Source organism: Xiphophorus maculatus, chromosome 12 (genome assembly GCF_002775205.1).
Source record: "Xiphophorus maculatus strain JP 163 A chromosome 12, X_maculatus-5.0-male, whole genome shotgun sequence".
In the NCBI taxonomy this organism is placed as follows: Eukaryota; Metazoa; Chordata; class Actinopteri; order Cyprinodontiformes; family Poeciliidae; genus Xiphophorus; species Xiphophorus maculatus.
Window position 1 is genome coordinate 24,180,562 of NC_036454.1, and position 71,050 is coordinate 24,251,611.

General features: G+C 39.3%; 4 protein-coding genes across 6 annotated transcripts; 3 read left to right on the forward strand and 1 right to left on the reverse strand.

Moving 5' to 3' along the window:
* The first annotated feature begins 3,383 nt into the window (after positions 1–3,383).
* Positions 3,384–11,905, forward strand: LOC102216589 (cytochrome P450 1A1-like). Its single transcript, XM_005804356.2, has 8 exons — positions 3,384–3,453; positions 3,644–3,957; positions 6,413–7,021; positions 7,605–7,728; positions 7,822–7,911; positions 9,875–9,998; positions 10,081–10,167; positions 10,587–11,905. Exons 2-8 carry the CDS (start codon positions 3,664–3,666, stop codon positions 10,867–10,869), a joined length of 1,611 nt encoding a protein of 536 aa, XP_005804413.1. The 5' UTR covers positions 3,384–3,453; positions 3,644–3,663; the 3' UTR covers positions 10,870–11,905.
* Positions 11,906–12,967: 1,062 nt separating this feature from the next.
* Positions 12,968–27,659, reverse strand: LOC102222274 (kinesin-like protein KIN-14I). 3 transcript variants are annotated; one of them, XM_023343936.1, is made up of 24 exons: positions 25,397–27,659; positions 24,757–24,937; positions 23,022–23,204; positions 20,802–20,891; positions 20,170–20,279; positions 19,868–19,927; positions 19,118–19,210; positions 18,917–19,039; positions 18,684–18,776; positions 18,519–18,579; positions 18,308–18,438; positions 17,549–17,725; positions 17,280–17,437; positions 17,056–17,162; positions 16,591–16,697; positions 15,640–15,739; positions 15,357–15,549; positions 15,104–15,284; positions 14,798–15,035; positions 14,374–14,534; positions 14,045–14,149; positions 13,804–13,901; positions 13,642–13,720; positions 12,968–13,512 (listed from the first exon to the last, which is right to left on the reverse strand). In XM_023343936.1, exons 2-24 carry the CDS (start codon positions 24,857–24,859, stop codon positions 13,462–13,464), a joined length of 2,802 nt encoding a protein of 933 aa, XP_023199704.1. In that variant the 5' UTR covers positions 24,860–24,937; positions 25,397–27,659; the 3' UTR covers positions 12,968–13,461. The 3 variants fall into 3 exon arrangements, with proteins under 3 accessions (XP_023199704.1, XP_023199705.1, XP_023199706.1); XM_023343937.1 differs by lacking the exon at positions 19,868–19,927; XM_023343938.1 differs by lacking the exons at positions 12,968–13,512; positions 13,642–13,720; positions 13,804–13,901 and having other exon boundaries at positions 14,064–14,149; positions 14,322–14,534.
* A 108-nt stretch (positions 27,660–27,767) lies between these two features.
* Positions 27,768–33,545, forward strand: anxa1 (annexin A1). Its single transcript, XM_005804357.3, has 12 exons — positions 27,768–27,863; positions 28,413–28,492; positions 29,180–29,270; positions 29,657–29,751; positions 29,844–29,957; positions 31,034–31,124; positions 31,253–31,332; positions 32,247–32,391; positions 32,476–32,571; positions 32,670–32,728; positions 32,818–32,940; positions 33,058–33,545. Exons 2-12 carry the CDS (start codon positions 28,433–28,435, stop codon positions 33,112–33,114), a joined length of 1,011 nt encoding a protein of 336 aa, XP_005804414.1. The 5' UTR covers positions 27,768–27,863; positions 28,413–28,432; the 3' UTR covers positions 33,115–33,545.
* A 755-nt stretch (positions 33,546–34,300) lies between these two features.
* mfsd3 (major facilitator superfamily domain containing 3) lies at positions 34,301–57,960 on the forward strand. Its single transcript, XM_005804379.3, has 6 exons — positions 34,301–34,435; positions 34,884–35,683; positions 46,801–46,948; positions 51,050–51,150; positions 53,099–53,208; positions 56,393–57,960. The coding sequence occupies exons 2-6, from the start codon at positions 34,990–34,992 to the stop codon at positions 56,597–56,599; spliced, it is 1,260 nt and encodes a 419-aa protein (XP_005804436.1). The 5' UTR covers positions 34,301–34,435; positions 34,884–34,989; the 3' UTR covers positions 56,600–57,960.
* The last annotated feature ends 13,090 nt before the right edge of the window (positions 57,961–71,050 follow it).

Consider the following 71,050-nt stretch of genomic DNA (forward strand, 5'->3'; position numbering starts at 1 on the left):
AGCATCTAGTTTTATTTGGTAGACATCTAAAATCACTTAGTGAATATTATTAGCATAAAATAAAACTCAGTTGCTCTATAAGACTACTGTAATATTTGCTCATCTGTACGTCTTTAGAGAAAACCATAAAGGATCTCAAGAAAAACTTAATTTTTTTCCAAAGATTTATTAAAAACACAACACAGAAACTGTAGCAAAAGATTCCCAAGATGTGAACAGACTAAATGGAGTGGGTTATTGTTAGCCAACATAGTGTAAGCCAACACAGTACATGTATCATGTTAGCTAATATTGGAATTTTAGACCATTTTATCAACAACACAAAAGGAGCTGCAGGACTTTTTACAAGTATTAATTGTTCTAGATGTGACAATGATCTTCTGTATTCTCCATATCTTTGGATTGTGGAGTTTGGGTGAAGCTTTTTACTCCAAATGAAATCAGAGATTTTGTCCTGTGTTGTTCTGCACAAGTAATCCTATTGTCATTCAACTTGGAGGACATATTGAGGTACAATCAGTTTAAAACTGAAACTGAGAAAATTTCATTTACCGTAATGTACTCAGCAATGATCTCTGGATATTTTCTTCATATCTTTCTCTCCAGTTGACTCAGATTTCCAGTAGTTTTCAGTTGTTCCTTATTATTGTTTACTGTCAAAATAATTTACCATAAAAATAGGAACTAAAGCACAGAAGTCAGCTGTTTCCTTTGCAAATGTTCCTCTTAAGCCTAAATCGCACTCCATGTGTGTCCATCTACTTGCAGAAACAGTGCCAGAGGAAGTGCTGGCATCAGCAGAAGGTTAACACCACAGGGTCAAAGGTTACAGTTGGCACCAGAGAATTAGGCCGGCTCTGAACAGTAGTGGCACCAGTTTGTACGGAGATGAGGGAAGGCCGGGACAAACGTGCCACCAGAACTGAGCCTGGATCATATTTGCTTAAAAAAAACCCTGAAAGCTAACATGGTAATAGAAATATTTTGTAGAAAGAGTTGCACGTATAACCACAGAGATAAATAATATACAGTATAAATATTTTGGTTGACCCAAAAGATTTATACTGGTCAGAAACTGGTCAGTGCTTTCTGAGCAGCACGTTAAAAAACCACAATAAAGCCACTGTCACTGCAGACAAAATAAAAGTTATACCTCTGTCCAATGTGCCTTGAAAAAGTAAACATAGCCTTTGAACTGTTTTTCACAGTTATTTATGTTACAACTTTGAACTTTAATCTGTTTAATTGTAATTTTGTGTTATAGGGCGGTGTTTCAGCAGTGCATAATTGCTAAGTGGAGTGTAAAGGACAACTGGTTTCATTAATACTTAATAGAACTATCCTTCTCTTCTGTTACAGCTGCAAGGCTTCTAGAGTCTTTTTTGCATTTGTACATTTACTGACTGAAATTTGTGCCAATTCTTCATCTCGGGACAGCTGAAGTTCAGTCAGATTGGATAAGAGAGTGCGCTTCTTGTCAAAGAAAAAATAGTCAAGTAGACTCACAGAACTAACAGATTTTTGAAGCAGATAAAAGAAAACATAATGCTAAAAAATGCACACACACTACAAGAGTAGCTCAAATGGGAAAAGAGTTAACATATATTAAAATGTTCACAATTTCTGTCAAGATTTGTATCTTTTCATCTGACATCACACTGCTTCGTCATGGCATTCATATGCTTGAACTTTTTTCACATTATGCTTAGTTACAACAACAAGTTTCAGTGTACTAGGTTATTTGATTTTTCGCTTGAATTTAGAGCTGGTCCTTGAGGCATTCTAACACATTAATATACTTTAATCTAAACCATCACAGGTAACGCTGCCTGTATGTTTAGGACTGTCCTGTTTTGAGGTGAATCCCTCCCACATCCATTTGACGACTCGCCCTGTATCCCTGCAGTGAGCATGTCTGTCAGAGCTGGGGATGGTACCAGGAGAGCATGATGGAGCAGCAGGTCAAAGGAGTTATCGCTGGAGCTTACAGTGTTGGGCGTCCTGCAGTTGAGCTTGAGCTAAAGTGACAGTTAGCTCAAGCTAAGAAAGAAGATAGAGGGGGGTGAATGATGAGAGAACAAGACTAGGACAAGATGTAAAATAAGTCATAGAGGCAAACAAAACTAGGAGGAAATGTGAGTATGTTTCAGAAATGACAAAATGTACAACTATAAAGAGGAAAGAAAGAAAGAAATATAAGCACTGTAATCAGATGTAGCAGTCTTCATTTGAAATGCTAATATGCAATTAAAAGGTTTTATCAGAGGGCATTGCAGGTTCATTGTCAAAAGAAATTAGTGTCAACAATCCACAGTATAATTACACTATTCATACACTTTCCTTTAAATTACAACCACAAACATCAGCATATTTTGTTTTAATTGTATGTCACATAGTACAAAGTAGTGGTTAATACTAATGTGGAAAGAAAATAATAGAATTGTTTTAATGAAAAAATAAAAAACTTAATTATTTTTGATTATTTAGAGCTGCATTTACAACTCAAAGTCTTTTAGGATATGCCTCTACCAAATTCTCTCACTACAGCTGTCCTTTATTCCCCAAAATAGCTCAAGCTGAGTCAGATTTGACTGGGAGCATTTTTAGGTCTGGACTTTAGTCTGATTTATAGTCCTAAAACAAAAACCTTTCCTTCATACATCAGGTTCTATATGCTCAGGGTAGTTATTCTAATATAAAGTTTACCAAGACCCCAGTTGTAAGCAATTTTTCAGCCTCTGACAGATTTTCCTTCAAAGACACCAGCTTCCCTGTGGATGAAAATGCTTAGTTTTGATCCCATCTGACCAAAAAAAAAAAAAAAGCTGTGAACAGCTTTCCCACAGCATTATGCTTCCTGCCACTACTTGGATCACTGTATAGAGAGTATGCTCAGGACCGATTTAGTTTTTCAGACGACGGATTGAACAGAGCTCTGGTAGATGTAAAATGACAAACAGCACCATCTTGTGGCAAATAGCACAAATTACAATTCGCAAAATATATTTTTCAGGTAATGGTCTCGTGTTCAACGTTTTAAAAGGCTTAATAATTCAGACATGTGACCTTATTAACATAAGAACAGATACGTTTCTTCCCAATAATGTTCACAAAAATATGAAGTGCGACGGGAGAAAGAACAACCGCGGAACTCGCCAAAAATGTGTAAGTTTATTAAAATGCATGCGTTCATTCTGTATAAAGGATACAAACATAAATGTTTCGCTAATCTTACCCTTTATTTATGTATCTTGAACAGCAGCTCATGTATGCAGGCTAACCTTTTTAGACGAAGCAGCTTGTCTACAGACGGGGAGGTCCCTGTACAATTTATGAAACCCTCCCCTAGAAACATCATCAATCTACAAACTTCTTTCTGGTCTGCATTGGGTCTCTCGTCGTCTCTCAGCCGCTTAGTTTTTACACATAAAAGCCGCAGAGGATCACAGTGTGGTGAGTTTTCCTCACTATATTTCTCAAGCTATTTCCCATCAAGTGCAGATGTTTCATAATGATGTTTTGGAGTTCTGATTTGGATGACTTTTTCCTGCATTTTCTTCTGCTTTTACTCTTTTTTTAAACTTTGGAACATAACTTGATTTTTCTTTTCCGACATTGTTTTCACTTTCTGCTCTCTACTTAGCATGTTCCTGATTTGACAACATGGGGCTGATCCTGTCAGGTTATCTGTCAGCCACAGAGAACTCTAGTGCACCTCTCTCCAGTGTCACTCTTGCTCTGTGTCTTTTTACCCTCATACTGATGATGGCCGTCAGGGTAAAACAGAGCCACAGATTTTTCTTCTCCTACCACCATGACTCCCACTTTGACAACACAAAGTTCCCTAGTGCTCCAGGCCCCAAACCTTGGCCCCTTGTGGGCAATTTGCTCCAGGTGGGGGACCAGATGCATCTCTCTTTAACTCGCCTCGGTCTGCAGTACGGTGATGTTTTTAAGGTACGGTGAGTTTGTGTCTGGATTCTAATTTATTATGACATTATTTACACTCATCATATCCATGAATTCTAAAAATAATTTGAGCCTTTTGTGATATATTTCGATAATTCTTATTCCAGGTTGAACCGGCAATACAACGTCAAAGAATCGGGTGTGCATGTTGGATTTGTTAGTTCTGTTGTAATTCAGAGTGGCTTTGTTTTAATACTAATTGGGCTCCTTAACAACCCTGCGAGTAAATACATGTAAATTAGCACCAGGGTTAAGGAATTTGAAGGTACCATGCATCTGTACCTCTGACAGCAAAGCAGATTCATCAGCATCATGTCCCCACCACCATGCCTAACAGCTGGTAAAGTTTGCACAGGTTTGAAAGCCTCGCCTTGATTCCTGCGAACAAACTTATTGTTGCAATAGATAAACAGTTAAATTTAGGCTTGCTTGATCTTGAAACTTCCAAAGCATGAGTTTGTATTTCACTTTTTGAAGGTATTGATTGTGGAGTAGACGGTTCTTTAGCAGCTTGAAATCTGTTAATTTGAACAGTGACACTGATGTTGTTTATGATGGGCTTCAAACCTGGTGGTTCATTGATTGTTCTTGAACATTCTAACAAATTTCCTTCCATCTGAGGGCTAAACTTTGATCAGATGGCTTAAACTCTCAAATCAAGCATTTAGAATGACTGAGAAACTATTGTAAAATTTAAGGACTTTCATCATAATCCAGATCGTTGAGATTTTTTCTTTTTAAATTAACTGACATTATTTGTTCTACATTCATTCCATAAAATTCACCTTTAAAAGTCCCAAATGAATTCAGTATTCATGCACATGATGCATGTATATGAACTTGTGTGTGTTTTTCAGTGGCGGGAAGTAACTTACGTACAATTTTCATGTATCTGTACTTTACTGAAGTAGATTTTATCTTGGATACTTTCGACTTTTACTCCACTACATTTCACAGTAAGTATCTGTACTTTCTACTTCACTACATTTCTACAAAACCGTCGCGTTACTCGTTACATCCAAGTCGCATTGCTCTTTTTTTCCCCATTAAAATGTGAAGTTCAGGGACTTAACGTGGGGCTGTAAAATCCAAGCAATAACGTGACTTACTAATTACGTGTGTCTCTCGTTACCCATCTCCTCCCGGTTTCACTCGCAAGCGGAGCTCCAAGACATGCGCAGTGGTTTCCTCTGAGCGGGAGAAGATGTCTGTCTAATCGTCAGTAATAGAATACCGCTACATGAATCATAAGATTTGGCGACATGTAAATTCAGCAGCGCTTCGCTTTCACAGACGGTGGGGACTACGTCCAACTTTTATCAAACTTTTAGCAAAGCTAGCTGTACGGAGACAGATGTGTTGCATGAAAAAAGTTGTCACTCATCATTGTGCTGAATTGTTGTGCTGAATTGTTGACTGACGTGTCGCATATGTGGGACAACGCTGTGACGAAAAGTCTGCAATATATATTCCTGAACGATCCGACTCTTCTGAACGGCTCTTACATTGCAGTAGTTATTATTATTTTATTTAATATATATAGAAATTTATTTAATTGGCGAATAAATAAAACAAGAATCTAAGAGCAGGCAGAGCATGCTCATTGCTCTTCAATTGTTTTTGTCACCTGTCATGGTGGCAGATGTTTCAGCTGGAGAGGGTGAGAAGAACCACAATGCGCTCCTTCGGCTTGGTTACCTCTTGCTTATTGCGCCTTGGACAGTGTTCATAGTTGAGTGTTGTTTACCATTAGGGCATTGTCTTAATTGCTATGTGTAATGGTGCAGATGGTTGTGGTTTCTGACGTGGGCAAACCAGGTCAGAAACGCCCAGGGCGTTATCATGGCATGAGACCACCGGGGTTTGTAGCACAGAGATGGAAGCAAAGCGGAAAGAAGAAGAGTTTGGATTGATGATATTGGTTGAACTTATTTCAGCTCTAAGTATTTAATATCTATGTGTTTTTATGGGAATGTGGATCTTTAAGATCAATTTGAAAAGCAATTTTGATCATATTTCACATTTTATTGTGTCATGTAGCGCAGAGCGCTGGTCTTGGGGTCTTGGGTTAGGTGGTCTTGACTACGTCCTTGGTTGCATGTAAATCTAGATTTAAATTGTGTCACAGAGAGTAAACACAATAAAAAAAATGCTTTATCTATGGCATTTTTCATTAAAATGGCACATTTCTGACGTGTTAAAATTAAATATGATAGGTACACTTAATGACATTGTATTAGCGATTAGGTATTACATTCAGCAGGTACTTTTACTTTTAATACTTAAGAATTTTTAAAAGCCAGCACTTTCTTATTTTTTCTGAAGTACAAATGTTAATGTGGTACTTTCACTTTTACTAGAGTACATTTTTGTCTGTTTATTTGTACTTTTACTGAAGTACATTGTTTGAGTACTTTCTCCACCACTGGTGTCTTTGCCTCAGATGCGTTTCGGCTCTTTGCCAGTGGTCATCCTTAGTGGGTACTCCACCGTCAGGCAGGCACTGGTCCGTCAGGGAGAAGATTTTGCTGGACGACCTGAACTTTTCACTTTCTCTGCTGTGGCTGATGGGACCAGCATGACCTTCAGTGAAAAGTATGGACCTGCGTGGCTGCTCCATAAGAAGCTGTGCAAAAATGCCCTAAGGTCCTTCTCCCAAGCCGAGCCGAGGGGATCAGGGGCCACTTGCCTCCTGGAGGAGCAGATGTGCACTGAGGCTGCTGAGATGGTGACGGTGATTCGGGAAGAAGCTGCAAAGAACCACAAGACGATGGGTATAGATCCCACAATATCCTTAGTGACCTCAGTGGCAAATGTGGTGTGTGCCCTGTGTTTTGGGAGAAGGTACGACCACAATGACAAGGAGTTTCTCACCATTGTGAACATCAACAACGAGGTACTGAAACTTTTCGCAGCAGGGAATTTGGCTGACTTCTTCCCAGTGTTTCGTTACTTTCCCAGTCCGTCTTTGAGAAAAATGGTCCAGTGCATTCACAGGATGAACGGATTTATGAAGCGAAGAATCGAGGAACACATCAACACCTTTGATAAGGTAAAGAAGCCTGCTAACTACATTAAAACAAGAAATTTATTGTAAAAGAATGAAAAGGGGAAAAGAGTTCACATCTGCTAAAATATTCACAAATTCTGATTAGATTGGTGTCTTGAGGTTTATGCACTTTACAGTCCCATCTTTACTTCATCTTGTTTACAAGCAATATGTACTGTATGCAGTCCTGCGCACGTCTAGGCATTGCATGTGTGTATGTCTTGTTTCCTTTAGATTATGCCACTTATTTGCATCCCAATCTTTTAATCTGCCATTGCACACATACGGCACCGGCCACTGTAGCCAAAAAATAACAAACAAGTCCCCTGGGACGAACTATTGTTCTTGTGCAGAGTGCCTAAAATGTTCGCACACACTCTAATTAGGAATTACCAACCTAGTGGAAGACACGCGTCCCTCTATGACTGATTACCATTTTGTCCCTAATTAATTCGTTCAAAATTCAGTCCTAATTTTCTACATAATCACAAGATTGATTCCCCCCACCCCTTGTTATAATAATGACGACAATCTCAGGAGGTCATGCCATGAAAGTTTCTGTCATGTTTTGTACGTGTGGTTGCAGAACTGCATCCGGGACATCACAGATGCTCTGATCGCACTTTGTGAAGAAAGGGAAGAGAACAGGGACCCATCTCTACTTACTAACTCTCAGATCATCCACACCGTCATAGACATCTTCGGTGCAGGTTAGATGAACCAGCATAGCGACGCCAATGGCATTACTGCATAAAAAGACGCCCTCGTTTTTATGCAGCTGTGCATTTTGTGCTCTCCAAAAGGTTTTGACACCATCATTGCTGGATTACAGTGGAGCCTCTTGTACCTCATCAAGTTTCCAGACATCCAGGACAAAGTACAGCAGGAGATAGGTATTGTTTTATGTCTTGATAGGACAAATATCAAGATCTAGGTGTGTTTGTGATGAAAACTGAAACCCTAACTGTCTTGGTCAGTGTGACCGCAGCCTACGAAAACAGAAAGAATGTACGGTATGCTAATAGCGTGAGCCTGTCTGTTCTCATGAATGAGTCAGGGTTTTACTGTCCAAAAATAGCAGGTTGCTCATTAATGAATCCAAGTAGCACATCACTAATGAGCCTGAGTTTGTGTCTGTTGGTTTATTACAGAGACAAAAATCAAACTGCAATAGTTCCTAATAACAGTGATCTGGAGCATTTTGATTAATATAAAATTTAGCCCCAAAGGAACATCAAACATTTACCATGCAGATGAAAATACAACATTCAGGAAAAAAAAAAGTTTTATAATGTTAATGAAAGTAGCATGATATTTGTGAACTTTGAAGAAAATCAAAGCAAAACAGGTGTAATAAAAAGTCAACTGGTCTTTGAGAAACTCAAAAGCTCAGACCAAGGTTTGCTGACGCCGGAGTTACTTTTGATGTAGACTGACTGAACCGGTGCCGAATGTCCTGAGGCACGTCACATTTTCACAGTGAGAGGAAGGGAGGGGGGATGCTAGGAGGTGACAGGATGAATCAGAACAGTACAAGGGTTGGAGAGTTCAAGAGAGACACAAAGGCAGTTACACGCAAGGCTCTGAACGACCATAATTTACCATTGTTCCTTAACGCAACTAAAATATTGGAGGCAATGGGCTGAAAGGCTGCTCTTTGTAAGGATGGACTGCAGCTGAACTAGACACCTTATTCACAAAAACAGGATTATTTAGAATGAAAACAAGATATGAAGTGAAAACAAGTAAGTCCTTAGTCCTATAGTCTTCAGTCAACTGCAAAGTTGTCATGCCCATTAAACTTTAATAGATTTGTTGGAATTTCATGTGATGGGCCAACACAATGTTTGAAGTGGGGCTAGATTATAAACAATATCCAAATCTTTGAACATTTTAGAGAGTACTTTTCAATCTGTCATCTGAGAATGGACACAATGTGGCACCAGGACATCTCAGGTGTGATTATCTGTCGATGTAAAATCTCAGTATCTTGCACTGTGCACATCTTGCAGTAATGTAAACGTGGAGAAAAAAAACACAGAAAAATTCATAGTTGAGTGAAAGCTGTAGAAGTCCAGTTCGCCACAGGCAGAGATGAAAACTAAGACAGCACATCACCCAACAAGTCATCTCCACAGACACTTAGTGTTAGCAGCACCATGCTGTGGGGATGCTTTGCTAAACCACAAACAGGGAATCTGATCAGTGTGTGTAATACTGGGTAATCCTTAAAGAAAACCTGTTAGCCTGCAAAAGACTTCAGACTGGGGCAGAGAAGGAAAAATCCCTAAACATACGGTTAAAGAAACTATAAAACTTTTTGATGAAAGTATATTCATGCGTTAGAATAACCCAATTAAATTGTATATTTAAGTCTAATTCAGTTTTTATGATGATATTTGAACATTGGTGCTCATAGCTTTGATTCAATGTACTTCAGCTATTTAACTAAGACATGTGACAATCATATCATAGTTTTCAGATGCTCAGTGTTGGTAGACATACCCCCCAGTAGTCTAGCAGCTGTAATGATAACAAAAGCTAGCTATGGAAAGTAATTCCTCAGGTACATTAAATGAATCTCGTCAGTTTCATTTTTATTTGAACATTTTAGAATTTCTACAACTTTACTATCAGTTGGTCTGTTGCTTAAAATCCCAATACATAAACTAAATGATGTGTTTGTAATGTGGCCAAAAGGATCAAGGAATACTAAGACTTTAGGAAGACATTACATGTTTTCAAAAATAGTTGCAATCCTATTAAATAAAAAAATAGAACAGAAAACAAAGATGGTACAATAAGATCTTAGTTTACTGTAAATATTTAGTTAAATCTGTTGTTTCTTCTTTTAAGATGAGCACATTGGCTCAGCCAGACTTCCTGGGTTTTCAGACAAGCCCAACATGCCCTTCACTGAAGCATTCATATTCGAGGTGTTTCGTCACTCTTCCTATGTTCCTTTCACCATCCCTCACTGGTAAGATTTGAGCTTTGGCTGCAGTTTATTTTGGTTTAGCATAAATATTATCGGAACCTTTCATATGTTCCTTTATTTCCAGCACCACCAGAGACACCATCCTGAATGGATATTTCATCCCAAAGAACACGTGTGTCTTCATTAACCAGTATCAAGTCAATCATGATGTGTGAGTTGTCACAAACATTGACACTGATTGATGGTTTAAACATGGTTTATACCAGATCAGGTATGTATTGTCTTTTGGGATATTTCTCATTAAGCTTTGCATCGAGGGACAAACTCAGACTCCAATCAGACTGGATGAACAGTGTTTGTGAACAATGGTTTTCAAGCCTTGGTATAGACTCAGTTACCTTTATGTCTGGACTTTGACTAGATCATTCCTACTTTAAACCATTATTTTTTTTTAGGTGATTTGGCTCATATTCCTGCTAGACGTATGCTGTTTGTGATGTTCTATTAAATAAAATTCCACTGAAAGACTGAACTTTGTGGTTGTGTGATACTGCAAAATGTAGAAAGGTTTGAATGTAATAAATAGTTTTGTAAGCTGTAGAACTCTCGTTGTTTTTCATTTTGAACTAGGGATCTTTGGGGTGATCCAGAGAAATTTCGGCCACACCGCTTCCAGGGCCCATCTGGGCAATTAAACAAGGAGCTGACGGAGAAGGTTCTCATCTTTGGCCTAGGGAAGAGGCGCTGTCTTGGGGATGGATTTGCACGTTTGGAGATGTTTGTGTTTCTCACCACGCTGCTCCACGGTTTGCGGATTGAAAATGTTCCTGGACAGGAGCTGGATCTCAGCACAGACTATGGTCTGACCATGAAACCACGTCCGTACAGGATTACAGTCTCCCCCAGATTTTAGACACTCTGGACATCACAAGTCCACAGAGACGGTGGATCTGTCGTTACCGTTCACAGACTGGAGTTTCTTTTTAGTTTAAAAAACCTAAAAAGGAGCAGTTTCTCTATTAAACACACCATTTGTTTAGATGTTCAGGTCAAGCAAACTGCATTGGTATATGTTGAAAATGTTCCAGTACTTAAAGTCCATCAAAATAAAAAAGAATAGAAGCAGTCCCTCATTAAAAGCCTTTACATGAACTTATTATTTACAGTTAAACACTGGGGGAGAGGAGGGAACCATTTTACAGAGCGGTGATTAGTGCTTCAAGCCTGAAACTGTGTTCAGCCAAGGTGCATGGATCCCCCTTCTCTTTGTCCTGCCTCAGCTTTTAAACTGCTGTAATCCTCTCACCTATGTCATGTCTCTGGCTCCTCTTCCACTTGTTGTTGCTTTACGTCATACACATAAAATAGTTTATCTTCTCTTATAGTTACAATCTATTGTTTAAATATTACTGTCCTGAACCTTTTTCTAAGCTATTTCTCTCTCTCTTGACCTCCCACATTCTTAAATTACTAACAGTCTCAGTCGACTATAAAGATGGCAATGAAATGTGAAATTAGGCAAGTTAGTATCAATAAACTAGACTCACAGAAGTAAGAGCCGAGCAGGGCAGAATTATCCTTACAAGGAACGTGTTGTACTCCAAACTGTTGAAGTTTTTCTTTCTTTTTTTCCCCCTAAACTCCTCAGAGGAGAATGCATTTCACCGGCGCATACTTCTGTCAACCAATGAGCTGTTTCACGTGGATTGATGATGTTGAGTTGTATCTGTAATCACTTCCTTGTTGACAGTCACAGAAATTTGTAGCTCAATAGTTTGATTTCCATTAGTTTATGTAACAATTATAAATGTTTAGTGACTTGTAACACAGTTGTGCATTTTATAACCACTGCATTCATCTGGGTTCGCTTGTTCTAACTGTGACTGTATGCATTTTACTTTTTAAGAGTTAGCAGAGCACTAATAAACACATCACATGTGATAGGCAGGGTTGATAACTAAAATCATATTTAAAAATATTTTTGAAATAAAGAAAATGCACTTTTCTCATAATCTGTGACTCATTTGTCTTAATTAAATAACAGTATGGGGCAGTAAAGCTGGTCTAGCTCATGATAAGATGAGTGCAGCTGAACACAGGGAAATCCTGGAAGAAAAAGTTGGAACTGGGGTAAAACACCGACGTTTGTGTGTGTAATATGACACAATTTTAAAAAGTTGGTGCTTTTGTAAGACACTGCAATTACAGAACAATCCTCCATTTTTCTTTGTTTAATTTCTGTGCAGCAGCAAAGTGGTTTAATCAGCGAAGCAAACTATGAAGACCTAAGGACCTGTTAGTCCTTTCATCAATCATGTACCCCCTCCATCTGCTCTCTGGTCCTCACTGCAGGCTTTGTCCTTCACTTTGCTCTAGCCGACTGACTCACAGTGCAATTTAAACTCATCAACAATAACAAATGAAGGCCAGCGTGTGTTGATTGGCCACTGATCCAAAGCAGCCAATAAAAAGGAGCACGCAATGTTAGAAAAAGTGCGATACAAAAAGAACCGCTTGTCGGATCTACATCATAGATTAGGAGAGCGTGACATTTAAGACTGGGCCCAGCTACAGGTAAAAAAAGAGAAGAAAAACTGTACTAAAATGACTCCAGCAATTTATTTTGATGGTTTAGAGCTTTTGGAGTGGAACAAAAACAAAAAAGCAGCAGAAGATCCAAACTTCTACAAATTCTATAAATAAATAAATGCAATACTTCAGAAAATAAGTGGCTTGCAAAAACATACTCCTGAATCTTTTTCATGTTCTCTGTGGACATTAATAGGTCTGTCATGATAACAAATTTTGCTGAATGATAAATTGTCCCAGAAGTTATCGCAATAAACGATAACACTGTTGTTATGAAACCATTTTCAAGTAATAATAATGCAGGAACACATTCTTCCAGATCAATAAACTTTAGATTCTAATGAACATTTAACACTGGAACTGGGAGACATTTTAAATGTCCAAAATAAATAAACAAAACAGAAACAACAAATGAAATTAATCATGAAGTCTCTGTAAACAAAACTGTCTGTCACAAAAATCCCAACAGGATACGTAAAGATATAAATAAAATCACAGTGCATGAAATGATATAATAGATTAATATCAAAGTTTATTATTTTAGACTACAGCTTTTCCAGTCCTTTTTCTTTCATATTATAAGTCAAACTAGAGTTTTCAGTCTCAGCTTGTAAATTCACTGTTAAAGAAACACAACATGAGCTTTTTGCTTTCAGTTTTTTAGACATATACAATAATCCTTTGCATGTATGAATCACTAAGTCTTTGTCATCCTTTAGACAAACAGAACCTGAACTGTGGGAGCTTTATTCTATAGCTCAATGCACCAACATTCATTTTCAAACAGCTTTCAATCTCTAAAGCAAAATGTGACTTACTTGTGAACGCCCATCTTCATCCAACATTTAAACCTTTTAAACATGCCAGCGATTACAAGACTGCCCGATAAAACACAGTGTGCAGAAACAACAGCCTATCAAACATCCACCTCTTCCACTGCCTGTCCAGATTTCAGCTTCATGATCACCTTTAAGAAACACAGAGAGGCAACCAGGATTTTAGTCATTTAAACCACTGCAGTAATATCAAACATTTTGTTTTATTTTGAAACAGAAGAGCTTCATATCAAAGCAGAACAAATTGAAACTGTGCGGACCTCTTTCAGCTGGGCGATCTCTTTACTGTCCACATTTCTCTGGGCGTTGTTAGTTATGGCCTTCACTCTCGTTGCATAACTGAAAAGGTCCATCAAGTTCAATACATAGATTTCTACCGGCACAATAAATAAACTACTGTCTCTTTTGTGTCTGATTCTTACACGAGAGATGTGAGAGTTTCGTCCAGATTGTATTCTGATGGGGAAATGTTGACAATCATGAGGGTTTTGGCATTTCCTCCCAAAGAGTCCTGCATAACCTGGAAAGGATGGGGTAAAGACTTGTGCTGCTTTGCATGACAGAATTTACAATCCAGGACCACATTTGGTTTTCATCAGCTCTTTTGTTTACTGTATGTTCTTTGGATAAATCTAGTTTGTGTATGGGTTTTTACACCAGCACCTGTGTGAGCTTGCTGTTCCTGTATGGTACATGTGGCAGCTCCGCAGACAATGCTGAGATCACATCACCCAAGGCACTCAGAGACTTGTTGATTGAGTTTGCCTCCTACAAAGTGGCATGCAGTGCATTAATATTCAATCCCATTTAATTTGATACTCCTAAACTCTAAATTTCTAAGTCTAAAACCAGAATTAGGTTTTAAGTTAATATCCCAAGCCTTGAGTATCTCAAAGAGCATCATCTGAAAAAGAAGAGTTTTGCACAACTACAAACTCACCAAAAAATATTCAAGGGGTTTGAATACTTTTCACGGTAACACAGGAGCACACCTTTAGCTGGTGGTCCTTGGCACCGGTCTTTGCTGCTCTTTCACTCCCTGCCAGATCTACAAGGCTCAGCTTTCCGGTGTTGACACTCCCAATAGTCAGATTCCTGCTCTCCACCATGATGCCAACAATCAGATGGGAGCGGGAACTCTCCACATTCATCTCTTAAAAACAGCGACAGTACGAAAAACAACAATCAGCACTGTTAGTTTGTCTCTTGTGATGCACTTTTGTACAGATAGTTTCAGATAGTGAACACTCAATGACATTCTAATAAACGTGGCTCTTCTGAAAGCCGATTCTCTGCAGCTCGCCAGTTAGTTCAATAATGACGTACATAGCTACCTTTTCTCTAACTGGAGCTAAAAGGATTACTCCAAACCATTTAGCGCAGCCCTGTTTGAACTGCACAGTATGGGGCACTCACTGGTGGCGGAGATGTGTCGATTGGCGCAAGCCTGTTGGAACAGAGCATAAAGCTCCTGGGCACTGGAAGCCTCCTTTGTCTCTGCTCCTTGGGCGAACACAACCCCCTTTCTGTTCCTTTTGATCTCCACCCGCCTGGTCGGGCCATGGGGTTGTGTCTGCGCATGGGCCTCACCCGCCTGGCTCACGAAGAGGTCCTGCAACCTGTCGTTGTACAGCTCCAGCATATACGCCGAAACCTGAGGAGGGGGAAGGATGAAGAAGCACCGCAACCAGAGGCAGGAACATACAGGAGGAAGACTGCTACCTTGAAGTCAAATTTAGAGCCGTTCTCGCGCATGATGTCAAATATGCCGTTAAAAGATCTGGGCATAATCCCAGGGTTCTTCTGATCTTTGTCCCCAACCATGGTGAAAGTTTTCCCTGAGCCTGTCTGGCCATATGCAAAAATGCAAACATTGTATCCATCGATGACTGACTGCATCAGCCTGTGGGAGGGAAATGTTGGGAATTATTGACAAACAAAGTGTTTGACATTCTTGTGTGTTGTATTGTTTTACCTGTTTACATCTTGAAACAAATCTTCCTGAGAGGCCTCTGTACTGAACACCTTATCAAACTGAAACTCTCTGGGCCCTCGTTGGGTTTCCACAGTGACAGAGTAATCGTCTAATTTAGCCACCACAACGGACCCACCTTGTGTAGCTTCACTTCGGTTCACTGGACGAATTCGACAAAACACCCTGATTTTACCTGATAGGGACATAAAAGCATGAAAAAAAAATCACAAGAGTCTAGTCCTTACTGAAAAAAATCGATTGCAAGTTGGTAATGTTTGTGTACCTTTCATTTCTTCCACCATGTTATAATATTTCTTCCTCATTGCTCTTTCTGATGTGTAATTCTCAACTACCTTCTTCTTCTCTTCCTTTTCTCGCTTCAGCTTAAGAGAAAACAGTGAAAAGACTTTGGTATGGTAGAACCCAGACAATAAGATCTGAATGAAAACATTTCTGTTTTTATTCAGGAATGTTCCTGCAAACTGTTCCTGAACAAACTGAAGATGCTCAAAAAGCATCTTCAGTTTGTTGAGCCAAGTTTTGATTCTAATGGTGAAAATAAGTTTCAGTATTCCTCCAGTCAGCAAGAACCTGCAGGGTCTAGGTTTAAAACCTACTCTGCAAATACTAGTGCTTTGGGTTCCTTTCTGCATATTATAGATTTAATTTCTAGCTTACATGTTCTGATGGGACCTAGCCCAGGTTCTACCAGGCCCTGAAGTGAAGGGTTTCTGATTTTAATGTTTTATTTTTTGAGTTTCCAGCATATGTCTTCCTGGCTGACTTGCTGTCATTCCCAATCACTTCTACTTTGCTATTATTTCGCTCACAGTTGAAAGGATTTTATTGAAAGGATCAAAATACCAAAGTCATTTTTGGAAAACAATAATCTCATAGCCCCAACTTTGACCGAACAGCAACTCCAAGAATCTCAAATTTAAATAAATAAAAAAGATATATTGTCCTTTTTATTTTTTAGAATAAATAGGTACCAGTAAACCTGAAAGGATTCAGTGGGTATAAACAATGGACAGATGGATTTTGGAAAAACTCTACTTTTATGTGGACATGGTTACAAATCTTAATGTCTTTATATTGTAATATTAATGCATAAACGAAACATGTCTGGGGTAAATCCCTATGCTGGTTCTAGTGCTGGTGCCCCACAGTCTCTTAAAACCTGCCCTGCAAGTTGTTACTCTTGTGGCTCTGAGTTGTCTGAATGAACTCTTACCTGATCCTGCAGCAGGAGAAGCTGGTGGCCAATCCCCTTTACAGTCCTCTGTGCGGTTGGAAGTGTCTCTTGTCCCAGGATGTCCTCCAGCTCAGACATTTCACAATCTAAGCACAGAGTAAAAAAAAAAATTAGTATCTTTCATAAGACTTGTGGTTGAAGAAGATTCTGTACTGAAGCAAGAAGTTCAGCTTCAACTAGTTTGGTGATACATGAATGTGAAACTCAAACTTGATTGCAAGCAGTGCTTTGTAATGTCATGCAGGGATTGCCAATGAGGGTCACAGCTGTGTTTGATAGGTAAAAGTTTAACTCCCTCAATGGAAAATATTGAAAATGTTTATTATAACAGCTTGTGTGATCAGTGTTTTGATCAACACAGTTGTTGTCCTCTAGTGTTTGTGTAGCTATTTATTTACTGGCATTTTTGGGGCAATATTCAGCTGACCTTAGAGTTGAACTCACCATTCATTACAGGGCATTCCCCAGATTTGATGTAGTCTAAAGCAATTTGACACACCTCATGTTCCCTCACTGTCTCTTGCAGAAAAGACAGACTTGACTCATCTGACCTATAAAGTGAAACAAAAGTTTAAACTACAGTTTTAATATTTTTCCTCAGTAAAGGTTTGCATAGATATTTCAAGCCATGGTCATTTCTTTTGCGGACAGTTTAGATTGTCTCTAACCCCTCTTGTCTGGGAGTCTTCTCTTTATCATTGCTGTCCTGTTTAGCGGTTTGCAGATGAAGTTTGTCTCTGGCTTCAGCCAAAGCAACCCGATTGTCTTCTATCATTTGGTGCAAAAGAGCTCTCGACTCTGGCACTGCACTGCAGATTTCATGGGCCTTAAGGAAAAATGATTGTAAGGTATCAAACAGCAACTTTGGAAGACATATTTGAGATAATGTGAGAAGTAGCCTGAGGGCAGTTGTTCTGCAAAGTGTGTGGCACAGCACCTTGGTTATGACGGTGGGGAGCAGGACGCTGCAGTGTGGCTGTGGGACAGGAGGGACGGGGATCCTCTCTGCTTCCAGGAGCTCAGTGAGCTCCCTCTCCTTCTGGTACAGGCTCTCCTTCAGCTCCTCCAGGCGGGCGTTGGCCCCCTCCAGTGGCTGATCTGAGACACTGCATGTCTGAATACAAATGCACGGTGACAAAAAAAAAGCACTTGCTTGTATTTAAACAATCACTAAATGTTAATATCAAACAAAAGTAACCCAGGACCACAGAGAAATTAGATTTTTCCATTTTTATTAATCAAAAAGATATGAAAAAAAAAGAAAAGAAAAAAACATTCTGCCACCTCTGGTAGGAACCTCTGCTACCATGGTTGTACTCTTCTTTGCAAAAAAGAAAAAAAAGAGTATCATTATATAGCCATGAGTTAGCAAAGGGGATTAACAGTTTTTTTTTTTTGCTGTAGAGTTAATTTGGCTTAGCTTTTTCCCCCGATGATAACTAAAATCATCATTAAAAAACTAATTTTATATTTACAGAGGTTACATTTGCATGATGTAAAAAATTGTTTGAGTATCTGAAAGATTAAGAGTGACCAGAAAGCAAAAAGAAAATTAAAGAGACATTTAAGGAGGGAAATACTTTTGTACACCACTCTATGTTGAATTTTTTTCATTTAATCCTCACAGATTAAATGAAGCAAAAGAAAATGTCTTGGACATATAGTACTATTTTGTTATTCTGATGATCCAACCCACCTCCGTTTGTTCTTTCTTGTCTGACCCCTCCTCATCTTCTGCTGCTTCCTGTTGCGCCTGTGATGAAGATACTACCAATATTTCTTGGACTTGCCCTATTTCTTGTCTGGCCATCTGCAGCTCCTGCAGTGCTGTTCGGGGTAACACACACAGAGTAACTTTTCATCCCTTTTTCTTTGTTTTCCATGTCACAAAATGCTGCTGGACTCACTGGAGGCCTGGTGGCAGTGCAGGGCATCCAGCCTGCTGGAGAACAGCTCCAGCATTTTGCTCTGACACAAAAGAAAAAACACAAACGTTATGTTTGACTCCCGCTCTTCTGCAATATGGCCACCAGAGTGTGCTCTGGTGTAGGAGCTGCCACATGCTCCCTAACTTTTTCTCTCTGCCATTGCAGGGTCTCTTCTTTCCATCTTCTCCTCTCAGCTCTTTGCTCCTCCAGCAGCTGCTCGTTGTGTGCAGTCAGCTCCTGCAATACACATACATGTCTTCAATTATGTCCTGTGCTTTTCAATTACCATGATCCACCATATGGTGGAACAGAAAAAATGGATTAGTAAATTAAAATGTTTGCATGTAAAGGAAAAGATGCATTTCTGAGTGACTTACTGCAACGTTCTTCTCCAGGTCAGCCTTCGTCTTCTCCACTTTGTCCTGGTAGAGGTCCAGGAATCTCCTCACAGTGTTCAGTTTGTTCTGATAGTGAGATCTGACCTTCTGTATGATCCGTTCCTGAGAACAAATGCAGAACTTCAATGAAAGTTCTGTTTAACTTCATATTCACACACTCTTACACTTTTTTTCTTTTACTTGTGTCTCCTGAGCCGTGAACTGGAAATTCTCCTCCAGTTCCTGCACTGTTTGCAGATGCCTCTTCTTCATTGTCTTCATGTCTTCAGCAATCTGCTTGTACACAATATGCTGCAAGTTAGCCGAAATGTGCAAAACTGCATTCTGTTTTGCAACATGACCTAATGGCTTCGAGGTAGCAGCATAAGGGCAACCATGTGAGAGTGAGTAAGAATAAAACACAGGATATCTGACAGTAGCTCCATTGTGCTCATACTCAACAACTGCACTAAAAATGTCTTGATGTTTGCTTGACATTCAACATTCGCTGCTTTAGAAGATAAAATTACAGTTTTGGTTTTCAGTAAAATAACAGTAGATATTATGTGTATTGGAGAGATTCTACTCCTTGAATTTCTTTACATTTTGTGATGTTACAATTACAACACTGTATACTTATTAGGGTTTTATCTTGTAGACTCACACAAAGAAGTGCACATTTGTGAAGCATATATATATATATATATATATGTATTTTCTTTTCTTTTTTACAAGAGCATGACAAGTTAATTCTTGGAACCACTTATAACCTAACTCTGCTCTTAGCTTCTCTACAACTTCATCTCTTATCTTTCTCCTGTGTGTTCACTAATGTCTTTAAACAAATTTGTTCTATTATTCTATTAAGTATAACTTTAAAGGATATTAATCTGACTTTGACTTTTTAGGTTCTAAAAGTCAAAGTGCACGGCCTGCCACATGCTCCCTTACTTTTTCTTTCTGCCATTGCAGGGTGTCTTCTTTCCATCTTCTCCTCTCAGCTCTTTGCTCCTTCATCAATTGTTGCAAAAACAATTTAGCATTTTTTCCCTACTTCACTATAATGTAATATTTTGTGTCGATCCATCCCATAAAAATCCATTAAAAAGTACTGCAGGTTGTAGTTGCAATGTGACAGAATGTGAAGAAGATGTCTGAATACTTTGCATAAAACAGATTTCACTGTAAGTATTTTGCAGTGTGAGCTCCTCTACTTGTTTTGCATTGTTTTCCTGTGCTGCTCATTATTTTACCTGAGCGATGCAGAGCTCAGCCGACTCATAGGGGATGTAAATCTTGAGTTCCTGTGAGCGCGCAGCTTCTCTGTCATCACTGCCAACTCCCAGCTGAGATTCTGATGAGCCTGCATAAAAATAAATACGGATGATTATTGTTTACTCTAGAGCAGGAACCCAGGTTGATAATTATTATCAAAGTAACCTGTGAAGTTAGTCTCAACTTCATACCAAATTCCACCAGCCGTCTCTCGTGTCTGTGAACTGTTTCAATGAAATCGTTCTTTCCATCAAGTGATTTCCTTGGTAACTTATATTTTATATGTATTTAGATGATTTGAAAAACAAACAAACAAAAAAATTTAAATGTTAAAGAATAAACATGTGCTGCCAGAGAACTCCAAGTGAACTTGCAAAATTTGTTTGGGGTTCTTGTCTAAGATGTTCTGTTAGAAGGTCAAACAAGGCAAAAATAATCGTTTGTATCCAATTTTTCTTATCCTCTAATCCTCTGAAGAAAGAAAAGCAAATTTAAAAATAGTGGCATAAATGTAGATGTAAATTGCTATTATTAAAAATATATCTAAAAATGCCTCCAACCAGACACTCACCCCTCATCATATTAACATAATTTATTTTGTATACAAAACCTTGTCCATTGCATTTCCTCCTGTCTGCAACAATCCAGCGTCTAAAAGCAGCCCACCTCCTCCTCCATGGACTTTTGTGCCGATGCGTGTCTTGTACAGGAAAGTTGGAGGGTCGTTGTAAAACACACAAAGATTTCAAGGACAAAAGAGAAAGAGAAGGCATTCACATTTAAAGCATGACATTTTACTTTACCTCAGTATAGAGTGAACATCTGGATCATATATTTTTATTAGTTTTGTTTATGTAATTATTTAGGGTTTTTTTGTCTCAATCTTTATTTTTGAAAATAATATTAAAAAAATGGACCTGTACTGCTCTATCAGCTTAATTCTTTCTTTCTATTCTCTACCTTCTCTATTCTGTTTGCAGTCACTTTTCCATTGTCAGACGTTCACAAAGCCAATCCTTCTGGAAAAACAAAAGCAGCCAGCCACACTTATCCTCTCTACTGGGGTGTGTTGAGACTCACTGATCATAGGGGAGCTTTATCTTTTCTTCATATAAGGTATTATAATTGGGCATGTCACGACATTTACTAGTGAATCTGAAATTTCTGTTGAAATTTCAATGGATTATTACAGTTTACATTAGAATAGAATAGAATAGAATAGAATAGAATAGAATAGAACAGAATAGAATAGAACAGAATAGAAACACCCTTATTGTCCCACAAAGGGGAAAATCAGGTGTAACAAAACCATAAAACGCACAAAAACTGAAAAAATTATATATCCATTTGAAAACAAAAGAAGCTAAATTGTTCAAAACACAAACTAAATCTGGTGAGATGTAGGATTATTATCTCAGATTATACCACTTTTTGCTATAGAGGTGTTAATTAATCTGGCTTTTAATTTTGTTGCATGATAATGTTTTTGATAACATTGATAAAATATTTATTCACTTTGCTGAACCTTAAAAGGCTTCTTGTCATCTGCAAGACATTTTCTGTGTCTCTGTAAATCTATCAGGTTGCTACTCCAAATATTAAGCTGTCATTTTGGCAACATAGAGACAGAACAATTTATTTTACACACAAGCTTCTTTGTTTTTCTTTTTTTTTGGTTTCTTTAATGCTCAGCAAAAATGTGGCAACAAAAATTTTGGAAATTCCCTCAAATGATTGGAACCTGATCTACAAATGGCTTACAATGAAAAGGTTTGGAAACTATATCCAGTCATCTCACTGATTATTTCTCAAGAATAAAAAAAATCCAGAATGCTACAAAGATAATAGGATGTACAACATTTTAAATAAAATACATTCCAGTCCATCAGACTCTGGCTATAAATAAGAACAGAGGAAATATGTTCACCACCTTTGGCGTTGCCTGTGGATTTAATGCCTTGCATCAAATCTTTATCGACCTACAACGTTTTTCTATTTTGTAGTGACGTAGCTACACGTAAGTCTACATTGCTGAGATTTTAATGTGACGGGCCAACACAAAGTGGTGCTTAATAGTAAAGTGCAAGAAGAACTGTTGAAAAAGAAAGACTCAGTCCGTTGAGGTTGAGAAGACCACCAGCGTTAACTCCACCCTGCGCAGCGCCTCTCAGTCACATGATCAACATCAAGCGAAAGCATTCAAGAGTGTAATCATTAACTTGTTTACAGATGAGAAGAAGTAATTCGAGGTGGACTCTATTGTAATGATTGAACTGATTTATGAGACATTTATGGCAATTTTATTGATCCATTGTGAGCACAAGAATGAAGACATAAATTTCAAGAACATCACATTTTATTTAAAGTATTACATACAATTTCAAGATGACATCTGACCGAATGTGTGCAGTTTTAGGGTGATCTACATCTTTTGAGATGACGCAAAAAAATCCCAACAAAACAAAACAAAAAAGAAAACACTTTTCATTTGAAATGATCAAAGTTTAAAAAATTATCTGTTTATTTTTTTAACCTTTTGCATCAGCTTATATCTAAAGCACTGAGTGATTCCAATCAAACAAATCTTTCTCCACTCTATCTGTCACATTCCCATCCCCTCTTTGTTTTCTGGTACAGGAATCTAGGTGTGTCGTCATGCTGTTACTCTCTTCTCAGAAATACCTTTCAGTGAAAAAACAGAAATCACGTCAGGACACTGAGAGAAAGGTCCTATCATGTGGAAATGCATCAGCTGCCTTAGCTTGGGAGCAGACAGAAAATGAACCCAAAGACTTAAACCAGAGCGAAGCTGAATGAGACTAAGACTGACCTGATGCGATGTTTCCGTACTGCTGAAACTGTGAGTTGGGAAATCTTGGACTTGTCCTCCGCTCCTTTAACTCAGGTACACTCCCGGGTAGGTTTTCCAAATCCTGCTCCGATACAGGGGCATGGCCTGACTGGGACGGCTCCTCCGGCTCCTCCGTCGACCTGATAGTCGTCTCCCAGGCAACTGAGACAGAGAACAACATTCAGAAGATCTAAATGAACACTGCAAGGAGGTCATGTGAATATAAATGCTTATATGTCACACCTACGCAAGGTCTTCTTGTGAAATTAAAAATAAAATCAAATATATATTTCACCAGACGTTTTTCAGTTCCTCTTGAAATGCTTAACGTGTGAGTCTCGATCATTTTCTTAGCATTCCAGACATACTTCTCTGAGTTCAAGCCCAGATTGCAGCTGAGCGACTCCGGCACATTCAAAGAGCTTTTCTATTCACACTGGTGCAAGCTTTCCCACAGCAACTCTTAACAAAAAGATCTGTATCTCTGTTGTTGTTGTTGTAGATCTGTAAAAGATCTGAATTCCTCTGCAACTTTCTGTGTCACGTCTGATTTTAAAACACCTCCAACTTTTATAAGGTAATTAATGTTGCCAATAATGGAAAGGAACCCATGTTAATGATGACCTGTGTTTACCTCGCAACAACACAACTGAATGTGTAATTCAAACAGGTATAGTAACTTAGACAAATTCATGCAGCCATTTTTAGATCTGTCACACAATTCAAGACTTTCCGGCAGGCGCGTTGATCATTTACTCTGCCTCCATTTCTTATTTCCACTCTGACCATTGCTGCACCGTCAATTGCGAGACAGCAGCTGTGAAGGTGAGAAATGTTTTATCTATACTGTATCCTGAGTTCAGACAAATTAGGACTACAGTCAAGTTGCAGAAATATTTTAAAATAGCTGGAGGAAGCTGCAGAGTTTATGATATGGCAAACTAAAAGAAATAAAATAAAAAATTCACTGTAAGTTATCAAGATGTGGTTAGTTTAGACTTAGACTTAGACTTGTAATCTTGTACTTAGATTAGTTTAGTAGTTTAGCTTAGTTTGCATAGTTTAAAATACAGATGAAAGATATGAAGAAAAAATAATTATAACAGCGCAAGAAGAGGCAAAAACCCAGTGGGCCTATTTAAAGCCTCCGCCAAAATAATACAGAGAAAAAAAAAAGAATACAACAACACAACGCTTCGTCTGTTGATTATAAATATTTGAAATACAATCAATACAGCATAAAAACACCTAAGAGTTTTAATGGGAATTTAAATAAAACTTGTAAAAATAAAAGTGACATTTCTTTAAGTAAGTATAGCGTCAAATAATAATTAAACTCTTTTAGAGAATGACTGCCTTTCATAAAATGCAAAAAGTCATTCCAAAGTTTATCTTCTCTGTACTGGAGAGAAAACTGACCTTTACTGGTTTGATAATTAGGAATGTGAAATGTTTACTTTGTCTATTGATAAAAACGTAAGAAGCTCCTTCTGTTATCTCTCTGAAAGGACAAATCTGCATCAGCTACAGAAACATCTAGAGCTAAATCTGACACCAAGCATGTATAAATTGTTAGAGGTGTGCTTATTTGAGGGTGCTTAGCTTTAAGTGTGACTTTCACATCTCCACACAAAGTGTGGAAACCTCCTCTTTAAACAAATAAATAAATTCCCATTTCACCTTGTCAGGAAGTTGTGTTATGTGATGCACTTACTTTGCTTCCCAGCAGGTGCCACTGAGTGATGCCTCCCTACTTTCTTTCCCAGGAAGGTCAGGGAGTAGGATCTTCTAGAAGTCCCAGATGTGTTCATGTACATTATGTGTGTCGGTCCTCACCACTGTTCTTATGTTCTACTGATTCTCTATAGCATTTGGAGCTGGATCAGTCCAAAAATCTGCAGGGAAAAGTAAGTTAAAATCCCCGTGGAGCCGAGATAGATGAAAAAAAAAAAGTTACCTAATATGCAATCAAATTGGTCCAAATATTTCTGTCCACATGATGAAATCTTGTTCAACCCTTTAAATATTAGCAGATGTCTCAAAGTTGACACAGCCAATTCACGCAGAGAGTGTAATCTGCCTCTCAGCCTCTTCCAGCTTCTGTAAGCTGCAAGCTGAAAATCTCAAATACCTCTTTATTTAACATTTTTAGAAAGAAAGAAATTGTCTACAGTTCTCAGCAGGAACAGAAATGGATCCATTTCTACCTGCATGGTACCTGAAACACCATCCCCAAAAGAAGCTATTTTCCATAACATACCACATTAAAACACAAATCAGTGTTTTGTTTTTTTCTTCCAATCCAAAGCAGTAGTGAGCTGGAAAATTAGATTAAAATGAGTTTAGATAAGTACCTGGTTGTGAGTCCTGAGCTCTCTGTCGGTGTGACTCAGGTCAGTTTGGGTGCTGCTACGCTACAGGAGGACAAAGCCAAGGTAATCCCGATGCCTCAGGGGAACCAAACTCTCGACAGGGTTTAAATATTAAACTGCAGAGGTAGAGTTTCACCAGCTCCTGGCTTCTCAGCAGCAGAGCACGTTGGTAAAAAGATGCCCCCAAAGAGTCCTCAGGTTCCTTCTGTGTTAGATCCAGATTGCAACTGGACTCTTTGTTGCCACTCGGAGATGTTTAGTTTTTACCCCCTCGCTTACTCGAGCAGGGGTTGTTTTATTTTAATTCATTTTGGCGGAAATGGCACACGTTTCTCTGTCATCGGGGTCAAATCAAGCTAATTATCTTTCTTGCGATAAAAAGGAGTTGAATGGAGTGTATTTTTTTCACAGTCCATATTCTTCCTGGAGATGCAGTTCAAAAATGATAGCCAACTCCTCTGTTCCTGCAGCGTCTGCTGCTGGTGCCTAACATTGTGTTCTTCTTCCCTGTTGTTTTTGGCTGACCTGGTCTGGGATGATTTCCTTTCTTTTGCTGACTAGGACTCATTTGTAGCATTTGGACCACAGCTGGAGCATCTGTTTAACACACCTTACTTAGCAGCAAATCCAACCCTGATGCCACTTTAATGAAAATACAGCTTTTCCATCTCTTCACTTTACTTTCCCCAGCATTCAACCCTGCACTGTCTACATTTCTCTCTGAAGCTCTGAAGTGTTGCTTTTTCAAATAGTGGACCAAAGTGTCATTTCAAAACTCACAAGTACAAATGACAACAGGGCAAACTTTTTTAACTTGCGAAATGTGTGATGATGATGAGTTTCATCACTAAAGGTTTGTTAAGTTTGATTATTTACCGTGACGACAAATTCTACCTGTGTTGAAATGATGTCGTCATGCAAAAGCATTATTGGCTTTTATTCATCTCTCTGTCAAAGAGCCCCCCTGTTGAGGCATGTGTGAGGCCTTAGCTGAACTGACATGACTGTACCACACCTTAAAATAAGTCATTACCTCACCACACCAAAACCACACTCCTTTCAGGAAACTCCGAGGCCTTGCAAAAGGTTTTAATAAGAGACTCACCAACGGAAGCTATTTGGGTTTAATGTCATTTATGATAGCATCAGTTGCTTTTTGTTACACTTAAATGTTTCAGACAGTCAAACAAAGATAGCCTATAAGTAAACAAAAACAACTGTAAAAATTCTCAAATTCTGATTTCATTCATCAAGGACAAAAGTTGTCCAAAACAAAATGACCCAACGTGAAAAAGTAGTTAAAGCATAAATCAAACAGAGATTAAACAAAGTTGTCTAGAAATCTTCCACTGTCACCCAGAGTTGACAAAAAAAAAGACATCATGGCTTGATTGAAAGAGAAGGAAGTCATTGACCTCAGTTAGTCTGGAAAGACCGTTGATGAATTCATTGATCACCTCTGTCTGCTTTAAGAGTTGCAAAGTCTTATGCCTGTGTCATTATTTCCAGACCCCTTTCAGAATATTTCACAGCTGCTCTTGCTTTAGATGGGGGCATGATCTTTTTGTTTTGTTTTGTATTTTTACTAAGAGTTCTTTAAACATACTTCACACTGGTTCTATTTAAGCAATTTCTTTATTCTGCTGGTTTTCACACAGGACCAGACTGGCTTGGCGAACTGTTTTACTTTGTCATTTAAGCAATACATTGAAAAAATAAAATAAATTAAAAAATTAAAAATAAAACACGTGCATTTACTTCAGTTGTTTTTGTGTAGTGTGACATTAAACTTATTTTGGTAATCTGAAACATCTACAGCGATGCATTTAGCATGTAAGCAAGTTACATAATTAAGATGTCATATGGCTAAATCAAGCATATGTGTCTTTATTCAAACATAATTAAAGATAAATCATTTGACTCCTTAAACACTGAGTCAGCAAAAAAAGGCATTGATAAATAAGAAAATGTGTTAAATCTGTAAAATGAACTGATTGTTGCAGGCGGCCCATATTAGGAGGATATAAGAAGAACTCATAGAGCATTTCTCATAAAGTCAGTAATGCCCATAACGCAAACTACCCACGGAAGTCCCAGATGTTGCATATCCCTGTGATTTTCCAGAGGATAACATTTTTATGAAGGATCAGGACCTGGCGTTTTCCCCGCACATGTGTCTCGGTAAGCCGCGTGGCTGTTAAACATCTGCAGGAGAAAATGCGCACAGATTTCTGCGCACCAAACGCCGTCGTGCGTAATGGACGGAGCTCCGCTGCGCTCGGATGTGCAGGGCAGACGCTCAGTCCAATCGCAGAGGTGGAGCCTGGGCAGTATGGGCTGGACCCGTCACTAGGTGGAGTTTAGCTCAGACATAAATACACTTCTTCTGCCCATACAACGCCCCTGCAGCCACACAGTCAGACTAACTTCTCCCCTCTGAGGCCTCTCGGTAAGTAGTTTATCCGCCATGAGAAATAAAAAAAACTGCATTCTGTTCTCCTGTTCTTAGTTTCTGACTTTAGCTTAGAGTTTGAGTGTAAACTGAAATCTGGAAGTATGCTGTGTCTTACGGGACTGATGCGCTGTATGAGGGTGTGGCTGATGAGACAGCGGAGACTTTGCAGGTTTTGCGTTTAATACAAATGCAGAGTTGTTACGGCATTGTTACGCCGCTGTAGTTCCCATTCAGGCGCCATCTGAAATTATATGAAAGGGACGATGAAGTCTATAAAAGTCTGTTTCCATATCAAGCTGTGTGTGGGTGCGGCTGCGCAGCCTGCATATTGTTGTAATTACTGAGCTAAACCTCATGTAAATACAGTTCAGAAGGGTTGAGTCTTTCCTCTGAATTCAAGTTTGATTTGATTTGAATAAAGCTAAAAATAATAATACATCTTCAATAAAACAAAGCCTGCAATCTCCTCTTAAAAATGTAGCAGTTTTAAAATGATCGCAGAACTGACATCTTCTTCTCTAACTTTGTCCTCTCCTCCTGCAGACAGAACCAACTCTCCCAACATGTCTTTCATCCAAGCCTTCTTGCAGCAGACAGTTTATCTGGGCATGCCCGATGAGTCAGTGAGTAACTTTCTAGCACTGTTTTAGTTGCTAAGGCCAACCTCTCTGTTTTTTCCTTTTTTCCACCCTTCCTCTGCGGTATGCCCTGGTGGAAAAACTGATTAGGCAGAAGGGGGCGTAGAGGAAAATAAAAAAGTCTCCAACATGGGCGTAAAGAAGGAAGGAAAAGGTTGTAGACCTAAAACAAAGATAAAATTAGAGCTGAAAAGAGAAAAAGGAAAGGAAATCTGGACTTTTAAGGTTGTGTGAAATGAGACTGATGGCTGAAGCTCTGGGAGTGTGTGACTCAGTGAAGCAGGAATTTGTGCCCCTCCCTTTATACACTTTGCAAACAGAGTATGCTACTTCTCCTTTCTGCGATTGCTTAAAGTTGAATTAGGGAGAACGTTGCACAACTTTTTCGTGCATGATTTCTGTCCCGCCTCCTACGGTATTGCTCAGTGCACCATGATGGGATTCCCAGCCATGGAAGTACAAAAAGCAAGAATAAATTCTGTTGCAAGCCTCATTTTCTGTGTGATCTTCATCCACACGTGTAATAGCCAGTTGTTCTTGCTTTGGCATTTGAGCAAATAAGGCTTTAAAATAATAAAAAAAGAAAAACTTTTGCAACATACCTCATGCACTCCTCTTTGCAGCGATCAATCAAATAAGACGACCCCACCAATCACCTGTGTTGCCTTTTAGCTCCTCAAGAACGAGGGAACGGTGACTGCTGCTCCAAACTTCAACCCCAGTGCAGACGCTGGAGTCCTGGAAAAAGCCATCAAGACTAAAGGTGAATTTTAAAGACATACACAGACGCTGCTTGGGCACGTGTGAACATGTTTCTCTGGTCTTGAAGAGCCGAGAGCTGTAGGAACCACTGCTAACTTTACATTTATTTGTGTTTTATTGTACTTTTTTAGTTCATGTTACTTTTAAACAATTTACAATGTATATTGATTTGGTTTTGATTAATAGATTTTTAATTTTTTATGTTCTACTATTTACTGTATCTAAAGTACTTTGCATTTTGCATGGTAAGTCCTCTAAAAATGAAGAGTGATGGACCAAATGCTGTTTCTAAAAACTAAAGAAAAATATCAATACCATCTTCTGTACATCATGTGTCATTACAACTTCATGAGACAAATCATTATCTTAACTAATCGCACACTGCAGGCGTAGATGAGCACACCATCATCGATGTTCTGGTCAAAAGGAGCAACGAGCAGAGACAGCACATCAAAGAGGCGTACCAACAGGGCTATGGGAAGGTCAGAACCACTCCTCTAATGTATCAGTGGCAGAAAAAACATTATGCGTCAGGTTATTTTTGTGCTTATATGTGACTTCACTTTGTTTGTAGCCTCTGGAAACAGAACTAAAAAAGGCCCTGAAAGGCGATCTGGAGGAAGTGGTGCTGGCTCTGCTGAAGACACCGGCGCAGTACGACGCCCAGCAGCTGAAGCTGGCGATGAAGGTTGGTCAAACGCACGGAGTTCAATAGATCCATTTAAACAGCACACTAATAAATAAATCAATTAATTGATAAAAAATTAAACTATTCCATTATAACTAAGCAAATACAACATACAAATAAGCCGCATAAGTCTTGGTTATTTCAGTAAATAAAAATGTGGATGGTTTGAAATGTGTTTAAAGGTGGGATAATGGAGCTTCTACTTTTTACTAAAGCCAGGGTTCTGACTGCTAAAGGGAAACTTGCCCAGCAGATCAGAGTTCATTAATATGCTGCCACATAAATAGTATAAAGTACTTAAACATTTTCTTAAATTTCGAACCTCTGATGTGAGTATGATGTCACACTGAGTTTGGTACGACACAGCTGTAAGCTAATGGTAGTGGCGCTAACTCTTAATAGCACTACATGCCAAAATCAATGTGTTTCCCTCATTTTTGCTTACATATGCGAGCTCTTAACCGTGATGAATAATTTCCACATGCCACTTTTACAATGTTTTATATCTTTGGCAGTCGTATTAGAAATTGAACTCTTGACTACTTGGAGACCCATGACTATCCAGATCAAACTTTAAAGTTTAGGAGTTGGGAAAGCAGAACATTTCTTAATATATTTATTGGTACTTATCACAGCTTTTTGTTCTTTAATTCAGTGACATACATAGTGATGAGAAATATATGTTTGTGAATGTGTTACTTTTGTCAGAACACATAAAGGGGAAAAAACTGTTTCAGCTTGTATTGCTAACACTTTTTAGCATCATAAGGAGCCATTTCCAAATCAAATGAATTCCCAAAACTTTGTGATATAAAATTCAATTAATGTGATACAATAACATTTCTGACCAAATATTGCTTTTCCGAGTGGGATTATACTTTCTTCTCCTGCAGCCCAAAGCTTAGGCCGTACCATCCTCTGTTATTTTTGTTAAATAAAGACGCCCGCCTACTTCCACACATTCATCCATTGGTTTCTTAGTGGAAGGTGGAAGCTGGGTTGTTGGGTTTGGGTTTGTTATTATACCAGGTATTTTTCACAATGTTAGTATTTCTGCTCACACATTCCTGTGTCAGGGTCTTGGGACAGATGAGGATACTCTGATCGAGATCTTGGCCTCCAGAACCAACAGGCAGGTCTTGGACATTAAGAAGGCCTACAAGGAAGGTATGTACCTAAAAAGCTCAGGAGGAGTCTCTAAACTAGTAGGCAGTAAATACTTTGAGAATAGTTTTTTACAAAAAGGCCAAAATGTTCTTACAAGCTGAATTTTATTATTATTTTTTATTTCCTAGACTACAAGAAGGATCTGGAGGAGGACATCAGGTCGGACACCAGTGGAGACTTCAGGACTGCCCTCCTTGCTCTTTGCAAGGTGTGTCCTTTATTTTAGCCAGTAAAGTTTGGAAGGTTCCCAGGTTTTACAAAATGTATACTTGATTTCAGATAAACCTTAGTTTTTCTTTTATGGAGTAATTATATCCAGCAACGACCATTTTTGAAACAATGGAGGAGTTAAGAGACCATAATTCTTGCAGAATAGTTTTACTTTAAGGTTTATCATTCCTACAGTGACAGACATTTGCTTTTTACTGAAAATAATAAATTAACAAGTTTGACTTTCAGGTGTTTTTCTCCTAAGCTTTATAATAATAGTCAAATATTTTCAGCCAAAATCTGAGCAAAAAAGAAAAAAGTGTCGGACATAGTGCTTGTAGACATTTGACATCTGCCACATATAATCAAGACATAAAAATGTCTCTTGTGCAACTCAGACTTTATAAAATTTACAAAAAGATTCTCTTTTCTTTTTCAGAATTTCTCTTTCCAGTGCTTGCTACTTTTATTTGACATTTGAAAATTAAACAAATAAAACAACATCTAGAAACTAAAGACCTTGGGAAAATATCAACTTTCAGATTATAGTTGTATTTTTTTTTCCAGAAATATTGACAAAAAATAAGTATGCAAAATGAATTGCAAATCCTGTCAGAAGGACTCAAACGATGCAAACTGATCACTCACAAAGAGATCTAGAGATGTAATCCTTTTGAGATTCTTATAACTTGAGTAACATTTGAGTTTAGCATGTGTTTCTTAATTTTTATAGATATGTTATCAGCAAATAAAGTGACATTTTTTAAACTTTCATACTACATACCTACGTTGATCTAAATACTCTGCTTGCCTGAGCTTTGTATTTTTTGTATACATTGTTTTTTTCTTTTTTAGGTTGATAAGGCAGAGAAATAAGTGTCTAATGGGTTAATGTCCTGTTGCACGTCATAGGCTGGCAGGACTGAAGGAGTCAATGAGCAGCTGATTGACAGCGACGCCAGGACTCTGTATGAAGCCGGCGAGGGGAGGAAGGGCAAAGACTGCTCCGCCTTCATCGAAATCCTGACCACCAGGAGTGCCCTACACCTCCGCAAAGGTTAGTATGGTGACCTGTTGAGTAAGATGTTTCCGTCCCTTTCAGAGATAACACTATTCTACTTCTTTCTTTATTTTTTTTTAGTGTTTGATAGGTATTCAAAATACAGCAAAGTGGATGTGGCCAAAGCAATTGACTTGGAGATGAAGGGAGATATAGAAAGCTGCCTCACAGCAATAGGTGAAGGCAGATACTTGCACTCTTAATTTCAGTTACTTAAGAAATGATTATAACCGCTACTAGAATTAACCTTGAGACATTCTTCTGAATTGCAACAGTGAAATGTGCTGGAAGCAGGCCGGCGTTTTTTGCGGAAAAGCTCTACTTGGCCATGAAGGTACAGTCTGTGTAGCAGCAAAATTCTGTCTACTCTGTGCTGACTAACAAAACGTTTCCTAATTCTTTGTTTTGCTTTTTCTCCATCAGGGTAAAGGCACGCGCAAAAACATCCTGACTCGCATCATGGTGAGTCGTTCTGAGATCGACATGAAGCGGATCAAGGATGAGTACAAGAAAAACTACGGCAAAACACTCTACCAGGACATTCTGGTGAGCAAACATCAAAACATGACATTTTCTTCCATTTTGTTGGGTTTTACATAGTAAGATGGATATAATAGGCCATTCAAAACTTTTAGAGTTTAACTATTTCTTTTTTACCATCAGGATGACACAAAAGGGGACTACGAAAAGATCCTGCTTGCTCTCTGTGGCGAAAACTAAAAGTCTGTCTCTGGGACCAAAGTGGAAAAAGCCAAAGATCTCCAATGATATTCAGCAGCTGTGGAAAATCCCTTATTATCTTCTGACATGTATGGTGTCCTATGCACTCATGGAAGACTGAGAAGACGTCTCTTCGACTGTCATGACATTTAGTAATAAGCAAAAGATTCTGTTGAAGTTGTCACTGCTTAACATCCTCCCTCAAAGCCAAAGTATTTTGCATTATGGCAGCAAAGGTAGCACATTGTGCTCCTGGACCAATACTTTAGACTGACTTAGCTTTGCATTTATTTCCAGAGGCTCAAAAAGCTTAGGTCCAGTACTGCAGATTGGCTGATGTATGCAGGCTAACTTGTGCCAATCATCTAGTTGTAGTAACATTTTTGAAGGTGCTTCAACATCTACAAATAAAAGCTTTTTTTATTGAATAATTTGATGGGGTCTTGTATTTATATGCATGTATACATATGGCAAACTAACGTGCTCTATTGTTAAAAAATAAATAGCGGCAGTATGAGGAAACGTATGACTTGCTTGAACCAGATAGTTTTGGGAAACACAAGTTGTTTTCAGCTATTAATAAACAAGCAATAATGACACAGTACATGAAAAACTAAACATCGAAAGCAAACTTATTTTAGTAATTTGGAGGCCAGAGGAAATATTTCTTTGATCTTTTACAATCTACAGACCAACTGTAGCTTGAGGTGCAGAATGCAAATGAATAAAGGTCTAACTGTGTAAAATGTGTGTCACATTAAAAGTAGAGCAAGGTGTGCATTCTTGGCTTAATAATTTTAGATCACAAAAAGGCATTTTATGTGTTCTGTACACCTTAGAAAAGCAATTCAATTCAAAGAAAAGGCGAGAAGCAACAGAAGTCTCAGAAACCTGAACTTCATGGTTTATTAGTTACACAATATAAAAGCATAGTTTTATCTTATAGCAAAACTTTGTTTAGGCCAAGGAATAAGCCTACATGCATGTATGTAACCTTTATTAAACCATGTATGTCCCACTGAGATTTAAAAGATTGCGTGGTGTAATAACTGGATGTTGAAAAATGCTCTGCTTGAAGCAGTTGTAGTTTTTTTCATGCTGGTCTAAATCCATGAGATGGCAGTATTGTAATGTGAATAATGCCGGCTGCGGTGAAACTTCAGAGAAGAAGAAACAAAGCCTGTCCGGCTGGTTATCCGCAGAAGGGGGATGGCCGTTCTGGAAGCTAGTACCTGGCAACCTCAGGACCCAGCCCAGCGCTGTAAACAAGCGGAGGACACCCAGCGGCTAACTCAAGCTGCAAGACCCAGCGCTTCTCTCTGTATGTGTGAAAGTGCCTCCTATAGCAGCCGCAGAGCTGCTCTTCATTACTTTTTTTGTTACAACAGCGCCTTCACTAATGCTGACACGTCATATAAACGTGTTTTAAAGAGTTAACCCGGTGCAGATCTAGCCCGCTAACCGAGTCACAGCAGTTTGTCAAAGGTCTATTTAGAAATGTCACTCTGCGTGTGTTGTGATGATGCACATTAAATGATTAAAACGCATGTTTAATTGTGATACTGAATGAGCAAAAGGGTGTTTGGCTTTAAGGAAGCCGGCGGGGTAACGTTACTAGACGTAACTGAGCTGTGCAGAGAAGCAGTAAAACAGCGGTGAGCAGCCAACCTTATAAGGCTGCTGGAAGGACTTAGCCCCCTAATACATCATACAGACCGAGTTCACCTTGACTAACCTTGATCTTTCCATCTTTGTTTCTCCTGTTTCAGGTCAAAAAAGTTGCAGTTCGCTCGAAACACACCCTTTAATGTGAATACTGACCCATGGACCAGTTCAGAGTCTGCTTCACCCCAGAATCACTTTTGGAAGTAGATCATGAATGACAAACTCGTCTTCCTGGGCCTGCTGTACTTTGTCCAGGGTATTCCCTATGGTCTCCAGTCTTCTCTGCTTCCTGTGTACCTACGTGGAGCCGGCCATTCTCTCACACGCATTGGTTTCACCAAGATCCTCTACTTTCCCTGGGTGCTGAAGGTACTGTGGGCCCCTTTGGTGGACCGAGTGGGAACCAAACGTCGCTGGCTGGTGGGGACGGTGTCTGGGCTGGCGTTGACATGCCTCTCCAGTGCTGCCCTGGCTCCAGAAGCACACATCTGGGGTGTGGCGGGGACTCTGCTGGCCATGAACACCTTCGCCTCTGTTCAAGATATTGCTGTAGACGGGGCTGCCGTTGGGCTGTTGAAAGGACGCGGGGAGCTCGGACTGGGCAATACGGCCCAGGTTGTGGGATACAAGGCTGGATCAGTGTTTGCCGGTGGTGGGCTCCTAGCTGTGATTGATGTGGCTGGATGGAGCTGGATGTTTATGCTCCTGACATTTGTGTATGCAGGCGTGGCTCTGTTTGTGTGGGGGGCCCCTGTGCTGGACGATGAGAGCATAAAGCAGGCAGATGGCAGCAGGAGGGGGGGGCAGGGAGCCGAGGCTATGAGGCCGTGGAGGGTATGGAGGAAGCTGATGGCAGTGCCCGGCACACCTTGGACAATCTTGTATGTGCTCACATACAAACTTGGTAAGTCTAATCACTATGCAAATGTGTTTCCTGTTTTAACAAGCAAAACTTTACATAGCAACGGATGTGTGCATACAGTGTGTTCTGCTGCTTAAACTTATTGCAATGAAATTACCAGAGTGTCATTATTTCACTATGTTATTCATGCTGTTAAGGAAATAAATACGTCTTACTTAAGGTGAAACACTGAGTCATTTAAAAACGAATCAAAATTAAATTTTGATTATTGTTTTATTAAGAAATTAAGCAAAGAATATAGCAATGACTCCGCTGGCTAGTCCAGGGAAGTGAAGAAAAGATGAGGGTACATCTCTTTTAATATCCACCAGCCCTCTTACAAAGTTTGGAGCAAAAGGGAGTATCCCCCCAGTTTCAGTTTACGTCACAACTCTGGTATTTGCACCTGCAGACTGTGACCCTGGATGGTTCAAACCCAGTTCAGAAATACCCTTTATTATGTGTTTCCAGCAAACTGCCTCCAACACGAAGGGTGCTTTATAGCTAAAATTGATTGCTTGATTGATTGACATAAAACAGAGTTTGACATAACAATGCACCTTTAACTTGGCTGCATCAGAAGCCGCTCAAAAAGCGAGTTCAGTGGCCTAACCAGTGCTGGTGGTAATTTATGGTGAATTCTCTACAACCAGCCCTTTCCAAGTTTTAAAACCAGTAGGATTTAACTGATAAGCTTGACGACAAGGCTGACTACTACTAGCAGATGCAGGCTCTCCATTTTCATATTTAGAACAATCTTTCAACATGTTGACAAAAAAGATTGGATTATCCGAGAAAGATGTTTAATTTATGGAAAATAATTAGATGTGCTACTTGACTTTGTTTTTACTAGTCAATTCCAGTCAGCCATTTTGGATTTTTCTTCCCCAGCTAGAAATTTGACCCGAGGAGACCTCTGTGTTAATTTTGGAAAGCTCCTAAGTAAATATTGAAGAAATAATATAGCTATACTTATTCAATCAGTCTCACAATGACAATTGGTAGTAACTTTTCTTCTCTTTGTTTTTATCATAATATCAAAAGTTTAAAGTGAAATTTTCCTTTTCTATTCCAGTATTTCTTACTACGGTGACGCCTGTAAAACATTTTTTTTTTTTTACTGCAGTTGTACCTGTTACAATAAATCTGAGGAAACTACTGTTTTATTCAACATATTGTGAAGACCCACAAGGTATTCACTTTGATTATATCAACTTTAACATGTGAAGAAAAGACCTGATAAGAAACACACAAACTGAGTAACCATTGCATAAAGACATAAAACATGTTACCAGTTTCGATTGGGAACCCCAAAGCCATCGTTCCCCAGCCACTGTTCGAACTATTCAGAAGGTTTCCTTAAACTAAATAATCAGGTTATTTATTATAATAAATATTCAGATTTCTGAAAAAAGTTGTTCCAACATCACATTTTAATTTTATTGTACTGAAAATGTACTTGCATTCATCTATTCTTCAGTATTTCCATCAGTCCATTGAACTTTCCACCCACCTGTCTATACATCTATGGTTCCACAAATCCATCCGTGGTTTTTGCATACGTGTCATGTAAAACCTGAGGAACATCTACATTTGTATTTTAGAGTTGGACCTAAAACTGAAACTAAAAACCTGGAAATTTGCGTCTCGAAAATATACAGCATTTTGAAATGAATTATGAGAATCCTGTGTTCAGAAATGCATCAAGAACTGAGAAAGGAAATTGATTTACCCTCTTTAAGCTCGTATAATTATGTATATATGATCACAAAGCCCACCAACAAGTTGAAAGACAGAAACAAATTTGATGGAGCAATCTAATATTTAACTCAATCTGTTTTTCCTCATTTTCTGTTTGAAGGTGAGACTAACAAATTTGTGGTTTTGGTTATTTTATCTTGATTGGTGTTGCTGACTGAGACCTCTAGATCACCACTAGATGTCACTGTTGGTGTTTCACTAACAACCAAACAGAGCCACCAGTGTATTGCTGAAGTGTGTGGAAGTAATTGTTGCAAGCCAGTTTGTTCTGTCTCCTGTGAGAACACTAAGAAATACAGACTCTGGTCAGACGAAGCAGCTTCTGGTACTCAGAATGAGCACAGAAAGTGACTCCACAAAGCGCCATGAGCTCCTTTCAGTTTGCTAACTTGTCGTCAACAATAGAAAGTTGAAATCTAAGGTGGTCCCGTAGAAGTTAAGCTCGAGTGTTTGGTAGCGAGAGTTAATATGACCAGAGTTTGGTTTTTGGTAGCAGAAGGGGATTATGTGAGGATTAGAGCGTCTTTGTGTCTGTGGCGTTAAGAAGCTGAAATAGAGGAAACCATGCATCTTTGCTGATGTGTACTTACATGTATGTGTGCAAGTGGGTGGTGGGAATCTAATTGTCTCCTCAGATTTGCACAGTTCTTTCCTGTGTATGGGGTATGGATGCATACAGCTTTGTTTTTTTTAACAGTGTACATGAGGGTGTCTGTTTTTTCTTTTCTTTTTTTTTTTTTTTTTAGTGTTGAGGTTGGCTCAGTAATCGGATAATCCCCTGCAGACGACACTGCTAGACAAAATATGAAGACTGGCTGGACCCCCTAATCTGTCTAGGAGCAGCCCTCCACCCCCCCAATGCAACACTCTCTCTGATCCATGAGCTCACACATGAAGGCACACAACACATCGTTGTTGCTCAAGAATACAACAGTTATCAACTTTAGCATTGTCAGTGTATATATTGGTTTCCTTCTTTGCAGTCATCACATTACAGAATTTCCCCTTTTTGCTATTTCAATGCCTGCTATATTTGCATCCCAGTCCAATCTATATATGTATCTTATAGTTTAGATGAATCTTAAATGTGTGGCCTATGTGAGACAGTATTGTTTTTGTTCAAGGGGGTATGTGGATATGTTTGTGTGAGACCAGTAATCTGTCTGTCTGAACAGTCCCCCTCGCCCCCAAACACCTCTCATAATAACACGCATATACAAGCACAAAAACCCCTTCTCCCTCATCTACCACTAATGAACTCTGAGTTTGCTCTGCTTCCAACTCTGTGGCCAATCATTTGCTGCCTCGTGTCTAAACGGTGACCCTTGTGCCATCTGAGGCCACCAGCTTGGTGGGTGAACTGTCTGGGTAGGCCGACAGACAAGGGGGAGAGAGGGGGAGGGAGGTCGCCCAGGAAAAATGGGAAATGAGCCAGGGTAGAGGCGAACAATGAAGGCCTGGAGTTGCAAATACTTTTCCAAAATCTCATCAACCATGCTTTCCCAAAACGTGGTAGACATGGAGAGGTATAAGATTCTCAAGGTACAATAACATTCAGTTAAAATAACGCAGTTTCACACTATATCTGTGTTTATGTGGGGTGTAACGAGATCTTGTTGTACAAGATTTAAAGATATTAAAGCATCACAATATTGTTGAAATGACTGCCACTATTCCAGAAATGGGCAACTCCAGGCCTCAAGGGCCGGTCTCCTGCAACTTATAGATGTATCTCCACTTCAACGTACCTGAGTGAAATAATGAGGTCATTAGCAGGACTCTGGAGAACTTGACTGCACTTGGGAGGTGATTCAGCTGTTGGATTCAAGTGTGTTGGACCAAGGAGATATTTAAGAGTTGCAGGACACCGGCCCTCGAGGACCAGGATTGCCCACCCCTGCACTAGCCAGTTGCCGTCAGCTTGTCTTCATTTGATGAAGTTGGGATAGAAAATGCCCCAGTTACTCTTAATTCACTTGATGATCAGCATTTTGGACTTCCAGTAGGAATTATAAATGGCAATGGTGAGAGAGCACTGGAAGTTGTGGGTGATCTTAATGTGTGTTAGTCTAGAAGCACCACAAACTTTTTAATATATTTTAATAATTATAATAACTATAACTGAGATGCTCATAAAGTACATTTTAGTTTAAATACATTATTGTCACATTTCACATTGAAAAGATAACATCTGGACCATTTAAAGTTGATGCAGCATGCACAGGAACCAGAATGTGAAAAATACCCACTCTAGTTCTAACCAGAACTGAACATCTGACTAAGTTGGAGAACCATTTAAGTTAAAGTTGAGGTATTTCAATAGAGAAAAACCTAACAGAGTCTTGGAGTGAAGACTGGAGAAGAGGATGAATTAATAAACAGTCACCACATGGCTCCTCCAGTAAGGCAGAGAGCAGAACTGCAATAGAAGTAAACAAACTTAGCCTTGTTAATTTACATGATCACTTTAAATGTCTTCAGGTTTAGGTTAGTGTGTTCACCTACCATGTCCAATCTGTCATGATAATACACAATATTACACAATGTAGGCAAATGTTGGATTGACTCAAAAATGCTTGGTGCTCCATCAAACTGTGAAACACACTTTGATCACTTTTGGACATCTTTTTTCGTCCTTATGCTGTACGATGCCAGGTCAGAAATAGTGATAAATCCTAAAAGCAACAAAGCTTTAAAAATTCATTTGTGTCATTCCCAAACCAGGAAATACCAATCCTGTTCAACTGGACCCTCTTCCCTACATGTTTTATGTTTTCCTTCATCAGTAATCGCTGATGCCTTATGTTCTGGTCTGCATGTTCTTGAGTTCTCAGTGCCATAAAGAACTCCTTGTGTCCAAGTGTGTGACAAAAGACTAATATGCATTAGGCACTGTGAAATTCCATATAGGCAGGTTTTATGCCGTCCCTAGTGAACCTGAGGAGCTGAACAGGTTCGTGTGTATCCCTGTGGACCTTCTGTTTGTGTACGTGCATGCTGCATTGTCCTCATACATGTAGACTGTATGAAGCTGCCTTCATTTACCCTGTTGTTGGCGGAGAGTTCTAATTTTGTTCTGCATGGTGACTGTGTGTCCTCGGTGATCTCCCCGGCTCTGACATCTCTTTTCTTTAAGCTGTCACAGGAAGGTCAGGTCTTCGCCGACCTCGCACGATCGTCTTAAACTTTTTATTTCCCAGCTCCACTCCATAGGAACTCCTTTGCACGTATATACACACCTACACATGGCTTCAACCTTAAACCCATGTGCCTGAACGTACCCATCGAATGCATTACCCTAAAATCACTTGTGTATGTATTAGCTTGCCAGATACTGTGTTGGCAAAGAGATATCAGTATATTTCTAAGACATACAATAGCTGGTCAAACTGTTTTTTTAGGCTATGTGTGGCGCTACATGCACCTGATCAGAGTGTGGAAGTATGTAGCGATGTGTTATGACTAACAATTATACAATAACACTTTTCACACTTTTGGTTGTTCTTGGGGATTAATGCAGCAGCTGACATGTACTGGGTGGCCAGGAGGACTGATTTGTCTTTGGTTGCAGAAGCAAAAACTTCTATAAGGGAAAAATTTGAAGAGGTTATAGAGAGAGATATTCAGTTGGCCTTATTGAAAACCCTTTGACAATTTAGAAAGGGGAAATGGGGACCAGTCCACCTATCCAGGTGCTCGATAGCGTAGGAAGGGGTATCTGGGTGGCTTTTAATTGCTATCTGATCCTTGTATGCCTGAAGCAAGAGCTGTGTCTGTATTCAAGCTTGTTCCCAGTTTGGAAGGAGACAGCCTGGGCTGCCCCTTGTCACTGATCCTGTTTGTGGTGTTCATGGACAGGATCTTAAGGTGCAGCTGCAGAGACTTTAGTGTGCACTGGAGCGGTTTGTAGCTGAGCTCAAAGTGGCTGGGATGAGAGATCCTCTAACTTTGAGGCCATGGTTCTCAACTGGAAAAAGATGAATTGTCCTTCTGTAATACAAACCACTACAGGAGGTCCTTGTTGCCATCAGCATGCACAACTCTTTGACGAACATTGGATGAGTTATAGCACTTCATTTTCATGTGGGATTTTTGAATTTGAATTTAAACTTAGAAATCAGTGCATGTTTTACCTGTAGCTGTCAAAATGTTTTATAGGTCACATTCCATTTAAACTCTTGTCCAGTTGGTCCCACCTGGCTCTGTTTATGTTCAATGAGCTTACCCTCGTTTGCTTCAAGGATCATCTTTGTAGCAAAATTGCTCACTCCATCCTTTTTTTGTGCCGCCAGTGGACAGACACAGATCGATTTTACATCAATCTGTGTAAAATCGATGAAGTAAGACTTCTGAAGTCGTACTTCAGAAGTCAGAAGTATGACTGACGACAGTAGTCAGTAAAATAGATGTAAAGTTATTATGTTTACATATTTTCTTTTTTGCTATTAAGAAGTGCTTTTAAGTTAACTTTTTGGCATTGAAAAACAATGGAAATTTTAATTAGAATTTATTTTCCTTTCATGTTTTATTTATTTATTTTTTTTTTAGCTCAACAACTTATTTTTGTTTTGTTATTAAAGCCAAGGACTGAAAAGTGTTTTACTTTGGGATGTCCCACTCAGGACTGTTTTGTCTCTGATGCTCAGACACATTTTAGATTAGGCATTAACGGCTGGACGAGCCTAATCTGACACTACATTAAAAAAATATAGAAAGTCCATGACATGTATAGGTTTTTTTTTTGTACCCTCCAGGGGTCTTTTGTGGGCTCTAGTGTCCCTTATATGACAGTGGGCTGACATTAAACGGGGAAGGAGAGGGGGGAAGACATGCGGCAAATATCGTCGGGTCCAGGAGTTGAACCCGCGACGGCCGCGTCGAGGACTCAAGGCCTCCAAATATGGGTCACGCTAACCACTACGTCACCACGGCACGCCCAGACATGTATAGGTTTGAAAACCCCCTAAATTATAAGTTACGGTAAAATAAAGATGATCTGGTTGAGGCTTCAGTAAATTAAAAACTTTCAGAAGATGTTTACAGGCACAGCAGTTTACAGAAATATTATTGTACCTGGTGAGGAACATTTAGTTTGTTAGAAACACAGATTTGTTACAGCAAAACACACAACCTAAGCACAGTTTTGCAAGCCATGCACATGGTAGCAGGTGATTTGTTTTCAGAAATTGTTTGGCAGCTGACAATAAATCACAAACAATTGACCAACAACAGTAATTGGGAGTTTAGTCTCATTTAAAAATGTCATTATCGGAACCCTGCATTGTTGTTGCAAAAGTTTAGAAAATGTTATTAAATATATTTGTGTGCTTACAAGCTTTTTAAATAACCAGGATCAACAAAACACCCCCTTCCTAATGCTTGTCGCTCTTTTAACGGTAAATAGTTTTGTCTGACTGTGCTGTCTGTAAACACAGTTTTCTTTGAGCCTGCCATCCCTCTTCTGTTTCCTCTTCACTAACCTCCTAACAATGTCTCTGTTCAGCTTCCCCTCCTCCTCCTGCTTCTCTGTCTGCAGCCATCTTCATCGCTGAGTGCTATCTTCTCACTTGCGTCATGTTCTGTTTGTGTCTTCCTGTTCGTGATTGTATGATGCTCGTTTGCTGCATCGGTTTTCTCCTATTAGTTCTTTTTTTCCTTATTGACCTATTGCTGTTTCTGCCTCATTAATCTCTTTCATTTTTTTGTGTGAGCCTCTTCTCACTGATTCCCTTTTTATTCCGATTTCTGATGTCTTTTCCCCTTCCTTCTTCTTCACCGTTTTTCTATTTACTTAATATAATAGAGTCCCTGCTAAAATAGACAACTCTCGCTTGGAGAATAGTTAATGGGATAATGTACTTGTTCATATTTGTCTATATTTCCAACCAATACTCCATGTGTAAAGAAATTATTAGTTGAACATACAGAACTTTGAACTAAACAACAGACAATGAAGAATCACATCATGTTTACTTTATTAACAGAGTCAAAATATTGAAGATGCAGTTGGTAACTTTTATTTAAAAAAAAAATATTTTTTACATGTTTGCTTTCCTTACATAAGAGGAAGGAGCTGTAAATGCGCAGACGAGTAGGCATGGCCACCGATGGTGGCGGATAAACTGTTGTCCTGCAGGTTATTTCTCCACCATTAGTACAGCTGCAGCAGACCAGCAATCTTGAACTTGTATGTTGCGAGTGGCGGAGGACGTGAGCAGCGTGTACACAAGTGTGATATTCCTCTGTTAAGACATTCCTCTTGGCTCTCATTGGTTGTTTCTGAACAACCAATGAGAGCGAAGCAGAACAATGGGCTTCTGCAGATCAGGACCACAGGAGTAGTTAAATTTTTTCTCAGATTATCTGTATCATATTATACTGTCAGCACACAGTGACTGTTTTAACAGATATGTAAAATATTTTTGTAAAAGATTCCTACTTCAGATTTAAATCGACTTTTGCATCTCAGATTAGTCATTACTATTACTAAAACAGCAGACTTCATGTCTTCATGAAGTCTGAGAGATGGAAAGCTCAGAAGGATAAAATAATCTTGCTCTTTCTCGCTCTCCTGCAGCCTAAGTAAGACTTAGACATGTCCCAACATGTAGCAGAAAATACAGTTTACCTTCAAATATCTACTTTCTTACTTTTCTAAGCATTGATACTAAAAATTGCTCATGTTGAGTCTCAGCAACACTGTGTCAGGATCTGTGTTTTTCTGTGTTTATTTAGAGTTTTCTGTGTCTCCGTGTTGTCCTGTTCTCCCCTTGATCATTCCCAGGTGTGTCTCGTTTCTGTGATTACCCTCTGTGTATTTAATGCCACCTGTGTGTCTGCGTCCTTGTCTGGTCCTTGTCTTGTCTCGTTTGTGCGTGCTGTCTCTCTGTGGTTCCTGCCTCCGTATAGCTAGTGCTACCTGTGTTGAGCCCTGGTCTCCGCTCTGCAGTGCTGCCTCGTTTTGGACTTTGTGTTGGCTTTTTTGTCATTAAATCATTATTATTCATCTAACCTGGTTCCATCGCGTCTGCCTCACGACTCATCCACACCACACCTCATGACACACTGATGCATGTCGAACAAGAAATGATGGCGCCTAATATGGTGTATTCACTGTATTGAAAGAGATCAGATTTTTGAGTTTTTAGTTGGTAGTGATTCTTTAAAAAGCACCACACATGCAATAGATATTAAAATTTTGGGACAAATCCTTACATTTAGGCTGAAAGCAGTGAATGTTTGCTTTTTGCAACATTTGTAACATTTACTGAGATAATGTGTTATCAAAATGCATAAGGATGAGGAAGTCATTTTGTTTCTCTTAATCTTCCTTTTCCTTTAAATTCTCTTCTTGTCAGCGTATTTGGGAGAGGTGTTTGTTGGTGCTCGGGTAGATCACGTATGATTCATTTTCAGCCAATAAAATACAAGAGGGCTAGTATTATGTCAATCTTTTTATTCATTTATTTATTTTGCGTATTCTACTCACTCCACTCTGTTCTTTAGATCTGCTGTGATGAGAAAGATCATTGTGAACCTGCAGTGTTTTCTCTTTTCTCTCCGACTTCATCTCAAAGACGAAAACCAAAACACACTCGTCTGTCGGAAGGCGAATGTCCTATCTGATTGGTTAAATTAACATTTATGACAAACTTCATGGCACAGTCAGTCCCGTCTGTATGTTGAGCATGTGTAATCTGCCAGCGGTAACACATGAGTGACAGAAGTGAGAGACGAGCGTTTGCTACAGAGAGAATCCACGTTTCCTCCCCAGGTTTCACGAAGGTTGTCACACCATTGTTACAGCGGTGACACTCTAATTCTGCTGCTGCACTCCCAATCACTGGGAGTCTGTTTCATCTGTCTTTGTTTCCCCGTCTCTTTCTCTATTTTTGTTTGTCTCCTGGCTGACTGAGTGAGTGAGTCGTCGGTTGTGTTGCGTCGTCTTTGACAGCAGTCTGGGAGCCAAGCTGTCACTCATGCAGCTCCTTGGTCCCACTGTCTTTCTGAAGTCAGTCTCCATTAATATAATAACACTGTGTAGTCGGCACCACTGAATATTTTACTGTAATGTTCCACAGAACATTACCCCCACACTCAACGCCACACAGAAGAAAGTCGTACTGTCTGACAGAAACTTTTTATTTTGACTGAAAGGTCTTTGTGAGGTCTGTTTCATCTGTGGAAGTTTCTGTGTTTTTTTGTTGTGTTTTCTCTTTTGAGCTTTAGGAAAAGTGCTAGGCCCCTTTTTGATAAAGTGACTGAGGGTATTCTTTTTCTTGTCGGGCATCTATTATTGACACTTTCCAGGAATAGGCCTAGGTACGCGGCACATCGATGCGCTTCGTTTAAACCTGCAGCCGTCATCTCCGGAAAAAGTGTGTTCTTCGGGTTTGCAGGCTAAACAGCTTGCTCCAACCTCCTCACTGCGTTCGACTTTGATATTTTTATTGTCGATGAAAAGTCGGCTTGTTTCGTGAGAAACAAAAACAAAATAAAAAATTTTTTGTCACTTATTTCAAAAAGTGAAACCTATTCCTTACACAGAGAGTGAAATATTTCTTGCTATCACTTTTTGTAATTTTAATTATTAAAGGAAATAAAAACTCTCAGGAAATCAAAATGTTACATAAGATCAATAAATAAGGGATATTTTAAACAGAAAGGTAAAGCTTCTGAAAAATGTTTTTATTTGTGTACATTCAGTTCTTGGTTGGGCCTCCATTTAAATTACTGTAACAATGCGGCGTGGCATGGAGGCGATCAGTCTGCAGCACTGCTGTGGTGAGGTCCAGGTTTCTTAGCAGCCTTCAGGTCAGCTGCATCATTGGGTCTGGCGTGTTTTATTACTCCATACATATGGAGTTTAATGATTTAGACACTTTGACTATTTACCATTTAAATACTTAATGATATTTTGCTTGACAATCCTCTCAAGGCTGCAGTTGTCCCTGTTGCTGTTGTTCCTTTTCTTTCCACACTTTTTCTTTCTACTCAACTCTTTATGAATATAGAGAGTTGATACAATGCTCTGCGTGCAACCAGTTTCTTTAGCAATGACGTTTTGTGGCTCTCCCTCCTTATGGAGGATGTCGGTGTCAAATCAGCAGTCTTTTCCATGACTGTGATGATCCAGACTGAGGGACCATTTAGAAACATTTGAATGTATTACATCTAAATCACTTTCGGAGAGCAGCGATAGATAAAGTTGAAGTTTTTTTCTGATATTAACCTGAAAAGACAGATTTTCTCACCAATAAGCTTCAAGCTTGAACTGCTGTCTTGTTCTGATTTTCCTCTTTTCAGTCTCTCATCTCACTTTTTGTGCCTCTTTCCCATGTGTCCTTTTCTTTTTCCAGGTGAGCAGGGTGCTGTGACCATGTTTCCTCTTTTCCTCCTGGATCACCACATGACAGCCAGAGAGCTCGGCTTCTGGAACGGCGTCGTCGCTATGGGCTTCTCCATCTGTGGCTCATCCCTCGGAGGCCTGCTGCTCGCCCAGTTCAGGTAGTCGTCATCGGCAGTGAGAAACCGCTGTTGATTGTCAAATTATGCACTGTTGATTTAAGACGCTTGGACGACATTATAAATGACCTTCAGCATCAGCTAATTTGTAGGGCGTAGTGACAAAAACATAAAAGTTCTGGTGGAGATAAAATATCCAAAACAACAGCAACCATGCTAAAAATATTCAATATGATAAAAAGTGTGTATGCTGCGCTCTCATCATGTAAGATATTGTAATCATCTTTACCTTCTTCCTCACCTTATTCATCATGCAGATTTCCCCTTTAACATTTCTTCATCACTGTTGCTTCACTCTATTGGCTTGTGTGTACGTACGTGCTAATGCGTGTGTGTGTTTGTACCTTTCTCTCTCTCTCTTTCTCTCTCTCGGGGTGTGTACGGTAATTTAAGTAAACATTGCCTTGTTTGAGAGCTCAGGGACCCCCTGTGTGGCGTGTGGTGTGAGAACAGCATGAACAGCAAATCCTTTACACACACTCAGGTGCACGCAGAATACGCATAAACACACACACGCACGCGCACGCACACCCCTCAGTTTGCAGAGACAATATAGATGTAGCTGAATGTAGGTATTAGATTTCCCCACAAATGCTAAGTTGTTAGACTGACTTATTATGCTGTGAAGGCTGTGAGGAACTGAAACCTCTCAGTTGGTTTGCTAACTCTGATGACACACTCAACATTTAAAGCCTTTTTAAATTAAAATGAGAATTTATCTATTCCTTCTGTTAATCTAGATTTTGATCAGTTTATCTAGCTTTATATTTATATTGTCTTCCAGTTCCAGTGTTAAATGTTCATTAAAAGTTAAAGTTTATTGATATTTGAGAATGTGGTCTTGCATTATTATGCCATTATCAGTATATTGCTTGAAAATGGCCTCAAAGCAAGAGTATTAGTGTTTATCGCAACAACTTCTGGGACAATTTATCTTCCAGCAAAACTTGTTATCATGACAGACCTGATGCAGAGTACTGCGAATCACAATATACACTTGAAACACAGATATGCAATGATATTACAGAGGTAGGAGTCTTTACATTGTTTTAATTCCAACAATATATCCAGATGTTCCTTCTTTTAAAGTGAAGCTTGTTTGCTGTTTTTCCAGTTTCACATCAAATTGCATCAGGTGATCACTTGGCAGCAAATGTTCTGTGTTTCTCTGGTTAATGTCGACTTGTGGTGTCTTTTTATCCCACCTGCCCGTATCTGTGTCAGTATTGTATGTGTATGCTAGCTTGCCCAGACCTTTGTTCTCTGCTCTCTCTCTCTCTGATGTCAGCCTGTTTGGTTCTTTCCCTTCGTGAAGGAACACTAATAAACAAAGAGGAAACCTCCAAAGGCCAAACTTTTCTAAGGGCTAAAGTGCTTTGAAAAGATGTCATTGTGATACTTTGCCTTTTGATCCTTCGCGCTGTCTCCATCTCACTTGTACAGGGAATAAACGGTTCACACACCACTAAAGGCAGAAAACACTTGGAGCTATGTCATCTTATTGTGTCATTCTTCCAAAGATACAGAGGTATTTTGTGGATTTTATTTTATCTAAGCTTGAACCCACCAAGATGTCTTTTGAAATGAGAAATGACCTCAAAACGGCCTCATTCAATACCCTCAGCTGTAATTTGTTTTTATGTATGAGATAAATGTGTCTGCTGAGCTCTTATACAGCATACAGCAAATGACTTGATACATTTGTAAAAATTGGTGAAATATTGATAGGTTGATGCTTATTGTTCTTTATAAATAAGGCCAGAAAATTCTTAGTGTGTTGCATTTCTAACTATTCTGTCTCCAAACATGTCGCTATACTTTATGGTGCATTGTTTATAGAAATCAAACATCTAATTAATCTCCATTCAGTTTATTTGTGTTGAACAATTCACAATGAATTACCCCTCAAGGCAGCTCACAGCTGGACACAGAACTGAATAAATAGCATTTTGAATTCATATGTAATTATATGGAGTCACGTTTAGTACAAATGCAGATCAAAACAATCACATTTATCCTGATACAATCCAAACATATAGTCAGATTGTCATCTAGTGCCTACTTGGATCTAAATTATGAAACCCTGCAATATTACATAATCTAGAGTCAAAATTTCTGCAATCTTTTAGTGCCGATTGCATTGAGCCATTGATGCTGCAGCAATCTCTCACCCAGAGCGAGCGTGTAGTGACAGTGGAGGGGAGCAACTTTCTTTTAACTTAAATAAATATCCGGCTAAAATAGACTCACAATAAATAGGCTAAGAAGAAGAAAACAGATTAAAACAAAAGCACTAGACTGGGAGTACTTTCTATGGGACATAACAGAGTTAAAGGCAGAAATTTCTTTGTAAATTAATTTATTCCGGAAAGACTTGCTTCTGTACACAGAACTGCTAGGTCATGACTAACACACTGCTACACGTTTCTCCTCTGTTTCTCCTGTTGTTGCTGTCCAAAGGACCAGTGCACCAAAGGCTTTTAAATATATTTTTGCTGATTTTCTGCTTTAGCTTTGTTACCACAGATCTAAATGCTCATTATTAGTATTAAACTGCCCTTTTGCTACTGCAGAAACCTCTTGGTTCTACTCACTTTAAAGATTGAATAAAATAACCTGGTGGTGTAGCTAATTATTAAAGGTAAAATTTGTTTTCCACACAACATGTAATGACCCGAAAATCTTTTTTTTTTTACTTTTACTTTATTTGTATTTTTCAATATTTGAAAATACTAGTAAAGACTTATGTGCCAATAAGTCTTTAAAAGTTCATCTATACCATTTAGTTTTCCGTACCACCCTGTGCCAGATGAACACTTTTCCTTCCTCACCTCTTCTTCTCACCCCCGCATTAGCACACAGAGGCGAGGTTGTCCAGCAGGTTGTGTCCCACGTCTAAAAGCCCAGTTGGAACGTTTATCCACTCCACCATCAGAAACGGCTGAGTGGTCAGTCAGGGACGCTCTTTAGAACCACCAGCAGCAACCTGAGAACAAACCTATTCTTATCTGGGCCTGGCCTGTGTAAGGTGGCAGCCAGGCGGGTTTTCTTTCTCACACACACACACTCTCTCTCTAGCGCACAGGCACACACTTTAGCATCTCTTGAGAAAGCTTCTCAACTATCATTGAGAAAGGAGGTAAAGAAGAAGCAAAAAGAGGAATGTCTTTAGCATGTGAATGGTGCAGGCTTGGTTTTCCAGTCAGGATGTAGGTGGAGGCGGGGCTGAGAGTGGAGAGAGGGAGTGCAGTGGAGAAAATAGTGTATTTGTGTTAATTCTAATGATTTTCCACAAAAATATGAATGAAAAGGAAATTTAATACCTTCTTAAAGGTTGTTGTTTTCAAAAAGTACTTTTAATCTGACAAACCAGCCTTGTCTGAACACATATTCTAATTTATTGAATATGACTGTATCAAGCAAGGTTTGCTGTCATTTTAAGTATCGCCGATCAATCTAAAAATGAGCCACGTCTCGGTGGATCTCCATGGAAAGGAGTAGAGTGGTAAGTTTGGCGTAGACGCTTCACTTACCGTCTTGAATTAAATATTCTGCTTTGCGTGACAGGCCGTTCTTCCTCACAATCTTTTTTACACATAAATAATTACATGCAGAAAAAGCATAAACAAACACACACAGTCCTTTTGAGTGGCAGGTATCCTCTGAGTGATTGGCACTGTTAATCCCTGTTGTCACATCAACAGTGTGAGTGCCCAAATGTGTGTGTCTGTGTGTTTGTATGTATGTTAACAGTGATTAATTATCTCTCTCACGCTGAGGATCTCCTTAGGTTATTGATTACGTCACGAATCAAACCCACAGGGGGATGATTTCTTTGCACTAACAGGGAATCAATTAGTGTCTGGGGACTTGTTTACTTATGCGCTTGCTGACATGTAAATGTGTGTGTGTGTGTGTCCATGAATGTGTGTTAGTGTAATTGTATGAGATACAATAAGGTGTTTAAATGTAATGCTACGAACCCCGAGGCGTCGTGGCGTACACATCATGTTGCTCGCCGATGCACTTCTAGCTCTTAAATCCGTCTTCCTGAAATTTGTGTTGTTGCTTGTTTCTCCTCAGCATCGGGGCGATGATGCGACGGGTGTTTGTGTTGCGTACCGTCAGCATGGTCTTCCAGAGTTCTTTGCTCACTGTACTGGAACCATCGCCGCTCATGAAAGGTGAGAAACTGGATGGAAATCAAAACAGACAATATTTCCAAACAAGATATAGTTTCAAAGTTGTCATGGCTCATCCAGAAAATCCCTGGGATGAAAAACAGGCAGAAAACTATTACTGTTGCCAAGGCCCTCCGAACCCCACCTCTTATGATTGTACACAATCAAAGGAGAAAGAAAACTGCTCCAGTAGCTTAAAAAATGAGATCTGAGGTTTGTGGTAAATAAGTTAGTTTAACATCTTTCTGTTCACTTAAAATTATTTTAACCACATTTCAAAAATGAATTGGGCAAGACGAGGTTCATTTGGATAGTCCCATTCATATTCAGAATAGTTTAACTGCTTCAAATTAAAAACAGATCAGAGATAGGAACCTCCCAATGAAGCAAAAATACAAACAAGTAAAAACAGCAAAGTACAATATATAAAAATATCACATGATTATGTGAAAAGCACAACATATTGTATATATATACAGTACAGACCAAAAGTTTGGACACACCTTTTAATTCAATGAGTTTCCTATATTTTCATGACTATTGACATTGTAGATTCACACTGAAGGCATCAAAACTATGAATAACACATGTGGAAATATGCACTGAACAAAAAAGTGTAAAACAACTGAAAATACCCCTTTTATTCTAGTTTCTTCAAAGTAGCAACCTTTTGCTGTGATTACTGCTTTGCACACACTCTGCATTTTCTTGATGAGCTTCAAGAGGTAGTCACCTGAAATGGTTTTCACTTCATAGGTCAACCTGCCCTGTCAGGTTAATAAGTGGGATTTCTTGCCTTATAAATGGTCATGAAAATAAAGAAAACCCATTGAATTAGAAAGGTGTGTCCAAACTTTTGGTCTGTACTGTATATCAAAAGATCATATTAATTTAATAATGGGAATGTTTACTTTTTCACTTAAGACCAGGTCGGTTTAGATACTTTTTCTCCCCATAAATTAACTAATCATTGAAAACTGTGAATTGTATTTAGTTAATTATCTTTGCCTAAATAAAAAAAAATACTTTGATGATCTTATCCATTTAAGTGTGACAAAAAAATAAAAAAAGACATTTGTAAGGATGCAAAGACTTTTTCAAAACTCGGTGAAAGTAAATAAAAACTACAGAGACCTTCAATGGCCACACTATCATATTGTGTGACCTAAACAAATGAGTGCTGAAATTCAAATGTGAATGTGTATTATATATTATATTGTGGACATTGACACAAATGGCACATTCGATTTCATTGTGCTGCCAGTCTAGCGGTGTTTAGCATTCACTTCTCTGCCGTTTATCTTTGCCAAAGACTTCGTCTTTCCTATCAAGGCTCTCACACTGAAAGTCGAGGCCCGCCATCCCGCCTCCGTTCCAAAACCCGACAAAGATTTCAGAAAAGTTAAAGGGGAGAGGGGAAAGAAAGAGAAAGAAAACAGAAAAACATTCTGTTTCAGATTTTCAATATTACATGATAACACTCTGCTTCCCACTCTTCCAGTCTGATCAGGCGGAGTATCTGTGTGACTCCAGCAGCTTTGCATCGCTGACTGAAGAGTCTTATTCTGCAAAAACTCCGGCGTCTTGAGTGAATAATTCAGTGTTCGTGGGAGCAGAGACAGATAGGCTCTGTGGTTCCTCTGTGTTTCCCCACTAACATTGCTCTGCCACTTCCCCTCAGAGGATAACACTACATGTGTTTTGGAGATGTGTGTGTGTGTGTGTGTGTGTGTGATTTCGGGGGGTAGACTTTACTCCTCAGCTGCTTACCTTTTTCCTCCTGCTTTATTTCTTCACTTTGACATCTACATAGAATAAGTATGAGAAGTAAAGATGTAGAAAACACAGTAATTCAGCCTTTTCCCTGTCAGGAAAAGCACCTTTTTTTTGGGATGCAGATGTTTTGTGGCTGATTACGATCCACTTTGCCTGCACGTGTTTGCTTTTGCAGGAATGGCAGTCCTGAGCATGAGCGTTCAGCACTTCCTGGGTGGTCTCATCACCACGCTCACCTTCACTACCATGATGCATTGCACTCAGAGGGCCGAGGAAAGCATACAGGTAACAAAGACTTCATTCACTCTGTCTTCCTCTCGTTGTTTTGTTTCTGGTCGTTATCGTGTTATTCGGCAGCGTTAGATCATATCCTGTGGCTTAACAAATCTTTTTATGTGCTAGAAATAAAGGCCGCGTTCTTGTTTTTTTCTCATCTGACTTGGCTTTCTGTGCTGTTTTGTAATGTGAAGTAATTTCCTTTCGGGGTTGTCAGAAAAGGACTGTGCCACACCTATTCCCAGCTCTACCTGCCTCTTCTCACCAGCGGTTTCCACCTGTGAAATCTCAAAATGAATCCCAAACCCAATTTCTGTTTATTACTTCCTTCTTCTGGCGGATTTCTGCCTCCAGCTACCCGACTAAGTTTTCTTTTCTTCATTTCGGACGAAATGCTCTTTTTTTTCTGACTCCCAGCATCTTGTTCTCCTCTCTTGATTTCTCGACTTTGCTGTTTCTCCTTTTGTCCCTGCCGTAACTGGGCCATCACCGCCTGAAGGTGATCGCTGTTCAAGCAACCGTCACTCAGTCAATCTCTGAGGGTGACAAATTATAACTCGCATTGCTGTGGCTCCTCGCGTGTGAAACGAGAATAAAAGAAGAGACACCTGCTGAGCAGGTGTCGTAAAACAAATTCAGATAAACGGCAGTAAACGAAGACAAAAATGTGCTGATCAGAGCTACAGTTAGGTCTGAGGGATATGGGGGCAGGTAACTTTGCTTTTTACCTGTTCAGTTTGTGAATCTACGTGCCCAGAACAGGAACGCATTAGCTTGTCTGAGCTCGATGTGTGTAGCATGAACGTGTTATTGAAAGTAGTGCTATCCAGTAACAGAAAGCTGATAGTGTGAGTGCTTGCTAAGGATACCCAGGAGAAAGAAACCGAATCTGTTAAACAAGTTGCTCAGAATAAAGACACTCCACTTAGCTTTGGTCACGCAGGCTCTCAGAGATCTCTGCATCGGAGCGCTGCCACAGTCTGCCGGCAAAGTCGCTCTGGGCGCCGAGCTTCTGAGCCTGGCCGACAAAACCGTAGATTCTCACATTTGGAAGCAACAAGAACATTGTTTAGTCAGATTCAAGTAAAATACCAGTTGCTCCAACATTAACATGTCGACTCTGTTTAGTTTAATTATTATATCCGAGTCCTTCAGCTACCCTGTTTCATCAGATATAAATGCCATAATGTACAGTGATATGAAAATACATACTTGATATTCTGGATGAGTCACTGATGCTCTCTGGGAGTCATTTTGGTAAGCTGGTTCGCCACTCTTTTCTGTTTTGTGGATATTGACTAACTGCGATTCTCTGTGATCTTTTCCAAGCCTCCAGACGTCATTGACTGTGATTCTTATAATTTCACGTCTAGGGGCACGATGTGTTGCTTTTTAAGGTATTTTAGGCGCTGTTTTCAGAGACACCGTAACATATTTGTTGCCGCTTATTTACACATCAACAGAGATTGGAGTCTCCTAGAGAGGAACCTTTGGGAACATCTCCCACAGAGGTTTGAAGTATTTCACAGGTGTGATAGCGCAGCTGCAGGGTGAGGCGTTTTGGCAGTCTCGTCTACTCATTGACACAGTGCCGTCTAAACTTGAAACTTTTTGCCAGTCAACATTTGAAAATACCGGCACCTTCCAGTCAGCTTTTTTGCGAAAACAAAGCCGTAGCCTAGTCCAGCTTGGTAAGCAGGCTCTTTCTAAGTTATTTTTTGAAAGTGCAGGTCAATAACCAGACCTGTTGTGGCTCAATACATCCAGTCATGTTTAGATAGATTTTTTTTCTTTAATAAACAAAATCAGAAATTAAAAATTGCTCTTTGTAGTTTTTCAGGTTATCTTTGGCTTATTTCCAAACATTGTTCTACAGACAGTGTCACAATGCAAGGTGTGTTGAGTGTTTGGAAAAAGATAAAATGTGATATCTCTACTTTTCAAGTTTTTGAACTGCAAAAGAATTTAGCAAGTTAAAATATTTTTTAGTTAGATTTATGACAGTGAGGGCTTCTTCACATTAAATCTTTTGTTTAGATGATGTGATTGTTGATGTGTTTATCAGTTTTAACTTTTGCATACAGTCTAAATGAGGAACTCATCTTATTCAAATATCTCCAGAATCTCTGGTAGCAGTCAGTCTTGCAACGAATCTGAAGAAACATCTGACTGAAAATGCAAAACTATACAACCCAGAGTGAATTTTTGTGAGTAAACTGTAAGAAATCTGTCGAAGGAAGTTGGATCAATGTAGAGAAAAGCCACATGTAATTCATAATTGACATCTTAACAAGGAGGCATGTATCAGAGAGGAAGCCACAGACTGTAAATGATTGAATGAAAGTGATTTATTTGTATAGTGCAATTTATACAAAAAGTCATCCGAAGTGCTTTACTTGAAAATTACGTAAGAGAATCACATTTGAACCAAAAAAGGTCAAATATATTAAACATGACATAAACAGAGAGGTTGAAATGTAAATTTGAAACAAATTAAATGCCAAGACTTGAAAAAATCCAGATAAAGCAATTTTTGACCTTTATATTAAACTGGTGCAAACAATAATGTTTTCAGTCAGTTTCTGTGCACCGCAAGTTTTCAGGGAGTTTGTTCCATTGCTGAGGAGCATAGAAAGTAAAATTTACCTCCAGTTGATTAGTACTGGATTTGTGAACATGGTACAGGATGTTTGCTTGGAGCCAAACACAGATGTGACGGCCTGAAGAAAACAAATACATTTAAACCCTGATTGATGATATGAGGTTGAATGTCTGGTGAAGAAGTAAATACACATGTCCACACCAAAACGTAACATTTTCTTGTTTCACCAATTGAAAGTAGTTAAGATGAAAATTTTTAGGATAACGATTTTCCTAACAAAAGAGCTCTAAAATGTTCTGTTGAGTGACAAAGCAAAATAATGGGATGAAAATTGTGAGTTTTCTTCTTTTTTTCCTGGATTTTTAAGTCACTTCTTTTCATCTTTTGGTGTTTTTTTCCCCTGAACATTTCAGATTCACCTTTTCGTCACGTCTGCAGTAATTGTTTCTTTTTTACGAAGAAGCACACTCTACTGATTTTTAGTAGTTAATGTTAAATCCTCACCTCTAACAGAATGTTAAAGTAGACGCATTGAGTAGAAAATGTAATCTTTTGCCCGTGTTTGTCGCTCACTCTTCACTCTTCTTCTAGGCCACCCACTACAGTTTCCTGGCGACTCTGGAGGTTCTGGGGAAGCTGATGTTCAGCGCTTTGGCCGGCGGAGTGGTGGACTGGTGTGGTTTCCAAGTGGCCTTCCTCTTCTTCCTCACCCTGTCGGCTGGAACGGCCCTGCACGTGTGGACGGCCACCTTCACCGGCGCTCTCAGGGAGAATCAGCTCAAAGAGCAGCCCAAATGAGATCCGTCTTAAACGTTTACATTTAGGGCAAGTCCAGGTACATTAATAATGGACCATTGGAGCTCGACTACGAATATTAAGGAAACAAACTTTGTAGAGTCGTAAATCAAGATTAGTAAAGTTATTTCATATATCAACAGTCTTAAATAAGTATCAGCCATTCTTTAATGGAGAAAAAATGCTTTCCTTTAACCACTCTGTGACTGACTGCTGTTTTGTCATATTTCACAGCCAGAGATGGCCTTATGTTTTATTTATTTTGTTTTGAACATATCTCAAATAGTCTTAAAAAGCGTAGTTAGGTGGTGAACCTTCGGGATACAGTGTACATCTTAAATATGATGGAAGTACTCATAGCTTGATGGAAGATGGTTTATTGTGTTTGGTAGAGACATAAAATATACTGAAAGTTTCATAGTAGCTTAAATTAAAGGGAAATATAATCAAAGCTTATTATCAACTGAGCCAGTTTCATATTGTTATACGTCAGCAATAAGAGCTACAGCCAAAAGCAATAGTGTTAGTTTATTTTCTTATACTGTACTGTCTATATATATATATATATATATATATATATATATATATATATATATATATATATATATTCTCCTGTGTTGTATGGTTTACAGATGTCTGCTCTTTAATCTCTGCTACCTCGCATCACCACTGTAAGGTACGACACAGATACACAGAACATAAAGTAACTGCATAAACCCTGAGTGCATACACAGACATCCCGTAATGTGTTAGCTAAAACAAAACGTGATTGTAGTTTGTCTTGAGAAAGAGAATAAAAGTGTAATTTAGCTCTTAAGCAAAGGGCTTTTTTCGTGGGTCGTAAACCATACATTGTCAACCCTTATGTTGTAAATTCCCACAAGTGTCAGAGTACAACTCACACTTGTAGGAAACATCTGCCTTACACACTGCATGGTGCCATCTAGTTTTATTTATTTGACCAGACTCAATAAGAAAGTCAGCTTTCAGAAAGAAACTTGAATGACCAGACTTACTTGGAAGTTAAAGTTCCAAAATCGCACTGTTTTAGTTTGTTTTAATTTCTGTTTTTAAACATGTTTAATGCACAATAACTAATAATAGCTTCTCTTGTATAGCTCAATAATAGCTGCATAGCATAAATTGTTCCCTCAAGTCTTAGATTTAAACAGGTTCATCCCAGCAGGTTCTGTAAGAATACAGAGAAATCCTGTAAGTAGGCTTTGCTAAAGGAAACATTGGCCACTTGATTTCTTTCACATCATGCGAAAAAGACAATGACATTACATATCTAATTATGTAGCCATCTGTGGAACATGAGCGGCAAAGAAAATCTTTGAAATTTGCACAAAAATAAAGCTGCTGGGGACATTTCTAAAGTGTTTTTTTGTGTGCGTTTTATTTACCTCTCCCCTTCTCTGGATCTTATCAAAATTTTCGTGTATCCTCTCTTAAGGTCTGTTTGTGGTTCTTCCACTTTTAAAAGTCCATTGTGGCTTCTAGCGGCCCCGACTTACAACACTGGATCTCTGCAGAGGTTGTGGCTGACGGCTACGGGAGTGAATAGGCCCCATGTCACAGCACCCGCAACGTAAACAGCTCTAATGACACAACAAATGCTGTGAAGGAGGATTAGGCCGGCTTACACGGCCCGTCAATACACCTCCACTTTACATGTTCCCACCCGGCCTCATTATCTTGGCTTTCCTTTTTTTTTTTTTTTTGTTATAGTGGGACTGAGAGGGGAGGGTTTGAGGAGAAGCTTTTATTCGCTCCTCCTTTTCTGAAAAGAACATTCACCAAGAACAATGTGTCTGTTTGATTAGATTTCTATTTGAAAAGTTGCTTAAAACCACAAACCCACCTTAGGATATGGTGCTCTAATTACTCAGGAGTTCCTTCACGCGTTTATATGTTATATGATGATGTTCACATTTTTTTATTCCGGACTTTGGCTCATAACAGTTTTATTGATTCCCATGTCTGAAGTCAAGATATAGGTTAAAAAAATACAAATATAAAGGAGAGCACAGGAAACCAGAGGATGCAGTCTAAGACTAACAGAGAGATAAACTGATATAACACATGGGCCACACAATGTGAAACCAGGGATTGTAATGTTCAGTTTCAGTTCATTTTCACTTTATTTTGGTAAATTATCAACATTACACACAGAAAACAAAACAAAATGCTACTTTATAAACCCATAACATACCAGAAAAAGGAGTAGGCTGAAGCCAAGGCTTATCCCTGCACATCCTGCTCTTATGTCAGTTCATATGGCAAATATGTATTCAGGCATTTGCTTCATAAGCGCTCTGTGGTGATCCTGGTCTCCCTTAAAGCTTAAAGTCTCACTTTTCAGCTACTAAGTGTTTTATTCATGGCAGCTTAATTGCACTACAGTAGGACATTAGCAAAAGCTTTTTACCGACACGGGACATCAAAAGCACACTAAAACAACATACTGCATGTTCGATAACTTCATGTTGACTCTACTGTAGCCATCTGTTTTAACTTTGTTGCATCTTTGACTCTCAGTCTTGGGTTTGTCATGTGAAAATGTTTTATTTACCATACCATTAATTGACGTCTTATGGAAGTCACCCTCATTTCTTTCAGCGCTGCCAACAATTCTCCAGGGAAGACAATAATGAAACCGTATACCTCTGCCAGGAAAGAATGAAACAATTAGGAAACTTTATATGAATTTACCATCAGGAAGCTTCAGCGTTACCTCCAATACAAAAGGAGTGAATTTTAGAAGGAAGGAGCAGGTTACCAAACCAACCCTTATGTTTTTTAAACCTCCTAACTCTAAGCGAACTGCTTCTGCTGAGTCTGTCTTACTCGTTGAAGCTATGCGTAATGGGATAACTGCTGCTACATAACTTGTCAGTCCCACTTTGAAGCATGTGCGGACATTGAAAGGTAGGTAAGTGGTCTGGATCCCACTGCGCTTGATGAGAGTGAGGCCCCCCGTCTAGGTTGCCAGATTGGCAGAAACCCCCCTGCGGAGATGTTGCGTGTCTTGGGGCCAAACGCCCCGCCACCTCTGAAGTGATTTGGTGTGCGTCCTGTTGGCACAAGTCAGCCTTTATCTTTGTCGTCTTTGTCGGAAAAACTGCCCAGGAGTTTGGAGAGGGGGCTCGATTTGTCTGGTGTTTACACGCAAACAAACTGTTGTGTTGTTACGCCGCAAAAGATTAGACAGCAATTTTGGCATCTCATTGAGAAAGCAGTGCACACAAATTCCTGAGCTGTAATCTCCAGACTCAGATTTCCCACAAGTGACCGGATATGGTTTTCCTGTAGCTGTTTTATTTCTTCAGGGCAGGCAACAACTCTAGTCACATCACCAACTTTATACCCATATCACAGGGGGAGGCACAACATAAGATAGCCCTGCGCATTCACCCTGCGCCAAGTCTGATCGGCTACACACAGCATCACTAGAAACACCACAAAGACGTCCAGACAATGGGAAGCAGAAATAATAAGGCAGATTTTATGAGCATCCGAGAATGGGAAGAGAGTTCATTGACAGGTACAGTGCAGAGTTACCTCTAAAGGAAAGAGGATGGGAGGGAGGAAGAGAATGCAACATGTTTTAATCTCAGCAAACAAAGGTGTTGTATCGCTTTTTCTCCCCCCCTCTTTTGTGTCCGAGTGCCTCGGGAGAAGAGAGGTGTTGGCTTTTTGCGCTGCTTTTGTCTGGTGGCTAACAGAATGGTCTCCTGGGAAACCCGAGTGGGCAGGTGGAGGAGCAATCAGCAGCATCAGGTATCGCGGTGTTTCCTTCGCTGGTGTTTACTTTTTGTTTGTTTGCAGAACAAGAGTCATGGACACCGCTCTCTCTTTACTGTACTGTGGCCATTTCTTCCTGTTCTTTCCATTGCTTTGTTCTCCATCCTCGGTACTTCGGCTAACTTCATTGCACGCTGACAGGAATGTTCGCGGATTTTGTTCATGTCAGAGATTCTGAGATTCTAATGGTTGATCAAAACTCGAAGCAAGCCAAGAAAACCCTGACAGGTTTTCTAAAGTAAGGTCTGGAAAAGTATAGAATTGACTTCAAGATTTTTCTTACCTGAGAACCCATGATTATATATAATAGTATTTCCAGACTTCAAAACTTATAAGTTGTCTTTTGTTCCCTTCCTTCCTTCTTTCCTTCAGCTCCTTTCCTTCTTTCTTTGCTTTCTTTCCTTCCTTTGCTAATTCCTCTCTCCTTCACATCTTTGCATATTTCCCTTTGTCTTTCTTTTCCTTGGTCCTGTACTTCCATCTTTGTGTCCTACCTTCCCTCCATGTGTCCTTCCTGGTGTGCTTCCTATCTTTGCTGTTGTCCTACATCTGTCATGTGTCTCCCTTCCTTCCTTGTGTCCTTCATTTCTTTACTTGTGCACCACCTCCCTCCCTGAGTTGGGTTCCTTCGTCTATCTCTTCCTGTGTCCTCCTTCCTTCCGTGTGTCTGTCCTTCTTTCCTTGTGTCCTCCCTCCCTACCTTGTTTCCTTTCTTCTTGCCTTCTCTCCTTGTGCTGCATCTGCCTTTTTCCCTACCAGTGTTGATTAAACATAAAGGACAGAGAAGCCTGGAAAGTTGAATTTAAAGAAGTTGTGAATTTCTGTATGGAAAACAATGTGAGAGTAAAATCCTAAATATTTTTGCTTTAACTTCACCCAGATTCTCTTTCTGTCATTTGAAATGAGTGAAATGAACGATAACGACTTGATTAAGAGAATCCACACAAAGTGTACAGAAAATGTGCGAGAGAAATATTCCACTGCTGTAAAGAACAGCATTGTGATACTATTATTATTGCTGTTGTTGTTGTAGCATAAAGGTAAAATAATATAGCTGATTAAATGTAACATTTTACACAGATGGAGACTGAAGCAACTTTGACAATAGTGATAATGGAGGTTATCAACAATAGATAGTAAGTATTTACCTTTAAAACTTTCTTTCTGGCTCTTTACATTTTAAGAATAAAGTCATGAAGTTTTCCTTTAGCTATGTAAAAGTTCGTGTTGAGATCAAACATCCCTTGGCATTGTAGGTTTTGTATTTCTTTTGGGGCTAAAATGCTGTTTGGGAGTTCGGCAGCATTACCTAATTACATCCTGAACACCATTTAGCGGCATGGCGCCTAATTATCCTGCGTCTTAAAATTTTTAAAAAATGATATGCATTTTTTATTATTATTATTATTATTACAGTTAATAGGAAAAAATACCCAGCCATAATCCCTCACCCTGAATTTAGAAACATCCTTTTCTGATGACGGCGTCGGTAGAATTTTCTATTAGTTCTCTGAAAAATCCTACGAGTTTTCCTCAAACGATGCTTCCGAGGGCAACAAGCCAAAACCCCACTGAATAAGTTAATGTAAGACTATATTGCATGTTCTGCATTCGTTTCATTAATACTACACAGCTAATTTTCATGCAGGATTTCTCCTCCCTGCCAACATAATCATAGATGTCTATTTATAGGCCCCGGGTTTTAATTGGCATGAATATTCCAATGAGAGACGGAGAGGCGCACGTTGTAGATGGCAGCGTAAACATTGTGGGATTTACAGACAAAAAGAGCCGTAGGATGTGCAACGCTGATGTAAATATTCAATGCTGGTAAAATAAACATGTCCATGCACAGACACACACTGTCTGTGGGTTCATTATAAAAGTTTCTTTTTTTTTTTAAGTCTGGAGCTTTAGCTCTGACTGCCATAATTTTGCAGTGTTTGAACTGTTAAGAGTTGCAAAGACTTAAAATAAATGAGTCTTTTATTGCGTAATCCCACACTGGAATATTTAGAGAAATCCAGCCTTAAATTGAAGTACGTTTAATCAGTCGGAGGAATGAGCATGAAGGACAGAGCGTCCTGTGTGGTCCAGCAGTATGTTGTTGCTGGGGAAGTGTGTGAAAATCCCAAAATCTTCTATCCTGCAATTAGTGTTGCTGTATTTTTTCTTTCTTCTCTTATGTGGTAAAATAAATTTGCCACATTTCTTTTAGCCAGTGGCTAAAAAAAAACTGCATCTCCAGTGAAAACAGAAACTAGTTGAATCCTAGTTTGAAGTTTATAGAAACTTTGATCAACTCGAAAAAGACAATACTGGACAAATCATTGTAAAGCAGCTCAAAAGTGGAAATAAAAGGCATTTCACATTTAAGGATGCACATTTTTTTCTTTTTTTTTGGCAGGATGAAAAATTTAATAAATAAGAGATTGTTTTTATTGTCTTGCGCAATGCCAATGGTTACTAGGAGGAAAATGCACAAAAGGATGCAAAAAGTATGAGTCATATTGCTTGGCGAACTCTCTTTGACTTATGTTCCAGTTCTTTCCATCAAATACATATTGGTATACAAAACATGTTGAACTGCCTATGTGAGCTTTCTGTAGGTTTCATTTTGCATAGGATGAAAAAAAAAACTAAAGTAACAACAGTAGAAAAGCTAAATGGTGTTACTCTTATAAAGTCAAGAATGAGCAGGTTTTTAGAGGGCAGCATCCTCACTTTGTTTTAGAAACTTACTTAATTCGCTTCCGTCATCCTCATTTCCCCAAAGCTGATCATTTGTTGGTTCTGAAACGCCTTTTATTTAATTATTTTGCTCCCTGTTCTCTAAATCTGAGATGACTGAGATGAAAGGCTGACCCAGTCATACTTCCACTAACAAGTGGTCCCACTGCGAAAAGCATTTCTTTTGATTTTTGATTTCTGGTCCGTCTTTAACTTTATGGAAATTTCCTCTAAAGTGATAAACCGTCCCGACCACATGTGCGACCGTTTGAAGTCACCCTGGAGCCGCTGTGTGGTGAAACCGGCTCTGCTGTTCATTCACTCAGTGACGGGCTGGGATGTGACAGGCTGCCACCTCATATGGTGTCGAGCCTGACTCACACAGCTCTGGTCTCCCCCTGTCTGCAGGCTGGGTCCCCTTCAGCGGAGCCCTGTGGCATTCCCCACTGCCTGTCCCTCGGTCACTGCTGCAACATAAACACACACACACACGCTCACACACACTGTTCCCAGGCCTCATTTGAACCATTAGGGCCAAGACAGGAGAAGCCCTGTTCTTATCCACCCACCCCCAACTCTTCTTTTTCTTCTTCTCTGATCTTTTTTTCTTGTCTCTGTCTGTCGTACCTTGCAGAATTATTCTCACCCTTTTGACCTTTCCCTATTTTGTCAGGTTACAACCACAGTCGTCAGTGCATGTCATTTGGATGTTATGCGATAGACCAAAACAAAGTGGTGCATAAACGGCCTACAGGCAGAACACTATTTGTGGAAAAGAACCAGCTCTGAACACACAATGTACACAACGAAAACACAGGCAGCATCATGCTGTGGGGTCCTTTTCTTCAGCCAAGAAAGAGAAGCTAGTCAGAGCTAATAGGAAGATAATTAGAATAAAGTTGAGAATCTGTGGCCACAGTTAAAATCTGATGTTCACAAAAACTCTTCATCCATTCTGACTGAGCTTTAGTTTACTTTCAGTTTCAACATGTGCAAAGACCTGCAGCTATAATTGCAGTGAAATGTGGCCCTACAAAGTGTTGACATAGGGGCATTAAATGCAAATGCATCACACCATTTAAAAAAATTTTTTTGTAAACAATGGTAAGAAAATATTTATCAGTACATCCGAATTGCATGTCACCATATCTATCTATGTGTCTATCTCTAACAGGAGGGAAGAGGTGTTTAAGCTTCCTATTGAGGAGCTGGTGTTGCTGGCAGACTCGATCGGATCAGATTCCAGCCCTTTATTATGTTCAGTATTTCTTGGGAAAATTGTTCTTGCACAAAGTTTGGCAGAAAACAAACTCCCTTTGCGCAGTCGCTGAGCTCAGATTTCTCATTCCCAAATCAGTACATCTGTAGGTTCAGGTTGTGTTCACGAACAAATGGGAAATATCAAATGTTTTCTGCTGCACAAGTTTGTGAAATTGTGAAACGAACACACAACCTATTGGATCACATCATTCTTGTGAAAAAAAATGAAGTTTTGTAATATTTTACTGACAAGAGCAGCTCATGTGTCAGAAACAATCAAATCATCTCCAGTTGAACTATATTTCCCCCACAACAATAATCCATGCATCTATGGACACTTCTACAACAATTTGCCATATTTTGAACATATTACAGTTTTGCCCTTTTGTAAATATTCTAAAGTAGAGGTTAGAATAACTTTAAAGTCTAAATGTAGAGTTTGTAACAACGAGCTAAAGTGGAGGAAAACAAACATGAAGTGATTATGAAAACTGGAGGAGAGATGATGTCAGGACAAAAGGACAGATGAGTGATGAACAGGAATGTTACACAGTTTTACATCTTCAGGGATTCATCCTGAGACTGGAGGGTCTCCATCCACTCTATCCTAAACAAAGTCATGGGTGAGTGCATTCACAAACAAAGTCATGGGTGCTTGTGAATGCATTCAGCCCAGCCTTTAATCTTTTCTAGGCCTGGTTTTAAATAAATGTGAATCTGTGCTGCCTTTTTGAACATTTCCATTTGAAATTTGATATAAAACGGTACTCCTCAGTCGTTAAATCGTTTGCTAACACAGCATCGTTCTATACATCCCATTTTCCTGTTGCTTCACGGGACGCTAATCTTGTACAACCATATATGTAAGTGCTGATATGCGGCGTGCCATACAAAGGGGAAAAGAAAAACATACGACCGCCCCCCCTTCCCACTTCTCCAAGTACCTTGAAAGCAACACCAGCGGTGCGTCCCTGCAGTACGGGAAAAAAGGCTTACAGTGACACGCTGCTGAGAAAAGCCAACTCATCCCCACCAGCATTTGTTGTGCTCTGCTTAATCTAATTCAACAGCTAAAACCTCTGTGACAGCGGCTTCTTGCTTCAAGCACCAAATTATGGATCTTACGGGGAAAATAAAGATGAGGCGAGGAATGAGAGGAGAGCGAGTGCGGTTCATCCTGATCAGATGGGATGGAGGGGGGCACACACACACACACAGAGAGAGAGAGAGATATGCATGGATACAGTGATGCGTGGTGGTGGTGGGGGTGTATCTGGTGGGACCATCAGAGAGACAGCAGAAGGACTGATGTAGACAGCTGGACGTGGACTCTTTAATCTGTCTAAATAGGATCTGCCCAGCGCAGGCTTTTTGTCCAAACAGCAGGCCCGACGCTGGGGTGGTGACAGCCAGATGACATGCAGGGGTGTGTGTATGCGAGTGTATTTGACTACTTGTTTATGAGAAAGAGCAACAGTGACAAACATAGGCAGACAGAAACGTCTCACCAATATATAGATCTGGTTCTGATACAAAACATAAAGCCGGGTCTCATTTCACCATTTCATTTTATAAAGAAAAAGTCAACAAGCAAACAAAAATATAGACAAAGAGAACCTCTTGTGAACATGTTCTGGCATACAGAGCCAGACGGGGGAGACCACACACGCATCATGAGTAGATATAGGCCTATGCCATCTTGTCTGGTGGTTTTAATGATTGAATATTATATGCACTTTTATAGATAGACTAATATTTTGTTAAATGATCCCAGCCCCGGCTCCAAACGAGTTTAACGAGGGGGGGCACCGACTTTTTTTGCGGGGGGCAAAATGAACGTAGACAACAACAGTAGTCTATAGGCTACTTGTTAACAAGCTTAAGGTGCTATATTGATCCTTAAATCCTACACTTTTTTTTAGACGTCAGTTAGGTCCTGGTGAACGTCTGCCTTAATATTTGACCATTCTTCTTATCAGAAATGGTAGAATTATTCTAAAATTGACTGGTTTTCTGGTAAAGACCAATCTTCTAATCACAATCTATGAATGTCAAATAGGGTCAAGGTCACAATGATTATAGAAGCTACGTGTTAGTTTGTTTCATCCATTCCAAAATTAGTTTTAATGCCGATTTGGCATCATTGTCTTGCTGGAACACCTGTTTGTGTCAAAGTTTGAGCCATCTGACCCAAAACGTCATCTTCAGATGAGTGAAGGATGCTTGATGGTTAGCATGCTGAGGAACAACCCAGGAACAAATGAGGCTTTGTGCTGGAAAACGTGGGAACATCAGTGTTGACAATAAAGGGAACTTGGTGTCAATGTGGAAAAAGTTGATTGAAAGTTGATAGTTTTAGGTTTTGACAAAATTTTATGCAATTTTATGAGACAGAAACAATGTGTGTTGAGCTTAAGGAGAAGCTTTCAAACCATAGGCAGACAGAATCCGCTGTAAGCCCGGAAACTCTTTCCAAATACTTCAACTTTGTCTCAGATAAACAGCTGGATGTTCCACTACAGTAATCCCCAACAGATATCAGAACTACTTTTGAAAATGTTAAAGCAGGCTAATATTAATCTTCTGCAACGGTCCCGCCCAAACCTGACCCAACAGTGACAAACCATACCAAGCCTATGGAACGAAAACCATTATATTTAATCATATAATACTCATCTTGTATAATTATTTCAAGTCAATATATTTTATAATTTCTAGAAAAGATTCAGGTAGAATTATGCCAATAAACAAACCTAAAAAATCATCTTTCTAAGTCATTTTTATCAAAATATTTGTTGAAATATACGGTATGCGCTTATAACTTTGTTGTAACAGACTTAACTGTTTAATATTGAGCTACTGTGAGTTAGAGAAAACTGTTCTGCACCATTTTCTTGGTTTTAAAGTTGTTGTACAATTGGTCCACCCTGGAGAGGGAACATTTAATACCATAATTAGGATCTAAAATTACTGACATTCATAATTCAATGTCATAGAAAAGCATGTAAGCATATGGGTGGCACTAGTTAAAATAGGTAGGGGTATGAAAAAAATCTAGTGGGTTCCTGTGAAAATGGGACAGAACGGTGCAAGTAAGACGCCCCTTAAGAAAAAGAAAAGCTGGACTCTGGGTTGGACATTTTGGATCTCAAACATGGTCAGTTGTCAGTGATGACATTAGTTTAGCATAGAAAGAAATCCTCCAGTGAACATTGCGATTATGCACTCCACAGATGACTGGCCGTGTCACCCTGCTCTGCTGTAAACTCTTTCAGACAGGCTAGCAGGCTCTCGGGGCCCGGGGACCCACAGACTGTGATGGGAACACCGTTTAATTGGGGTAATCGGCATGCTTTTAGGGACCTGCTTATTAGGAGAAACCCCCTCACACAAACGCGTGCGCTTCACCAAAGACGGACAGACAGGCAAAGTGACAGCTCCGTTTCACATCCTCGGCCTTCGCCCACATTCCTGCGTTCACAGACCCCGAATCAGCAGGGGGATGCACGGTCGTGAATGTGTGTGAGCGCCGTGACAACTGTGTAACACTAATGATGTTTAACAATATTTAAACGTGCCAGTGATACAGAGACTTCGCCTCGGGGTGTAAGGGGGTAAAAGGTGAGGCGGTTATTGGAAATAGTTTGCTGCAGGAGATCTTTGCGAAACGGCATTTTGAATTGTTCTTAAAAATATATATTTCCATTGTATTGTGGATCCATAGTAGTGAAAATTAAACATTTGTTTGCTACCATGAATACACTCGGCTCTGTGAACTGTACTATATTTACTGAGCACGCTGCGTATGATCTGGGTTTACAAGAAACAAACAGTTTATTTCATTGTTTGAGGCAACAATGACTGGGATTGTTTTATCCTGGGTCTTTGTGCAATACTGTTAGAAAGGGAAGGTGTGTGTGTGTGGGGGGGGGGTGTACCAGGTTTTTATATCTTTATGGGAACCTATTTCTGTCTACAATGTGGGGTTATGGGTACCATTGCTCCTTGTGGGGACATTTTCTTGGCCCCATGAGGGAAATTATTGTTTTTGAGTTAGTTGTTAGGTATGTGATGGTTAAGGTTAGGATTATGGTAAGGGTTAGGCTGTAGAAATGAATGGAAATCAATGTGAAGTCCCCACAAGTGATGAAACATGATGGGGTGTGTGTGGGCGTGTGCATGTGTGTGTGTGTGGATCAAGTACTGTCTGAATCTACCCCCAGTTGCACCCCCCCCACACACACACACACACATATTGATGTAAAAGTTTTTTTTCAAATCTCATAGTAAAATTTGCTGAAATTGGGGAAAATTTTCTGGTGGACATTTTTCACATTTCCTTACGAACATTTATTTTCTGTTTTCAATAAGTTCTCGCACTGAAAGTGATCTACAGAAAGCAAAGTTCTGATTTAATGTGGAAATATGTGCACATGTTATCATTTCTTAAATATGACATACAAATACATCTTTGTAAATTAGAATATCATCAAGAAGCTAATTTATTGGGGCTGGTATCTCTTATCGTCTTTTCCACTGAACTTCCAGCAAACTGGATTCTGTGTCTCTCCTTTCTTCTTCCAGATCCTGGAAACTTGATTTTAAAATGAAATGCAAACTTTACTTTAATATTAAAAGACAACTTTGAACCACTGAGCATCGCCTGGTTCTGATGCTTCTGATGCTGTCTCAGGAGTGACTAAACAAAAATACGACAGATGCTCAGACTCCTGCCGAAGTCCAAAACTTGTGAATCTCCTCTAAACTTTTGAATGGGATTTGCTTTACAGTCCTCTCAAGGCTCCAGATTTTTGTACCACACTTTTTCTTTCCACATAACTTTCCATTAATGTATTTTAATACATGAATTCTGTCCACAGCCAGTTTCTTAATTAAACAGCTAACTGCTCCTCTCAGTAACTATGTGTCTATCTGACTAAGTCAGCAGTCTTCCCTATAATTGCTGACCATACCATTTTGGAGTTAAAAAAACAACAAATTTCTTGCTGTTAGGTCATTTTCTCAGCCATAAGTCATAATAACCTACATTAACATAAAAATAAGAAAAAGATGAATGTATGGGCAATTAATCTGTTCACAGATAAATTATTTAAGTTAATTAATTAATCAAAATGCACCTGTGTTACTTTAAAACAGAAAATCTCTTCGGCTCTTTACCAATTTCTCCGTGCACATTTAAGTTTTTCCTTCCCATGTTCTCCCTCCTTCTCTCGTTCTCGTGGATCCTTAACTTCCTGAAACTCCTCATTAAACTTTTTTTTTTCCCAAACGCGAGCTTGGATTTGAGTTTTGTGATTCCTGCTTCCTGTCCTCTCTCACTCATCCTAAAACAAAAGGGCCATTATTCAGCGGCGTGTTTCCTGGGGGTCTTACATGTAGAGATGTCGCACCGCCCGACTCAGGGTCAACACATATTGTTTATGAAAAACAAAAGGATGATGACGTGATGCCATGTCTAGACTCCATGCAAATGACCAAGGTTGATAAAAAAAAAAAACTCTTTTAAGCTCGCATATACAGTATTTTCCATGTGACGACACACAAGCGCAACTTACGCAGAACACGTGCGCGCACACGGGGGCAGACAAACTGGAAATGATTATGGTAATGATAAGAATCGTGGCTGTCATCACTGTCTCCTCCACCATGTTAAAAATTAATCTGAGTCAACGGTAATCCACGTCTCCTCATTAGATTACTGGTGTGGGGAGGGGAGGCTCCCAGGCCATCTGTACATCATTAACAGAGTCTCAGTGACAGCTCTCTCTTCTCCACTCAACTTCCTCCAGCCGTCCATGCTGTCCAACATCTTATCTGTCCCCCTGGTCTTTGTCTCAACCCTGTCCGTCCACTTAATCCTGCAACATAAAGAATATTGGTTGCAGGATTAAGTTCAAAATTGGAGATGTGACACCGTTTCCACTGTACCTGCATGTATCAGCATTAACATGGATCTCATGTCGTCCACTGCAGCTGCTCCTGTTCCTCGTCTTGCTACTCTGAAAAACTAAGCAAGTCCTACCAGTCCAAGGAGTTTTGGAAGTCAACACTTGGGCAAAGTATCTTTACTTTTTTGAAGGTGCATAGGAGTTATGGTTTTATTGCACCCAATTGCAATATTTTGTTTTATGCTTTATTCTTGAAACATTGAAGATTAAGTTTTTTTAAAAAAAAGCTATGAAGTTGACTTCAGCTGTTGGTTTCCATAACAATATGAGGCATCAACTCGGACAGCAAAAAGGCAAAAACATACTTTTCAGCTGCCCCAATGACTTCTACGCTGCACTGAAATTCTGATTCATAGCTTTCAAATTAGTGCCAAGCTGATGGCTATTTCATTGTTTTTGAGAATTGTGGACTGGATCAAATCCTCTTTAATTCAAAATCTAAAATATTTAACATTGATCTAACCTAAACTTAATAATTCTCTAACACAGTCAGAGATTTCTGAAATTTTGTATGTGATAATTCACTCATATCATTATTCAGTCAGAAATCACTGCTGATTAGTTGTTAAACTTAACAGGAGAACATAAACAAGCTGGAACATAAATTCTTCTCTTACTCTCAGCTCTAAATCACCAAGACATGAAACTGTTACTTTAGCAGATCTGGGTGACCAATTAAAGGGGATTC

Coding starts and splice junctions, on each gene's coding strand:
- anxa1 (XM_005804357.3), top strand. CDS start 28,433: ATGTCTTTCATCCAAGCCTTCTTGCAGCAGACAGTTTATCTGGGCATG. Junction 29,752..29,843: donor ACCAACAGGGCTATGGGAAG/GTCAGAACCACT, acceptor CTTTGTTTGTAG/CCTCTGGAAACAGAACTAAA. Junction 32,572..32,669: donor AAGCTGCCTCACAGCAATAG/GTGAAGGCAGAT, acceptor GAATTGCAACAG/TGAAATGTGCTGGAAGCAGG.
- LOC102216589 (XM_005804356.2), top strand. CDS start 3,664: ATGGGGCTGATCCTGTCAGGTTATCTGTCAGCCACAGAGAACTCTAGT. Junction 3,958..6,412: donor AGTACGGTGATGTTTTTAAG/GTACGGTGAGTT, acceptor TCTTTGCCTCAG/ATGCGTTTCGGCTCTTTGCC. Junction 7,912..9,874: donor CAAAGTACAGCAGGAGATAG/GTATTGTTTTAT, acceptor TCTTCTTTTAAG/ATGAGCACATTGGCTCAGCC.
- mfsd3 (XM_005804379.3), top strand. CDS start 34,990: ATGAATGACAAACTCGTCTTCCTGGGCCTGCTGTACTTTGTCCAGGGT. Junction 35,684..46,800: donor TGTGCTCACATACAAACTTG/GTAAGTCTAATC, acceptor TTCTTTTTCCAG/GTGAGCAGGGTGCTGTGACC. Junction 51,151..53,098: donor ACCATCGCCGCTCATGAAAG/GTGAGAAACTGG, acceptor TTGCTTTTGCAG/GAATGGCAGTCCTGAGCATG.
- LOC102222274 (XM_023343936.1), bottom strand. CDS start 24,859: ATGTACATGAACACATCTGGGACTTCTAGAAGATCCTACTCCCTGACC. Junction 19,211..19,867: donor TGCAATGGCAGAAAGAAAAA/GTAAGGGAGCAT, acceptor GTGTACAAGCAG/ATTGCTGAAGACATGAAGAC. Junction 14,535..14,797: donor TCGACACATCTCCGCCACCA/GTGAGTGCCCCA, acceptor GCTGTTTTTAAG/AGATGAATGTGGAGAGTTCC.